General features: G+C 47.3%; 1 protein-coding gene, 1 long non-coding RNA gene and 1 pseudogene across 8 annotated transcripts; 2 read left to right on the top strand and 1 right to left on the bottom strand.

The window, feature by feature from the left end:
* Positions 1-1,538: 1,538 nt before the first annotated feature.
* Positions 1,539-19,784, bottom strand: LOC149349501 (uncharacterized; annotated as a pseudogene). The gene is made up of 6 exons (XR_016290102.1): positions 17,564-19,784; positions 15,533-15,825; positions 14,689-14,874; positions 12,452-12,473; positions 10,996-11,742; positions 1,539-9,020 (listed from the first exon to the last, which is right to left on the bottom strand). The product of XR_016290102.1 is annotated as an uncharacterized LOC149349501 (transcript).
* LOC149349502 (uncharacterized) lies at positions 4,892-14,709 on the top strand. The gene is made up of 2 exons (XR_016290103.1): positions 4,892-7,077; positions 12,416-14,709. It is a non-coding gene; the product is annotated as an uncharacterized LOC149349502 (long non-coding RNA).
* Positions 19,785-33,156: 13,372 nt separating the features above from the next.
* On the top strand, positions 33,157-51,324 carry Ublcp1 (Ubiquitin-like domain-containing C-terminal domain phosphatase 1). Of its 6 annotated transcripts, XR_016290101.1 has the most exons (8): positions 33,161-33,468; positions 34,023-34,322; positions 36,359-36,457; positions 40,144-40,280; positions 41,841-41,954; positions 42,055-42,185; positions 47,526-47,815; positions 50,744-50,874. XR_016290101.1 is itself a non-coding variant. In XM_089578468.1 (7 exons), exons 1-7 carry the CDS (start codon positions 33,312-33,314, stop codon positions 46,790-46,792), a joined length of 1,029 nt encoding a protein of 342 aa, XP_089434594.1. In that variant the 5' UTR covers positions 33,157-33,311; the 3' UTR covers positions 46,793-47,519. The 6 variants fall into 6 exon arrangements, 5 of the variants coding, with proteins under 5 accessions (XP_089434594.1, XP_089434595.1, XP_089434596.1 ...); XM_089578468.1 differs by lacking the exons at positions 47,526-47,815; positions 50,744-50,874 and adding an exon at positions 46,702-47,519 and having other exon boundaries at positions 33,157-33,468; XM_089578470.1 differs by lacking the exon at positions 47,526-47,815 and having other exon boundaries at positions 33,165-33,468; positions 34,023-34,205; positions 50,744-51,324.
* The last annotated feature ends 7,309 nt before the right edge of the window (positions 51,325-58,633 follow it).

Below are 58,633 nucleotides of genomic sequence, written 5' to 3'. Positions count from 1 at the left end.
AAATCGCCTGCGTGCGTAGCGCCATCTCTACGCCAGCCGCCGGCGCTCCTTGGCTGGGCGCGCTTGTCGAAACCCGGCGCGCACGTCCGGAGTACCCGAAGGCTCGAGATTTCTTCGGCCGAGTATCGCGGCCACAAAACCGGCGTCAACGGTGAGCACAGCTACAGTTTTCTTATAGAGGTGGTACAAAATGTAAGTGAGATCTTAAATTTTTGTTTTGCTTCTCTCTGGCAGGTTGCTGTGCCGTGAAAGCGATGTCACCTTGCTGACTCGAACAAGGTGGCGAGCTGACGCAACACTAAAGTTTGTTTGTTTGTTTGTTGATGTGGTTTAACGTCCCAAAGCGACTAAGGCTATGAGAGACGCCGTAAGTGCAAGTTGAGGCCAAGAAGATGAACAAAAGCACCAAAAAAGAATGACACTTTCGTTTGCTTAGCCTCATTCTCTTTATGCTGTCAAGAGCTGCGGCACCGAGCACGAGCACAATTGCCCAGTTTAAAGTGCTGATGCCCTAGCTGCACACAGCAGTGAAGTGAAGGCACTGTTCTGGGAGTACTACACTCAGTTTTCCACCTCATGAAGCCTGCATACACAGATGATAGCAGACTCTCTATTGAAAAGCATACTACACGCTCGTGGTGACTCCCTAACAGTCTTGTAAACCCACCAAATAATACCGCATACATCTGCAATGTATGGCAACGAAACTCTGCAGCACCATTGTCGGTGTACTGAAAAAACTGCAAGAAGAACTTCCCTAATATTCAACGCGCAGTTCAAAAGCGAACTGCTTTCACCCCGGTGCCCTCTCATTGACAGGCAGCTCTGACAAGAGCTGTTTATTCACGTACACACACACACACACACACAGAGTATGTGTTTTTTAATTAAAAATGTCTTAACAGACACATACACTCTAAATGTATGCAGAGCCTGACTGGCATATATTGAAATTATGGGGTGAAACATGCCAGTGCGGAGCAGGCAATGAGGCATGGTGCAGCGCAGCACCTTGGATTCGTGTTAAGCATGTGTGTTTTTGGATTTATGGAGCATTAGAAACTAAGGCTATCCATGTGCCAAGCACAGGGTTGAAAAGTGGTTGCTGCAGTCCGAGACCATTAGCTTTTAATGTGCTGCAGTTTGTTTATGATATTTCCTTCTTTTAGGAACTTTACTCACTGTAAATCTGCTGTGGCAATCTTTGCTAACAGTAAATTAAGATTCAAACAGATATTTTTATGTAGAAATTGTAAAATGCTTTTTTTTTTACTTCTTTGGGCTTTCTGCATAAAAAATGTCTTACCGTAACCAATTTTGCATTTAATTCACAAACAGGTTTTCCTTGTTTTATTAGCATGAAGTTATGTGGGTTGTGGTTCGTGGGGTTTAACATCCCAAAGCGACTCACGCTATGAGGGACGCCATAGTGGAGGTCTCGGGAATAATTTGGACCACCTGGGGTTCTTTAACGTGCACTGACATAGCACAGTACACGGGCCTCTAGAATTTAGCCTCCATCGAAATGTGACCGCTGCGACCAGTATGGAAACTGCGTCTTTCGGGTCAGCAGCCGAGCACCATAGCCACTGAGCCACCACGGTGGCCTGAAGTTATGTGTAAGACGCATACGTCTGATGTGAGGTGGCATAAGTTCAATAAAGCATTCTTTGGTTTCGACATGACTTTGATTTGCCCGAGATTCTGCTTTACCAGGTGTACCTTATTGTTGATTGCATTATCTGAAGTGGTCCGCTATTTCTTTTGTAGCTTACTATCCATCAGCTTCAAGCAATCTATGCGGAATATTTACTTTTTCTAGTTTCTCGTCATATGCTCATGCAGCACTCCCTTCAGCTCTTTTGCTATTGCATATGCTGACTTGGCTCGGGACCCAGCATAATTTTATTGTTTTCCATGTGTTGTGGCTGTTGCTGTATGGTGCTTGGTATCTTCTAATAACAATTTTACTGAATTTTTTGGAGTGGAGTGCTTTCAGCAAGCTTAGAGAGTCAGTGCAGTTTATGCTGCTCTCAATGTTCTCACCTGGAGTTGTTCGGTGTGCTTTAAAATTATGTGCAGACTGGGATTTTCATACTTAGTGTGCAAGAGAAATCCGTACCACTATCATAGCCATACCATATTGCCGCCATATTCTGCCCATCACACTTTTGTGCCTGCCGCAATGTCCTATATCTTGTCAATCCCAGTCCCTAATGTAGCACCCTAAAATGGAGTCAAGTCTGTTGTTGTTAAAGTGTAGGAAAATATGTATGCCTGCAGCAGCAATTGCTATATGTGCTATCTTAAGCTATGGCTGGGCTGTGACCAGCGGAAATAAAAGGGATAGGGAATATTTGCTGAAACACAGAGAACAGAGATATCAAAAAAGGATGGGGGCAAAAATGTATGCAAATATGTACGTGAGACCAGGAATCAAACCTATATCCTGGTTCGTGCAACAGAATGGTTTTGCCGCTGCATTACCACACAGGGCCATTCACGTTTAAGGTTTCATTCAATTAGTTAAACGAAGCGGACATGGCAAGGAGACCAATGACAGAGAAGGTGAACACAGAAGAGCAAAAGTAGCGAGGAGAGCATTTGATGTCCATATAGCAATGACTGTATAAAGAAGCTACTTGCACCACTATGAAGTAGTGTGTCATTGCATACTAACGCTGAGCACAAAGCGTGAAACAGTGAAGCACTCTTCATGATGCTGCGTTGATGCATAAAAATCATCGTAATTAATATTGGTGAGGAATTTCTTCCAAATACCTATACTGCAATTATTCTTATACTTTTAACTGCTTTATGAAAATAATTAAGCGACCTCAATAATTTACTTTTGGAGGTGACTTGAAAGTTGCATTGACAAACACTTGAAATCAGAATTATTTTATTTAACATCATGACGATGTTGGGTGTGCCGACAAAAAGCCAATGGAAAAGCTTGATGAAACCGACACACCCTACAGAGGCATTGCAGTCGTACATAACATGGCACTTTTGGAAAACAAAAGAAACAGAAATAACAAATCTGGTATTAGGTGTTAATCATTTTGGACTCCTTACTTAAATGCCATGGGAGAGTGCAGCTCAACATTTGACAACCATAATTTGTTGGTATCCTTGGTACATACCATTTTAATGTCGCTCACGTAGGGTATTTTTGTTCTCCGCATTGCAAGGCTGACAGCTTTAGCGTTGGACAATTAGTTTTATCAACACGGGCTTTATACTGCCCTAGAAGTAAAGTTTCAAACAGCTGTGGCAAACGTATAAGTCTAAGTTCATTGAAAATCGGTTCGGAGTGTTCTAGCCGAGGAGCATTCATTACATTTCGAAAAGCTTTCTTTTGAAGGAGATACAAGCGGTTAATATTCGTAAAAGACGTGGCACCCCATACCAAAAAGCAATAATTTACAACAGAAGAAAACAACGCACTGTACAACATTTTCTTAATCTTCGGCATGAAAGATTTCAGTCGACACAAAATACCGACAACATTTGAAAGCTTGTTCACCACCACATCAATGTGATCATTCCAGTTCAAGCTTTCATTAAAAATAGCACCAAAGCTTTTTACCGCCGGGACTGTTTCTATAAAGTGACTAACCGATCCTTAAATAGAGTGGTGGCATATTTGTCAACTTATTACAAGGCCTGAAAAGCACAGCCTTCGTTTTGGCAGTGTTTATATTTAATAAATTATTTTCAGACCATTCTAGGAGCAACTGCAAACATTTTGTGCCTTGTTTTTCGAGATATGGCAACTGTGCAGCTCTAAAGAATAAAGTGGTGTCGTCAGCATAAATGACGAAAATTGGAAGTCTACTAATACAGACAATGTCGCTAACATAGAGAATAAACAGCAATGGCCCCAAGATACTACCTTGCAGTACATCTGAAACGATGTGCCTAGTATCAGATAAGTCATTGTTTATTTTTACTTGTTGCAATCGAGAACTCAAGTAAGACTGAATTATGCCAAGAAACTGCCCGCAGAAACCCCAGTGCTTGAGTTTAGCTAGCATTATTTTGTGGTTGATGCGGCCGTGGCCTCATGGCAGAGCACCCGCCTCGGCTTTGGGAGGTGGTAGGTTCAACCCCTGCTGCCGGCTGGGTACCCACCAATTTTCTCAAAATGGGTGCAAGTCATGCCCCGGCCTGGTGCTTGGCTTCCTAGGGTTGCATTGCTTGGGAAAGGAGCCTGCGCCTTCAGATCCCGTCACTGTGGGCTTGAAGACAGGTACAAAGCAAACTTTGTCAAAGGCAGAGAACTTCGTCACATTCATGAGAAAAGGGCCACAAGTCGGGCTTCTACCACATGAGGCGGATTTAGGGTTGCTTGACGGGGGAACATATCTCTGATCCGTCAAGGCAGCTGTGGCCTAGACCCTTTTTCCACGCATCTCAGCCCACATGCGCTGAGCACCAGGCCAGGGGAAATCTTGTACCCATCAAAGAAACCGGTGGGTACCCGGCGGCACTGGGGATCGAACCCCGCAACTCCCGAATGTGATGCGGATGCTTTACCACAAGGCCACCGCTTCGGTGAAATGGGTGCATTCAGGATTTAACACTCGTCATCGTTGTGTTCATGGGCAACCTGCAGTGCCCAGGCAGCACTGCAATCCAGCTGTTTCACATGGCCGCTCTGCGCACGTGCATCTCGCCTCCTTGAGCTGCTTCACAGGTTGGAAACAAACCTTCAGCGGTGCTAGTGCAGTTCATGTTAAAGATAGGCGCAGGCAACAGATAGTGGTTCTTGCCACTTTGCAGGCATAGTTGGCACCTTGTGGAATCAGACCGCACCTGTGTCACCAACGTGCATTTGTTTTCAACAAATTTTTATGGGTGGCAGACGAGTTTTGACGCCCTCCCTGTAAGGTGACACATCTCATGAAAAAGGAAGATTGTTTAAATGTGCATCTAAAGCCTGCTGCTGTCAGCTGCTTTGGCAGCAACCACATTATGAATGATTAGATATGTATGTTTGGCTGAAAACATCCCTTGCCTAGATGCTCTCATCTTAGCGCAGTCAGCTGGCATACATTACATGTGGCTTCAACAGAGCACACATGCTCATGCCTATAAAAGCGAGCAGGTGGCATGGAAAAGCACCACAGGTGCAGCTACAAAATGCTTGCCCCCCTCGCTAGGCTGTGTTGCGGCACTGCAATCAACGCAGTAGGCTTCATCACAGGTTGCCTGTTATGAATTGAAATATAATGCAACTACTTAGCTTCAAAGTGAACTCTGAACACACCCCTCAGCAGACCTTACACTACCTGCAACTCACATCTGGACATGTCAGTCCTCCTGTTATTGCATTTGTCATGAGCTGTTCGTGCTGTTATGAGCCAAAATTTTATTTTGAGCTCGCAATGATGAAATATTGCAGTTTTGTGTGTTTCCTATAACTTGTGCTGAAAGATGGGATAGCCACAGCTTTTTGGATGACAGCTTGCATGAGTACCCCATATGCCCTTTAACAAGGAAAGTTTTTGCTATCTGTAGTGTTCATAGTTTAGTCACGAAATAATAATACTGTTCATGAAGAATGTGCACTTCACGAGAATCAAGAATGTGTTTAGTTAGCACACACTTGATTCTCGTTAAGTGCGCATTCTTGAGGTTGGTACACTAACATTTATTTGGTCGAATGCATAGTGTGCCAGTGTTAGGAAAAACTACAGTGGGAAGGCACATATGCAACACAGACAGGTAACTCATTTCAACTTGTTTACTGAGTGGCAAAGATGTCAAAGCATACACGCTTATAAATTGGCGATAAACAACCAGAAGAGGTTTGTATTGCATACTGCGTGCCCACAGCACAGCAAAAATCCGACCCAGCCAAATAGCACGTTCTTCAGCACAAGGTGACCAAAGCATTTTGCGGTTCTCCAATTTGAAGTCGGTACCAATATCTCACCACAATGCACGTGCTAGGCACTTGAGCATGTCCTGACAATGTAACAACACCAAAATTTAATCCACCTCGACAATGGTCCACTAAACCTTATTTGGCGTCACAGCTTCCACTACGTGCCACCACATCACGACGGTAGTGTTTTGCGGTGGATATCTAATGAGGGATACAGAGAAGAGTAGGTCGTGATGAGAAGTCACCAAATACCACAAGTAGAGCACACAACAGGTTTGCTACTGGAGGGTAAAAAATACAGACCAGCAGCGGCGGACTGTATCGCTGAAATCGCAATGCCTCCAGAAATACACAAAATCTATGCGATGAAGCGCCTGAAAGCATTTGGGGGGGCTTACTTCACACATTAAAAAGAAATGCCTCGTCATATTACAAAGGGAACTGCTAGAAATCGCTGCTGAAAGACTGCGAAGATGCAGCCAAGCAATGTGCCATTGAGCAATGCGCATAAAAATTTTTAAGAAATGCATCTTGCACCCTGGAGGCAGCCATCTTCCACCAACAGGCCAACCAACAAAGCAAGCACAAGCAGTTTTGGAACAATTTTTTCAAAAAATGCACGCAAAGTAGTGCATCTTGTAAAATAAGTATAAAATAAAATAGTTCGCAAAATTGTAGAACAAATAGGTTACGATTAGTGCCAGTTTTCCATCGATCACGAAATTGGCGCGGCAGCAACATCGTGATTGCCATCAAGTCAGACGTTGTATTCAATCCAATCCAATCCGATCCGATCGTATAATCGTATTGGCGCTCTGCAGCCTCTGCAGTGCCGGTTTAAGTTCGCTGCAAAATTAATTTATTTCCGTCTTTATTGTTTCAAAGTTACTCTATGTAAGTTAATGAAACACTTACGCTTATCACGGTTTGACCCTCGGTGACTGCGATCAGCGAGTCGAGCTACGTAGGCTCGATGTGCCCCACACAGCGGACTCCATCCTCCATGCAGCGAAGAGCCCCGCCACAAGAGATGCCCGGAACGAAGCGTAGTTTTTCGCTTCGAACGACATGTGAGCGTCATCGCCGGGACGCCACGACAGCTTCCTCAAACCACAGTTCATGTCCAACTCAAGTGTACGCGTCTGGCGACAAGGCTGCGGCGATAACCAACCAGCGAAAAGGTAACCTGTCAGAAAACCCAACACAGCCGTGTGAAAATCTAAAGCATTATATTTCCTGCAAACTGGGCAGCGTCCCTTATGATGTTAAACACTTAAAATATACGGTGCCTCTTCAACAATGGGTGCCAACTAAGTGCGACAGTCAGAACTTGCACGCCACAAATACGATGTTGAAGCACTAGCTGTGGCAGTCGTTTAGTCGCGGATAGGATGGAGACGAAGGAGTGCAAGCACTGGCCTTAAATAAGCTAATCTAAAAGTTGGATGTTGGGAGCTTCGTTCACAGTGGGGCGTACCAGTACCTTCGTCTCTGGGCACAAGCGTACGGAAGGGCACTGTTGCTTGCTACTGTGGATGTGCTTGATGAGTTGATTAATCCGTGATCCAGATATAGCTCGCGCTGCAGGTTGTTTTTGTTGTTTCCCGCTCGTATATATATTGTGTCGTATAGTTTCAGTATACACGATTCTGCCATGGGCACACTATCACGGATCTCCCCGAGAACGCTCAGGCCGAAAGAATGGACTAGGCGACAGGTGTACCTACACAGACGCACATTTAATACACACTACGCGACACAAACCCTAACACACAAAACTAACTAACAAAGCTAACACAAAACATAAAGACTACCACTATACATGACCCTGGAACAGCCAGTCTACTAGTGTTTGGCGTATGTGCTCACGGTTCGGTGCTGCTGATGCGTTGCATGGGTCCAGTAAGTGGCATCTAGTTAGCTGGCGTCGAGGCGGCGTTCGAAGTGCTCAGGCTGGCGTCGCTGGTGGCGGCGTTAGCGGCGTCGTACGAACTCCTGGTCCAAGTGCTCGTGGAGGCGTTGCTGGAGATGTTGGCATGGAGGGCACCACCCGGATAGGTGGCAACAGTGCTGGAGGCACCCCTGGCCGTAGCAAGTGGTTCCATCAGCCGTTGACCCCCGGAACGAGCTTAGGAATGGCAGGTAGTCTACGGTGCGATGCCATAGAAGTCGAGATCACCGGAGCAGTAGACGGTGTTGCTCTCTTCCAGCTAAGGTGTTCCTGACCCACCGGAGCCTCCACTTCTCTGTTCTTCCCTCCTGTGCCACGTTATCCCTCGCGCTTTTATAGCCTCGTCGTTGGTACACGTCATCCTTGCCTTTGTCGTCATCGTGCTCTCTTCTCCACCAATACCCGCCGCGGTGTCTCAGTGGTTATGGCGCTCGGCTGCTGACCTGAAAGACGCGGTTTCGATCACGGCTGCGGCGGTCGAATCTCAATAGAGGCAAAATTATAGAGGCCCGTGTGCTGTGCGATGTCAGTGCACGTTCAAGAACCCCAGGTGGTCGAAATTTCCGCAGCCCTTCACTACGGCGTAGCTTGAGTCGCTTAAACCCCAATAAATCAAATCAAATCTTCTCCACCAATCAACTCTTCCCACCTCACCGAGTACCTCTTCTTCATCTTCTTTATTCTTGGATTAATACATGTCATGCTTATCGTCATCCCATTCTTCTTCTCCAGATTTTAGTTCATATTTCTATTTCCAATTTCCTAATATATGTGACACACGCACAGGCACACTCAGACTGACGTAGACGTAGCAGTCGACAGTCACTTTGCAGCTGGGACATTGTCTGCCACACTGCGACACAGCGAATAACTGCGCTTGGCCTTCTTTGATGGCCTGCCTGGTGGGACACGTTTCGAGCCTTTGTGCAGGCCAGGTCGTCTCCTTGCGATGCTTGTTGGCTGCACACTTATCTTGCCTCGGCACCTTGAAACCCTGCAGACTGCAGCTGACATGTTTATTAGTGCTGTGACAAAGCTCTGCTTGTTTGGAAGGCTTTTCAGTTTTTTCGCAAGTCTGGCTGTGTGCTTCATGCATGTCTGGTTGTTGTTAACTTCAGCCTTTAGGTGCCGAAAGGCGTCTATGAGGGCTTCAAAAGGGTCTTCCTCCAGTTCCTGAAACACACACAAACTAAACTAACAGTTTTTTGCTTAAAGGCTGCTGTTTGCCTACCCATGGGCTGATTGTTATAATCTGTTGCATGCAAAGAGGAAGCTGAGCTGTGTGATTCTGATACTTGTCAAAGATACTGGCATGACACGGTTCGTTAAGCTTTCTTCCATCGAAAAATGAGCGAAGTTTTGTGATGCATATGTGGTAGAAGTAACATATTATTCATAAACCTTCTTTATGGTGCCAGTAGCAACAGAATCATGGTTGCTAAGAGGCAGCGTGCCATTCGGCGTGTGTAGGCTGTTGCTGCTGTGGGCAACAGAGAGGCATGTGAGAGGAGGATGATGAGCCATGCAGGTGGTGCAAGCACATCGTCTGATCATGGGGTGGCTTCACAAACAGTGGCATCTGGGCCTCTCCACTAAATTTAAATTTACTTCCTCCATGGGCTAAAATATGCATGAACTGTTGTTAGGTCCGCTTGCTTTGGGGGGAAAATTTCGTAATTAAGAATTTCCGCAGAATTCTTGTTAGTAACCACAATTTAGTTTTTTGTTATTGCAGACACCAATCGGAGCGAGAGAATGATAAAAATGTGATTGTTTTTTTTTTAATTCCCATGAAAGCCAGCCTATTGTTACACAGTTTTGGTGATGCTGTGACATGCTAGACCTCTGCATATACATAAGCAAGTGAACGTGTCGAGCTTGGCGGCTGTAGTGGCAACGTGTTCACAGTCCTGTATAGGAAAAGTCATGATACTATCATCTTTCGAAAGAAGCATTAATGGTAGTGACAAAAAGTTTCTAGTTTCGAACAATGCTCAACATCCATTCTTGGGTTTTTATCTTCTATGGTACCAGGCTTTACATTAATGAGTGAGGGAAGTCCGAGGCCAGACTAATGCATGGCTGTGCCTGGCTTGCATGCATGGCCACAACAGCATGTGTAAGATTGTGCACCATGGCAGACTTAGAGAGATAAATCAGTCGTCACTGGGAGACATTTTGTCAAACAAGCACCATGCTTCAAGTGGAGGGAATACCAAGTATTACCTGATGGTGAACTACAACCAGCACATGCTATTTTACTGAAGGTACATTTGAAGTACAAGGGTTTTTTTAGAAATAAATATGTATTTATTTTGTGTGTTATGTTTCCTGCAAAATGTTGCACATTTTTCTTTATGATTTCACAGAATTTTAAATTCTCCACCACAAAAAATGTACCGTATTTTCCGGTATATAAGATGCGGCTTTTTTTTCAAAAATCTTGCTGGTGCGTCCTATACAAGGGTGCGTCTTATATGCGAATTTCTCGTTTTTTTCTTCCGAGTTCAGAGATTACTCGGGTTCATGCTCAAGCTTTTTTCACCGAAAAAATATCACTACCAGTAACGCGGTTGTAACACGGTTAATGCTTTAATACCGGAACTGCCTTGCGCAACTTTTTTTAGGTGAACTTTATCATGAAACAGCAGGGATGACGTCTTCGGGAGCACAAACGTGCGGCTGTTTCGGAGGCCCCAAGCAAAAGTAATGAGAAATGCCAAAAGATGGCGACAATCGCACTTCTCGCCATTGTCAAGACAAGCCAAGACAAGATGTACTCATGGGGAGCTCATTCGTTTTTTCTTTCTTTTTTGCTAAAACGTGGGCGGGTATGGCGTGAGTGTTGCCTTTTTCAATCACTTAGCGTTGCTTAAGAATTTCTCACAGGTACGGTGCATATTGCGATGGTCACGCAAGCGGGTTTATTAAGCCTCACTAGCCTAACTGGGTAAACTGGGGTGCGCCTTATACACTGGTGCATCTTATATATGAACTTTTTCAATGACAGCTTGCGTATATGGCGGGTGCGTCTTATACACCAGAAAATATGGTAGTCACTTGTCATCAATGACTATGGTTTATAATGACTCCGGGTAACATAGAGTTGCCGTAATTTGTCTTGCAAATGTATAGCGCCATAGCAAACCTGGTTCAGTGGTTGAGCACTGGAGGTTTCCCTACTTTCTGGAGGGCTGTACTGGGTAGTTGCAGCTATTGAGGTAGAGGGAGTGTTCCAAGAACATCGGTGGGAGCCTCGCCACACTCAGAATTTTGGAGTGCTTGTGTCTTCTCATGGAGGCCTTCGAAGAAATCAATGCCGGGGCAGTTGTCTCCGAGCGCAAGCTTTCCAAGGTTGTAGCGACCTTCTCTAGTCAGCAGAGGTACATTTGGGAAGATCCCACCAAACACTTTGTGCACGAGTGTTTACAAAATGCACCCTGCTGTCCAGAGCTGCAGGTGCACAGGCCGATGTCAGAGTACACCGTGTAAAACTTGCTCTCTGGACTGCCACTTGGGACGACATAATGCCCATCTCCGTCACACCTGATGTTGTTTTTGGTACCTTCTGGCAGTTTCTTCAGAAGCCTCTCATATTGCAGCATGTGCCCAGTGAGTGGGCATGGTCAAGTATTCTGTGCAAGAAATACTTCTCCCACACAACAGAGAGGAACTCGGCTAGGGCCACAACATTAGATGCTTTATGCAGGATGATGTCTTTTAGGACCCGAATCGAGGCCTCTGAATAGTTGTTGGTGTTGTGGCCTCGTGTCTTTGCTGACAGTCGGAAGAGCAGCACCCATTCCTTCTTCCTTCTCCAGTAGCGCTTCAGTGAGGGTGATGAAGCCCTCGTGCTTTTGAGAGCGAAGGCCTTGCTTGGTGGCCTCCAATGCCTCTACTATCAGCGTGCATGATCTGCAGGGTTGCAAGAAGAAAAAAAAGGAATAGCGCCGATCAAAAGCACTTAAACACTAGCGTAGTACATAAAAAACTTCATATTTCAGTTATGAGCCAAGTTATAAGAAGTGCATTCCAAACATTTACATGCAGTCTAAGAGCTTAGCTTTATTATTAGTCACTGTCCAAAATTTTCATCACTGGTGCTGCCATCTCAAGAGCGGTTGCTGTATTGCAGTCCAGCAGCAGGAGGAAACACTAGTATAGCTTCAAAGGGATAGTAAAAACTTCACTCAATTATGAACAAGAACAAAATTGCTACAATTATTCAAACGTACGTTGAGTTTGTCAATTTGGGCTACAGATCCCAGGAAGAATGAGCAGGTGCGTTAATTTTGGGCACACATTAGGAAAAGTTTCATGAAGGCCTTGGCAATGATTGAGCAAGCATTCATGCAGGATTGCAAGACCTCTATGAAACGCTGTTACCAAAATTCAACTTCTTGAATTGGTTACAAGCACGGCAGCAGATTTTAACTCTTGTTATGGGTCATTTTATTGCCATATTTGTGATCCAGATTCTGACCACTCTTCAGAACTGGGAGGGAGTGCATTGACATCTGCATGGAGCTACACAGGATTGTCATAAATGTACAAACTTTTTGTTCCAGGTCACTGCTGGGGCTACCTGGTGTTACACTTATGACCCTGAGAGAAAGCAGCCATCTTCTCTGGGCAGAGTCCATACTTGCCGTGAATGGTGAGACAGGTGTAAAGTCAAGTGCATGTTCAGGACTTTCCTTGGCATCGGTGGGATTGTGTAAATAAAAAAGCTGACACCAGAAGGACGAAGAATCAGTTCCACCTGCTACTGTGCCATTTTGCAGCACCCGGAGACATAACCCTAACAGGCCTGCTGAATCACTTCAAGGCTCCCTTTTCCAGATTTGCTGGTTTTTATGGATAATTTGATGCCAGCCATCTGTTCAAGTTTTCCATTAATTCCCAAATCATGAATACAATCTAGCCCACTTATAACGACTGCAGTTATAACTAACAGTTATTACAAATGAGGTAGAGCTACCGTCAAAAAATCTATTAGGGCTATGACATTGCATCTTCGATAAAACGAACGACCTTGGCTATATAACTCTGTTATAACTAACAAGGAGGAGCTGTAAGCTCACTCCCACAGCCTCCCCGCTACTGTGATCTGCCAAAGAAAATGTAGCTGTCTCTCCCTCCCCCTTCCTCCCCCGAAATAAATAAATAAAAAAAAAGTGGATTTGAAACTTAAACTACCGGCCAGGTGTGCTCCAACAGGCTACAGGGTGTTGGGTCAGTGCTTGCGTGCACACCTGTTGGGTAAAGCATTTAAAGTGGAAACAGAAGCATGGTAAGCTCTAGACAGGGGCAGTGTTGGAAGCAAACTGCTGCACATGGCCGGTGCCTAGTCAATGACAGCGATTTGAGAAGCTTGAATACCAGTCACGAGGTATGCCTTGCCGGCCCACCCAGTCACGTGATTCATCACTTGTCCAATCGGGTCTCTGCTCTCTGCGTGGCTGCCGCGTCCAGGCAATACGTAGACAGCAGATAGCTTGTGTCACCCTTGTTTAGAGCTCTCGAACAGTGTGCACCGTATGATTGAAAGTAGCAGCCATTGTTTTTTGGTAAGGTGCTATTTTCCATCTAGTTTATAGGCCTATTCGACTGTATTCTGGTGGAAAGATTGCTTCAAGACCCTAGTAGTCATGGCAAGCTATAGCTTTATTTGGAGCTCTATGCGTTACTTGAGAGCTTTACAGAAGGGTCATGTATACTGTACATTATGAGTGCTCATGCGCTGCAGTAGCTTTGTCGCTGCACCCTGACAACGTTTTTGAGGATTGAAGACGAGGGCTTTCACCAGTTGCCGTGAGTGCCTCATTTACTAACGGTATTACCACGTCATTGAAACAGCTCGTCTGCTGCTTAGGGCTTGGCCACGAGCACATGACCGTTCTGGAGAGGTTAGAAAGCGGTTTGATAGGGTCTGCTTCGAAGAAACAGGCATGCACAGCAGACCTTTTAAAGAAATAACTTTCACTTTTCTCTGGCTGTATTTTTGAGCTGTAATGGGGCAAGTCCACTGACTACAAACTTTGGATTTAACGAACCCAATCCACATGACCGTCAAGTTCATTATAAGTGGGCTCGACTGTATACCGCTATCTACGATCATGAGGTTATGTAGTACAGCTCCTTACCTGAACAGTATTATTGTCTCTCGCCACAGTTGCAAATGGTCTTTATTATGCTTGCTTGTCGCTGATACTTATGCTGCCGCTACTGTGCTGCATAAGTAGCCCCACAATTTTTTTATTGCATCTTTCATATGCTGAATTGAGAGGCAAAAGCTCTGCTGTGTTTGGCTGTACTTTTTGCAATTACTTAGTGTGTGTATGATGCCTACAAACTGAAACACAAGTGGTCAATGCATTGGCTGTGTCGTCATGCACTGGACATGCTATAGCACCCATTCTTCAACCAAATACCATAGGCCTGCACAGCATGCATGCACTATGCGACTTGTGAGACATCGTCCTGTGACGTAGTATCAGTGGCACAGTACCTGGCCTTGCCACCGCAGTGGCTCACCGGTTACGGTGCTTGGCTGCTGACCCAACCATCAGATGTGGGTTCGATCCCGGCCGCGGTGGCCGAATTTAGATGGAGGCGAAATTCCAGAGGCCTGTGTACTGTGCAATGTCAGTGCATGTTAAAGAACCCCAGGTGGCCGAAATTTTCAGAGCCTTTCACTGTGGCGTCCCTTATAGTCTGAGTCACTTTGGGACATTAAACCCCCATAAAACCATAAAACTTTTTCTTCTGAATCATTCACTCACTGCTGTTTCTGTATGCATTCAAATTTTAGATCACTGATTATGAATAAATTCCATACCATTTGAAAAATGGCCATCAATGACTTCGTTTCACTTGGGCTGACACCATGCTTGGCAAGCGTCAGCCACCGCCACTCAGCCTGTGCCACATGAAAGTGGCATAGGAGCTGCCTGGCTTCTGGCCAGTTGTCAAGAATTGCTGCTTTCTCAGCAGCACTGTTGTCAGTCATGAAAGTCTCTGGTGCCTGCAGACAAGAAATAGCCACATACTGACAGCTGTGCAACAGCTAAGTCATTCCCATGACAGATATATGCGGGTGCCGGATAAGTTGATAACCAGATAACCTTGCTACATTACCCTGTGTTGCTATGATGATATTTTTCACTTCGGTTTTGATGGCATTACTGAAAGGGTCCTAACTCTGTGCATGCATAATCTATATCCAGCTTGATATTTAAATGTAGAGGTGACATGTACACTGTGTAGTTCACATGTCAGACACTTCAGCTCTACAGCTTGTTCATTTGTGGCTCAAATTTTAAATGAAATGGACTGCTACTGACCTGACAGGTTGGGCAAGCAGGAGTTTAGGCAGCATTGGTATGGGCTTGCATTAACTCAGATTTTTTTTTTTATCAAACAAGATGAAAAGTCCAAGATTTTGAGGTTTGCAGAGTGTCACACCTCCTCTTGCAGCAAACAGTTGAAGCTTAAAAGTTGTAGGCGTGGCTTGTAGCCAATGCTGATATTGTTAAGAAGTGCCTCTTGGAGCTTGCAGAAAGTACAGGCTGGAGCAGACCCATATTCTGAACCAATGTTGCCTAACTCATGTAATCTGCAATTACCTGGCATTCTTTCAAACAACATGCAGTAAGTATGATTTGCAATTTTCCTGTGCCCACCTCGCAGCCTCCAAAGCAAAAGGGGAAGTTGTGCTTCGGGAGCTCGAAGCCAGCTGAGTAGCCCTCAGTAGTCTGGCTGCTGTGCACAATGACTGCTATGGGTACAGCACCAGCTGATGTCTCTGTCAGCATAACTGTCACGCTGCTTCTTGTTGAGTCACATGACGCCGTGGAATCAACGAAGATGACTTCAGAGGATTATTCAAGCAGCTGGGCACGCCTCGTGATTGGAGTTACCAGGAGAACTGCCCAACTTCCTGCCCCTCCCTCTGAGTGCACCTTCACATCAACTCCTGCATAAAAAGCGGGTTTTGATGGTTTAGTATGGCATAACATGAAAGCATAGTTTGTGTTGCAAAACAAATTATCACCTTTTTGAGACAGAGAGAAAATTGAAGTTTTCCTGCATCAATGGATTACTGTCATGTGGACAAAGAGCATATTTTCAATGAAAACAAAATATTTTTGTGTGGTAGGAAGGACAATAAAATGAGAGATGGGTATTGTCAAGTGAGATTTTTTGTTCTATGGAACAGAGGGTTAGGTGCCTGAATAATCTAACTTTTTGTACCGCTACTAGCTGTCCACTTTCATCTCACCAGGAAAATAAGACAGCTAAATGTGCAAAATAAAACTAAAAGAACTCTCAACACATTGTCATCAGCACCATTGCAAGTTTTTATCAAAGTGCTCCAAAAATACTGCACTGTTAACTCCTAATTTTTTATTTTTTTTTACCAAAAACATGCTTGTATTGTATGTTTTCTAAGTTTGGTGGCCATGCAATATTCCTTTCCAGCGCAAATATTTTTTAAAGTTACCATTTCCGTGGCCTCTGTTCAGGTGATGGCTGTATCACCTATAATCAAGACTGCATTTTTGGCATCAAAAACATTCCTCATGCATTAAAACTTTCTGGCCACTTCACTGACAAAATTTTCATGCTGTATTAGGTCATCCTAGCATTTTACGAAAGGACTTGTTTTCAGTTGGGCCTTCAGCCATGCAAGCCAGATATGCTTGTTCACATATTTATGCTCACTGCCTGCTAGGTGGATGTGCTACATTGTAGTTTTCTAATAATTGGCTGAAAAAGTTTAGGGCATATTGCTTTTGTAGGGCACAGAACAAATATTTGTCACGAACTTGTTGTGTTAAAGAAAGCTATCTCCTGACATTATAGGCCTGAATAAATTTTTGGCATTAAATAGATTGCTAAAGGTGCACTATGGTAGGCAACATTTTTGGCATCTTTGTGTAAACAAGGTGAGAGCTGGAAAATTTTTCTCCTATTTATTAATAGGTGCTTTTAATTCCCAGCTGGGGTATTGCTATGCAGTATCTATGTGTCGCAATCGAGAAAGCGATCATGCTTACTACATTGTTGCTGTTTATTGTCCACCCTCATCAGTACATTCAGTAGGCTAATGAGACACATATTTGAACTTGTTTCACTTCTTCCAGGGCAGTAATAATGCATTTAGCTTTAAGTATGTGTCTGCTTGCAATAACACAACCTGGCAAAAGTGACGACATTCTCTCCTGGTCTCATATGGTCTAATGTTGTGTCCATAATTATTGATTCTCAATTCAGCTCTGCACTTGTGCTGAGTGCGCCAGTTTGTGTTGAAGTGGCACAGAATAAGAGACTGCTGGAGGACATCACAACTCAGCCTGCTTTTAGTGATGAGAGACAAGAGGTCCTGCTGTATTCCTAGTTTAGCAGCAATATGCATGGATGCTCCCGTGCTGTGGTGTGGTCATTGAGCAAAGCAACTGGACTGGAAACTCTTACAAAATTGGTTTAGCCTTCATACTGACATGGCTGCTTGTTAGCCACAGGGTGATATACAGAAAGGAACCCTTGTGGAGGGTCACAAGTAAACTTCCCGAAGCAGCAGCATTTTATTCCCACTGGCAAGTGGCATCCAAGGAAAAAAAAAAGGGGGTTTCCTTTAACATGTTGTACAAAAGTTTGTATCACTCACACTGAGATATCTATTATCAGGACCTCCTCCTGTTTTCGCTTACCTTGTTCAGCATACTCAGGAATCTTCTCCTGCAGCCTCCCCAGTGGTTCGGAAACTGTGCCGTAATGCTCCTGTCGCCAGCTCTTGTACATATGGTAAGCAGCCCTTTTGTTTGGGTTAAGTGCACCACTGGTAAGTTTCAGCAGGCTTCCAGTGTCACCTTCAACACACAGAGATGCTTCGTGAAGGCGTATCGCATCAGCCGGGGTAAGTCCATCGGCAAAGTACTGATGGAAAAGTTGTTTTGTGCCTTCACTGCATCGCAGAAGGCGAAGAGCAGCTGCACTTGCTGTTGCATGATTGTGCAGAGTGTGCAACTTGATCACTGCACACAGCGGGGGGGTCTCTTCGCAGATATGCGTCATTCTCCTGCGTGTTATAGTTGACTTTTTTTATCTTTATGTCGATCATTGCCTTGCAGTTTGTTGTTCACTTGGAGGATTTTTTGTTCTTGTTGAGGTGATGGAGGTGGCACCTCCAAACTTTGTGACACACCATTCTGCAAAGGACACATGCTCATTCTATAACACACCACTTTCTTCAATTTTCTAGGTAGCACATTTAGATTCTAGCTAACTGTTCAGGTTTGGATTGGACAGTTAACGTTGACTAAAATAATTTGCAGAGAGCAATAATTAAATTGCCTGGCAGTTTGTTATCTTAGAGGATTTTCATGAACTACTAAAGAGATTTTTTTTTAATGTGTTGCCAAACTGCAGAAAGCGCGGAGTAAACAATGCAGACCTACTTTTGACATTTTCCCTCCTTTTAGGCGCTGCAGATGATGCATGATGTGTTCGCAGCAGCACTGTAACATTTCACCCACTCCGAGGCCCTTTCTTCGCTGGGAATGTCGCTTCGCAAAACAACAGTGCCCGTTGTCGAAGCAGAAACATCCCGGAGGCATTGCCAACCGAAGCTAAGGTCTTCATCGGGAGGAGCATGCATTCATTCATTCATTCATTCATTCATTCATTCATTCATTCATTCATTCATTCATTCATTTTGAGTAGCAGGCCAGATATTCATTTTTCCGGCCAACCTCTCTGCCTTTCCCGTCAATAAATCCTCCTCCTCTGCCTAAAAAAAAATTTCGTTTTGTGCATATGTATAGGAACACAGTGGTTGACTTATTGCAACGCAAAACACAGCGGTTACTTGTGCTAAATTTCTAGTATGGTTGGAAATTATTTGTCAGGTGGGCTATACCTGAGCGATTATGTGATTATATTGACACAGAAAAATAATGTTATGGGTGATGCATGAGCCCTGCCTGCACGAGTGCATCGAAGACATGCTACAAGGTACGTACTGCTTTCAGAAATGTTTACAGCGCTCCCGAGAGCACATGAACGTGAAAATATGAAACTTCATTTTCATTGGCATGTATTTTTAAAACAGCGGTACCCGGCAGTCAGCTTAGGCAGGAGGTACCGGGCGGGAGTGCGACGCATTTAAACAAAACTTGCAGGTATATTTTTATCATTTCACACCCTACCTATCACGGCGCTCGTTCGTTAGCAGTTGGCGAGTGCTTTGGAGAAAAGTTTTACAGAGTATGTAACGTCATTTAGAAGCTATCTTTTTTTTTAAAACGTCACGATGAATGTGGCGAATGCGGGCATGCTCCCAACAGGCGCCTCCGCCTGCAGGGTGTTGCACAAACTTCTCAAAGTCCGACGTGCTGCCAGTGCTGCCGCGTATGCCAGATTTACTCGCTAATGCGATCATTCAAATTAGACAACCTACACAGCTTTACACGAAAAGTTCACAAATGGCGCGGTCGAAAGCGAAACGCGTACCGCAGCAGACAACAGAGTAGACCACGCTGTTCCGTAGGCCAACTCTAGAACGCCCCCTATGATGTTTGCAAACACTGCCTGCTGTTTCCACCTTCATTCTGAAAATGCCCAAGTACCTTTTTTGTCAACAGAAAGTCCAACTTTGTGAATCACACCACAACGCACGCGAGTTCCTTGCTGCTTTTTTTTTTTTTTTCAACGCAGTAAAGGCGGCGCGACAAACGCAGCCGATGTAGAAAGTCGATTGCTGGGAGCAAGTTTTATTGCATCAAAAACATTTTCTGAACAAAGTTTTTTTGGTTTACATATAATTACAATACGTTTTAACAAACATATAGGATGTAACTTTTGTTTTCTTACTATTTATGTTTGAAGTGACGTTACCGGAACTTCCGCTGCTGCACTTTCGGGCGAACGGCAAGACGCTACGGTGAGGAAGCGAAATCGCATGATGCAGCCGCGTTGACGCTGCCAGCTAAATCATGGCGCGAGGCTCAAACACGTTCACTTGAACGTACTTACAGCCGCACTGCAGTAGTGCGTAGTGCGCTACGCCGTGCTTGTCTTTGCCGGCAGAATACTTAAATGTTAACCCCACCAGTAGCTAACAACTCAAGTCAACTCATCTTGTCTTTGCTGCTCTTTGTGAGCTGCTTCAGGCATGTGTGTGTGCAACTTCTTTCCTCCTTCCTACATGTGTGTGTGTGTGTGGGGGGGGGGGGGGGGGGGGTGCGACTCAGGCTATGGGGGACGCCGTAGAGAAGGTCCCCAGAAATTTCGATCACCTGGGGATCTTTAACATGCACTGACATGGCACAGTACACGGGCCTCTAGAATTTCGCCTCCATCGAAATTCGACCGCCGCGGCCGGGATCGAACTCGCGTTTTTTGGGTCAGCAGCCGAGCGCCATGTTGATTAAGATGTGTTTGTGTTCAGTATCGATGGCGACATAGGCGCCGAGTTTTCTATCTGCTGGAGGGGGCTAGGGCCCAGTTAGCACCCTCTCTCTTTTTCATTCACCCACGTGCACCCCCTCCTCCGGGCATGCTCCTTGGCAAGAGATATTTATTTCACTCTCAGGATACAGAGTACATTATAGGCAACGGCAATTCACAGTAATACAGAAGATAAAAAACGTGAGGGGTCCAAGTATCCTGACCTTGAGGAACCCCGAACCAAGTTTAATGCTGACAAATTCAACACGAGATACTCTTTAAGTTTCGCATACATTTGCCATTTATGCCATCAATTCTGCCAGAAAGTGTTATAACTTCAAACCGATAATCGATATGATGCCGTGCAAGTCGAACATGATAGGATCCGTCGTGAAATGGTCGCACAGTTGGTGATCGGGACGTTGGATAACATTAAATGAAGAAGAAATGGACTTAACGAAAGTATCATTTAGTCGGGGGCATCTCAAAGGAGATGCCCTCGACTTGCGTGGCAAGCTTAGCATGAACCCAACTACCTGTAGTGACAGAAGCGCGTGGCCGTTTTAAACGGTGCCCTGCTTTCGCCGGTTCAAGCCATAGAAAGGGTCGGAGTCAGAGTTAACAAGCAAAACAAACTTTGTACAGCAAGAGACAATACGGAGGAATCCACACTAACACGCAAGGTTCTCGAATGCAATGCAAAATATGCAACTAAAGAGGCTTTATTACAAACATGGGTTTAACAACAATAACGATGCACGAGAGGGTCAGAACAAATAAACACCAAATTATTCACCGGGCACTGTCGCAGATCGACGTCTGGAGAGTCACGTTGTGGCCGTCCCGTAGACGTGCGCCGCTCCCTCGCAGATCTGTGGGCTTGCCGAACAGCGGGTTGACCCCGGGAGCCAAGCGGTAGCACTTGCTGACTCACTGCAACATACCTTCCCGAAGCGAAGTGACCTGAATTTATAGGGCGCGCCGCGTTTGTCTCCACTCTTTCACGTCACAGCCGTCGTTCGGATGTTGAAACCGAAACATAATGACAAAAATTTGATTATAAATTATTTGGTGGTCGCAGGCTAATATCACAAGGCAATTAATGCATAGTAGTGTCTTCCGCATCATAGAGAACAAAATATGCCACCAAAATAAGGTGTCTATACGAAAGGATGCTTTCATTTGAGTGACTCTAGCTGAACGATGGCAGTTAGCCAAAATGCAAGAAGCTGCACGATTCTGCACAGCTTCCAACATCTGTGCCAGTGTGACCTGACCTTAGAGTCCCATACACGTGAACGTATTCCATAACCTGGAGTAGCATGCTAGGTTCATAACCAGGCATACCTCTCCTTTATTCATTAAAATCTACAGGAGCCCTAAGGCTACAGGAGCCCTACTGCACGGTTTAGAAGCAAACCCCACGGGCTTTAAACTTCTAACAAAGGCTGTAGTACATGTCACAGCAGTGCTTCGCAATGGATGAATGGTTGGACGGATGGATGTAAGATAGGAGCGTCCCCTATGAAACGGATGGTGACAATTGCCACCATGCTCGGCATTTTTGTCTTTATTTTTGTTTAACTGTGTTATAAATTGTCATTAAAATTCGCCATTTTCTTTCACTACGGTTTCCTACACTCCTAACCTTATGTCACCTCTCTGCTTTTCAGCCACAAATCTTCCAATCGCTTTTTGCTAACTTCCATCGCAGATTTGTTTACATGACCATTGTTATCTCTAAACCCAAGGGCCTCAGGAAGAGTGACTGTGCCTGCATCGACATCCGGATGGATACCATCACATTTGAGTATGAGGTATTCTATTGTTTCAGCAGATCTACCACACAAAGCATGTGTCATCATCTTCGTTAATTTTTTTTTTTTTTTCGAGCGCAACTCCTTGGCGCCCGTTCCTGCGTTTCGCGGCGTCGCCGCTGTCTCTCGTAACCAGCTCCACAGCCGGGGCAGCGCGCTGCTCTATTTCGATGATATGTTCTCTGAACCCCAAATATATAGCGGTTTTATAAGACTGTCACTTACGTCGTGTCCAAAACGAGTAATAAAAAAATTAGCTGCGGTTCAACTACTGCTGAACCTGGTTATAGAGCGAAAGCTATGGCGAATCGGGCAACTATACGCGGCTTGGCGTCTGTAACGTTGAGTGCGTTCCGGACACTGGATAGGCAGCGCACCCACCCATTGAACGCTGCGGCCTATTGCAGCAGTGCTGCATGTCTGCCACAACGTTGTCAGCGCTAACGCATACAACCCACATCTCTCTCTCATCACCCCACGTACATACATATAAGCGCGATTCAGGCGTCCACTGACACAGGGAGCCAGTTGTGCGCAGTCCCTTTCCTTAAAATCGTCGGAGTGTAAAACGAAGGTGCTGTAGTGAAGTTTTCGCTTCAAAATTACTTTGGCTGTCTTCTGGCAAGTGCCACCACCGTCCGCGATAAGACGCGTTTATCTTCCATCCACCCATCCCTCCAGTGCCTTTCAGCCAGCCAGACGCGTAGAATTTTTTTTTTTTCGGAAAAGAAAAACGCGCAGTAATTCTCTCGCATCTCCGTGGACATCCGAACCGCGCCGTAAGGGAAGGGAGGAAGGTGGGAGTGAAAGAAAAAAGAGAGAAAGAAGGGGGGGGCTTCGGCGGATCGCACAGCACACGGGCGTCTTTGCGTTTGGTTCGAACTCGGTGACTCCGGCTCATTGGTCTCGAGCGTCCTAATTACTGAGCCACCGCGGCGGGTTCGCATAGTGTTTCTGATATTAAGGAACGCTATGGTGTTGCGGCTGGCCGTTCTGCCATCGGCGGAGCTATACGTAGTAATACGCGGAGGGATCTCCTAAAATTTTGCGCAGCAAAGCGCGACGGCGTCCCTCTGATCACACGAAAAAATTGGCTGTGGTTTAGCTCTGGTTAAACCTGGAGGATTGCGAAAGCAACATCTGCGCGTAGCCATATACTGTTGCGTGAGCTACGTTGCCCACAGTCTAGCCGTTTCGCGTGCTCTTGCACGACCATACTGCGCATGCGCGAGGAGCAAGTGACGTCACTACGCACAGCTGGCATGCCTCACCGCGCCCGCTCGCCTTCCTTTTCTTAAAATGATCGGAGAGTAAAACGTTGACAACGCCAACGCGAATGAACACAACGAACGTCGACGCCCTATGGCTTCAGCGCCGCGTTTCTGGCACAACGTTGTCAATGCCAGCGCATGCAGCGCACACCTACCGCCACTTAGCTTAACGCATGGTTGAGGTGTCCACTGTTCCAAGAGGGCATGCCCTCTGCAGTTATGCGCCTTCCCTCTGGTTCGGGTGTCCACCGAAATGTGGACACCTCGCCCTCAGCTCACGCTGCGGATATCCTGGCATAGCAGCGCTAAGCCACTGCCAATTTTATACACACCACAAACCGCGCAGATGGCGATGCGCAATCGCTACTGCGCATCAGAGAGGGAGAGAGAGGGAGACATTTGGCGAGGCGATGGAGAGCGTGCGGCGGCGGCCCTGGCGCGCCACTGTGCGCCGTGGGACGTCAGCCGCTCCTTACGCATGCGCAGCTTGGCCTTTCCAGGGCTTCGCGAAATGGCTTGGCGACTAGCGTAGGGTTGCTTTCGCAACCAAAGTGTAGGTCCATGGATGTCGCGGGATTGCTAAACTGGGGAGTGGGGCAGACACGGGACCTTCGGCAAAGGGGAATCGTGATCGCGGACGCACCACAAGGAAAGAAGCAAGAGAGAAAGAGAACAAACATTTAATGTCCAACAGAGAAGGTGCGCGCCCCAATACCCTCGGCCGCAGGCCGAGGATGTCAGGGGGAGACACCGCCTTGGATGCTGGCCGGGGTGTGTTGTTCCTCGGCGGCCTCCTCAGACAGTCGGACGAACTTCCGCTGGGTCTCGGGCTCCGCGCTCCGTAGCAGGGCTTATTCAGTGCCCTTCCCGAGGAAAAAGAGCATTTCCAGACAATGTGGTCGAGGAACCCCCTCTCGCCGCAGTGTTGACACTGAGCCGATCTTAATTCGGGGAACATTGCGTTCACGAGAACTGGATTAGGGTATGTATAGGTTTGGAGTCACCTCCAGGCTATTGCCTGTTTATTATCTAAGGACGCGTCTGGCGGTGGCGCCAGCTTGCGCTCTAGACTGTAGTGTTGCGCAATCTCTCCGAATTTTACTATGCGCTCTCCGCTCCCTTGGTCGAGGGGTCCCGAAGTCCAGCGGTAAATACCACGGGCTAGCTCGTGTGCCGCCTCGTTTCCAGTGATGGAGGCATGTGCCGGCGTCCAGATTAATTTGATTCCTCTCGCAATGCTCCGTTGTGATAAAATTCTCACCGCAGAGGGCGAAATCATGCCCTTACTGAAATCTAGGATGGCATTTTTGCTGTCGCTGATTATGAATGTTGCTTCCGTGCTCACGCAAGCCAGCGCTATTGCAACTTCTTCCGCCTCTTTGGCCGCTCTGGTTGTTATCGTTGCGGCCCCTTGCCCGTACACTACCACGGCGACCGCCTTGCGGTCTCGCCCGCAGGCCGCGTCCTGTGTACGCCACCAGTTTGCGCTGCATGTTGCTGTAGCGTCGGCCAATGGCCACCGCTCTTTTTTCTCTCCTAACTGCAGTGTGTTCAGGGTTCATGTTCCTCGGTAACGGTGGTATTACCAACTTCTTCCTGACGTTTCTGTCTAACCTTTGGGGTAGATCCCTCACTGGGCGCTCTACCAACCCTGTCGAGTAGCGCCCGGCCAGTTTTTGTGCCGCTGAGCCTCTGTATCTGAGCTACACTGCCTGGGTGTACGTCCACCGAGAGGCTCTTGTCGCTCGGTGTGCACAACACTTGGTCAGAAAAGAAGCGAGGCGTGCGCATCGGATCAGGCTGTGGGGCGCATCACCCCGCGGCAGCAGACGAGTAGAAAACATAGTCTGATTGCTTCGGGCTTGTTTTTTAAAGGTGAATTGATTTTTGAGGACAGGAAATGGCGCAGTATCTGGCTCACATATCTCGGTGGACACCTGAACCGCACCGTAAGGGAAGGGAGGAAGGTGGTGATCTTTAACGTGCACTGACATCGCGCAGCACACGGGCGCTTTTTCGTTCCGCCTTCATCGAAACACGGCCGACGCGGTTGGGTTGGAACCCGGGTAGTCCGGCACGGTAAACGAGCGCTTTAACCACTGATTCACCGCGGCGGTTCAATTGTTTCAGACCGCAGCACTTTGGTGCCCGTCCCTGCGTTTCGCGGCGTCGCCGTTGTCTCTCGTAACCAGCACCGCAGCCGGCGCAGCGCGCTGCTCCAGCTACTCCAGCTGCGCGCGCTCCTGGCGCCATTTCTCCCGCACGCCCTAGCCGAAACGCATAGCCGCCGCCGTTCGCCACTGCGTATACCCCCCCCCCCCCCCCCCCCCCCTCTTTCACTCTACTCCTCCGTGGTGGCGACCGCGCGATAGCGCGCGGGGTTCTCCGGTTGCCGAAGCGGCGGCTCGGCATCAGCCGATCACGGTGCGTGCATCCCAAGCCGAAACGCAGAGCCACGTTCACTTGACTCGCTAGCAGCGTCAGCGACATCAGTCAGTGCTATCTCCGCCGCGCAATCCTATGCGCTCTCCGGCGCTGCCTCCTCCGTAGCGCGTCCCTGCCCCGCAGACCACCCCGCTTGTCGGAAACGCGGTGCCGGGATGCGCCCTACCAGTTCACCTATGCGCTTGAGTTTCGCTATAGTATAGTCCGGCATAAGCTTGTTATTGATGAACAGACCCAGAATCCGGAGTTCTGCCACTTCTCTGATGGGACCGCTGTCACCCAACTTCGCGCACTTTAAGCGTGAAGTCCCCGACACCCTTAGAGCGCGTGGGGTGTTGAAGGCGAAGGTTCGGGGTCGCGGCTCGACGGAACCACGGTCAGCACGACGCCCGTTGCCACCTCCAGGCCAGGGACAGGAGTGCCGCTGAGCGACGGAGTTAGAAGGTGGCCAAAGAAGACTGAATTTATTTACATATTTACATGAGTGAAGATCAGAAAGTGTGACTCGATGGCATTCGTCGCCGAGTTTTATACCGTCCTTCTTGCCTAGCTTCCCTAGGATGATGACGCCGTCGCCAGGGTAGGAGTGGCCGGAAACTTTCCCTTGGGGGCACAAACTCACACCCCCGCACTTGTGGACGCACCCCCGTCACGTGTTGAGCCTGGGAGAGGAGGACGCTCTTCGAGGAAAGTCGACAGCGGAATGCGACGTTGTCGGATTTGCCGACGGCTCCCTCGGGCCGCCGACACATGTCCGTCAAATACAATCCGTCAAGGGTCAGAATGCGGGACCCGTCGGAAAGGGCGGAAGTGGTCCTTTGATCTTGGGGACATCGGCGAAGACTGCGGAAGTCCCCCGCCAACAGGGGGTAGCGATCTCGGACTCAAGGAGATGCCCTCGACTCAGCGTGGCAAGCTCAGCGGAGACCAGCTACCAAGTGACAAGAGGTTTTGGTCGTTTGGTGCCCAGCTTTCGCCGGTCGCAAGCCAGAGAATGGGTCGGAGCCAAAGGTTCACAAACAAAACAGTGTTTATATAGCAATGAGACGATACAGAGGATTTCACAATCGCTAGTACTAACACATACAAAGTGATTAACAAAACAATGCAACTCGTGCAAAGTTAAACTCGAGAGAGAATACAATACAAAGGCAATATTGCACCTAAAGTGCACTAACACAAGAGAGAGGCAAACAAACAAAACACAATTTATTCACCGGGCACTGCGACAGTCCGATGTCCCGAGGTCCACGACGATGCCGTCCCGCAGACTGCTGGTCGAGTGCAGGTCGAGTGGTGCTGGTCGAGTGGTGTGGTCCCAGCAGTCAAGCGGGCGCGCTTCTCCGAAGCATAACGGCGGCTTGGACTAATCTGACAGCAGTCAACGTCCTTCTTTTATAGTCTCGCTCTCACGTCTGTTTGTTCTACGCACCATTGTAGACGCGCACATACACGCAGTATCGGCCGTGCTGTCTCCTCCTCCTCTTCCCACCGGCCGCGCGTCCCCATTGGTCAGAGGTCGGGGGTCTCTTCTCGAAGGTTCGGGCTAGTTCTAGCGTGGCGCCGTCGCCGACGTCCGAGTGCAGAGGAGGGGGACATGTCTTAGCGCACGCAAGGCTACGCCCTTTTCTCCCGGTTAGCAGTAGAAGCGACTCGGACTTTCGAGAGAAATCTTCGGCATGGATGACTCATTCCCTCCGCGCACGCCGTATCCTTGAGCGGTGGTGGAGGGGAGAGGGAGCCACGCACACAGGCAAGTCGCACAGGGGTGTTTCCTTCTGCCCCGTTCGGCTCGCGCTGGCGAGACGCGTCCGCGCGCTGTTTTTGTTTCTTTGTTTCTAAAATTGCGCCGAATTTTGTGACAACCGCCCGATAGAGATATGTGTTGTCCTTGTGATTTGTCCTGACGTGTAGAAGTTCTGATTTGGCAGGAGCACATTGGAGACCACAGTCGGCAGCATATGCGTCGACTATGGAGGCGGCCTGCTGAAGGCGGTCCTCCATTTCCCCAAGGCTCCCCTCGGTGGTCCGGATTGTAATATCGTCTGCGTAGAGCGCGTGTTTTATGCCCTCCACCTGAGCCAGTTGGCCGGGCAGGTGCATCATGGCGATGTTGAAAAGGAGCGGTGATAACACCGCCTGCTGTGGTGTACCTCGTGTACTCATAGAGTGCGGGCCGTATTCCTCGTCCTCGATCCTAAGGATTGCCTGACGCGCAGAGAGGAAGTCTCTGACATAGGCGAAGACCTTCGCCCCGCAGTTAGTGGTGTTCATCAAGTTAGACAGTATGGTATAATGTTTAACATTGTCAAACGCCCCCTTTAGATTGAGGGCGAGAATGGCCTTGGCGCATGATCCACCGCGTTTCCAGCAAGCGGGGTGGTCTGCGGGGCATGGACGTGCTACGGCTCGCCCATGCCTTTGTGACCAGCCGGATCCTCTACGCCCTGCCTTACCTACGCACCACCAAACAAGAAGACGAGCGCATTGATGCCATCATCAGGAAGGCAACAAAGCGAGCACTGCACCACCCGGTGGCTACCTCCAACGCCAAACTGAAGGTGCTGGGGGTGGTAAACTCCTATCAGGAGTTGCGGGAGGCCCACCTCGTGAAACAATATACGCGGCTATCGCAGACGCTTCCTGGGCGCCGCCTGCTAAACCGCTTCCACATCCAACACACATGCATACCAGAGGGGACGGAGAACATCCCGGTGCTGTGGCGTCACATGCTCTGGGTCGCTCCGCTCCCGCGTAACATGGACATGGCTTCACATGAAGGCAGACGACAAGCGCGGGTTCGCACGCTTGAGAGGCAATATGAATCTAAAGAGGGCGTCTACTACGTGTTCATCACAGGGCCGTCGCCCACGGGATTCTACACTGCTGCCATAGTCCACCGGAAAATGAATGTCGATGGGCTATCTTTTCGGGCCCCAAATTCAACACGAGCGGAAGAAGAAGTTGCAATAGCTCTCGCTGCCGCCGATCCAAAATCTAGAACGGTTATCACAGACTCTCGCCGGGCCTGTGAACATTATCTTGCAGGGGAAATATCACCTCTTGCCTCCCAAATTCTAAGACGGGCACCCGCCGATCCAACTCGCACAAACGTAATCTGTGCACCTGGCCACCAGGTCTACGAGGCAATGAGGCCGCTGATGCGGCCGCCCGAGCGCTCACACACCGGGCTCCTCATCCTAGCTATCCTGGCTTAGAAGCTCATAAACCGCTTCTGCGCTTACGCGAAATTTTAATTCATTACTGCGACAGCCACCGCCTCTACCCGGCACCTGCCAAGGGGCTGAGTAAGGCGGAGGAACGAACTCTGCGGCGCCTGCAGGCAGGAACTCTTCTCTGTCCTGCCATAGCAAAACAATTTGATCCGAACATAGATGGGCGCTGCCCGCACTGTGGAGAGATCTGCGACATATCTTTCACATGGTGTGGGCATGTACTCAGAATCCTCACCTTCCCCCTTCCCCCATCCCCACCCGAAAGGCGTGGGAGACTGCCCTCCTCAACTGTTCTACACTGGAGTCCCAGAGGGCTCTAGTAAAGCGGGCGCGAGACGGGGCCTCGTCGTGCGGTGTCCCGGACTAAGGACACCGAACATGCAGTGGGGTCTTCTGACCCCCAAACTCTCGTATTAAGGTTTTTCACCACCACCACCCCGACCTCCCACTAACTTAACTGCTCTCTTCGCTCCTCCTCCAATGCCACCCCTATGCGGCAGAGCGCCGGATCGGTATAAGAAGTTGTCTGTAATTGTACACATGTCTTGCTCGAATTCACTGCCTCAGTTTATCGAAAAGCTCAAACAGCTGATGACTCAAATTTCGCATTAGGAAGTAACGTAATCGTCGGCATTTTTTTTTTTCAGCAGGATGCGTTGTTGGGCAAGTTGGCTCATATTGCATTGAAAGATGGGATGCGCACATGGAACAATCACAAGAACAATATTAAGGCGAAAGCCTTTAATGTCTCATCGTTGTAAGCAGCAGTTGTCGACAGAAATGTCACGCTTTTCAATTGGTCGAAACGGTTGTGACGTCACAGTGCGCGAATTTCAAACGGGGCCAATTGTACTTTGGCTATAACCATGCAACCAATTGAAGGGAGCGTATATAGTGATGCTCCAAGTAAGTGGGACTGAGCTTAGTTAATTGCTTAATTACCCAGTTAGCCTAATTAACTTTTCTAGTCAGGCCATATAAATAAATAAAACCGAGTAGGAAATTGGCGGAGCTCGAGAATAGAACCATGCCAGCTCGATGGTTTGGAATGAACAAAGGCGCGTCTAGTGAATACGGTGTCTTCGCTCACTCCCATCCTCCTCCCTTCCCTTCCCTTCCGGCGAGGTTAAGGTGTCCACCGAGATATGAGAGACAGATACATTTCCTTTCCTGAAAAAACAATTTACCGACGAGGGAGGGGTAGAACCGAATGGGCGATGACGTTCTATGGACTCCCTGGCAGCGTTGCAAGACGCTGTCGCGTTCCACTCTTACAGGCAAAGCTGATCATCTTAACCACACATCAGTGACCGCACTTTAGGTAGGGTCCCTAGAAATACTTGCTAGTCTGCCGTCCGCGCGGAGCTCCCCACGAAACCAGTTGGCTGCGCCTCGGATGAACGCGCAGGGGGCGCTGCACGCATTCGGAACGCTGTGCCTGCACCGGCCACCGCGCTGTGCCTGCCGTGGCTACGGAAGTGTTGCGCGCTGCTTCTTGGTGGCGAGCCCGGAATGCCGTTTTCCTTTTTCTGCAGTAATGGTGTTTGGTGGCAAACCGGAGCCAAGACAGGCTTGAAAGCCTATTTAGCATGGTTCGGTAGTCGTCAGGAGCTATAATGACGAATGCCGCACTGTGTTCGGTTGCTGTTAATGCACTCGGATTTTGCAATCTCGCGAACCGAACACCATCGGGAAACTGCACCAGAGTGGTCGCTTCATTAGTTTTGGTGCCTAAGGAACAGCCATACAGCTAGAATATGTTGGATATTCTCGACAGCCTAATTGATAAAGTAGCGATCAAGGATGCAGAAACTGCATTGGTCTCTTGTGCTCCACGTATACATCTGACCCCAGCTCCTGTGTGACAGGAAAAAGCCACGAGATGTTAATTTATTATATCTCGGGCTACATAGCAAGAAAAGCAGTGAAAAAAGCCAGTGTGTAGACTGTGTCAGCCTTGACGACTGAAAAAGCAGCGTCTACAGCAAATGATCAAGCTTCAGCTCTCACTGCAAACTTTCATAATGGTGCCTTGCTGTATCCCTCTGGCCCGTTGAAGAAAATTTATCACCGTCCTTGAAGACAGCTTCATCGCGCTTATTTTATAAGTTGCACGATAAGAGCATTAATTGACTTCGCTGATTTTTTAACATATGTACAGAGGGCAAAACGCTTGTCTAGAACACGTTCTTGGTATGTTTCCGGTTGAACACGCGATATCTAGTGAGCGATATCTAGGGAGCTGCGGAACACACAGCTGGGTCGTTCTAGACATATGTTTTGCCTTCTGTACGTTTTCCGTCTTTAGCCAGCGTGAAACATGGACGTGAAATGGCTAATGACATAATCAAATTCTACATTCTGGTTCACCTGCACTTCACGAAGTCTATCAGTCTATCAATGTTCAAAGGGCTACCAAGAAGGAGCAGCTGAAGCTTTTAAAGATGAGATGATGCCAGTAGGTAGTGCAAACAAAAATGGGATCAGCCAGACACTGAGTGCAAAATTGACGGAAATAAATGTGTTTAACAAAAGTTTTTATTTGGTGTCATACGTGAGTGATTCTTAGGTATATTTTCCCTGACAGTACGTCTTATCTACATTGCATGCGCTAATAATGCTATTTTACCGAGCACGGAATTCAAAGACACTACTTAGAATGCATGCTTGTGTTCATTTCTTAGGTAACTCGGTTGCCTAAGCACTAAGGAATGCATGCCCGCAGTTCGCCGGAAGCACGTTGTGATTTACAGGGCTCGGGTTTTCATCTTGCATGCTTTAATTGTGCCTGCATCTAGAAGTTTCCAGTGTCCAGTCTGTGTTCAAACTTCAAAGTCCGTACAAGTTGAGATCAGATTACCACTGTCAACAGCGCTCTGTTGCAAACACACAGCCGTGGGGTTTAGAATCCTAGGGTAATGGCTTGATGCAAGGTATTTTTATTTATTAAATTCCTCAGAAGACGGTATGACGACACGGCACGGTAGCAGTATTCAGAGAGGAGAATAGGGTATAAAAATGAGCGGGTTTGTTTCGCCTTCGACTCATGAGTACGCGCACAAAATTCGTTCGCAAAAAAAAAAAAAAAATCATTGGCGTCGCTGCGTCGTTAGCTGAAGTGTGCATTGAAATACCACTACTAATCTAAAATTATAGAAAGAAAGTGCGCAATCGCATGCTCAAAGTATCTCATAACGCGCTCGTTTCGCGGGGCGAAACGCGCGCGTATACTGCAGACGCCGTGGCCCGCACGGCACACCGGATCGAGGGGCTTACGGTGTTGGCTTTACACACCGGTCACACCGGCTGCTCGCAGCGCCACCGTAGCGATCATCCAGCAGCAGCCCCCGCCGCAGCCGGCGGACGCCAGAGTACTAGCAAGTATTTCTAGGGACCCTACTTTAGGTCAAAAAAGTGCCCCCCCCTAAGTTTTGACGGGTGTCCACCGAGATATTTGAGGCAGTTACTGAGTAATTTCCTTCCTCAAATACAATTTCCATTTTCTTCATTACGGGCCTTCTTTGTCTTCTTTCACTCCCACTTCCTCCCTTTCTCTACGGTGTGGTTCAGGTGTCCACCGAGATGACAGAGAATTACTGCGCCATTTCCTTTCCTCAAAAAGCGTTGCGTTCAAAGGGCAAGGCATCGCACCGAACGGGTGGTGGCGTTCCGTGGACTCCCTGGCAGCGCTACAACACGCTGTCGCGTTCCACTCCTAAAGGCGAAGCTTAAGCGTCATTAATTAGCAGTTAATTAGTATTCAGACATTAATCAGTAATTAACCATTAATTAGTGATTTGTCATATCACTTAGTAATTAGTGCTAAATTATATGTGACGCCACCAGTGCCACAGAAGCAGCGAAAGTGGTTCGGAAAACGCTTTCGCCTCTACGCACTTTAGACAGTCTTTGTCAAAGTGCCCCCTGAATTTTTTTTTTTTTTGTAGCTGCGCGTTCTAAGACCTAGCTTCAAAGAGTAGGGCACTGCCTTTTGAGTTATCATAGAACAATTCCTTCCTGATCTGCCTTTTCCAGTATTGATATAGTTCTACACTATGGTTTTTTTTTTTTTTTTCATTGAATTATTCCAATATCAGCTAATAGGGGTGGCGCCTGGCGGCGAAAGGCTGAACTCGCGCCGACGGCTGGCGCTCTTTGTTCTCCTCACTGGGAGGCACTGGAAGCATAGATGGGGCGCTGGTACAGCGTTTAGCGCCAAACGTGTGCGCTGAGTGGAGAAGGATGTCGACGGTGAACGTGACAGTTAAATGGGCTGGTAAAGAATATGCAATCCTTGACCTGCCGTTGCATGCCTGCGTGATGGACTTAAAACACGCGATTTTTGAGAAAACTGGTGTGCGTCCTGAACGACAGAAGCTTGTTGGCATCAAATGCAAAGGTACGCAATTTTTTAGCGTCCCTTGCGTGTTTACTCACTCGATGTTGGAAAAGCCTTGGAAAACTTCAGCGCGGAATATTTGCCCAACGTGCATGCATGAAATGTCTGCATTAGTTGCTAAGAGCTTTCATCGTGTGATTTGTTATTTTTTGGTGACGTCAAATTTTGAGTTGTCCGGAACGCGTTGCGGCTGTTCATCGTGCGACGCGTTCGCTTGGCGTTCATTGTTGAACTAAATGTCATGCAGCCGGCTGTTTTGTAATTGCGTGGTCAATATGATTGCTACGCAAGCTTTTAGAGCGTATACCAGGTGATCGCTACGAGGCCCTGCGTCAGCGTGCGATTTGTTATTTCTGTGTGGCACCAGATTCTGAGCTGTCAGAAGGCTTTGCGTCTCATCATCGTGCGAGGCGTTCACTTAGCTTATTGTTCGACAGAATGTCATGCAGTCGGACTTATTTCAAATACATTGCGTAGGTAAATGCTCAATGGGTCGTGTAGACGATCATTTAGCCCAGTTGCGACCGGGGTAAAGATCCGTGACTGTTTTTCAGGCAAGCCAGTGTCTGAAGGTGTGCGTCTTTCGGACCTCAAGCTCGAGCCCAACGCCAAGATCATGATGGTTGGGAGCCTGGAAAAGAGTATTCAGGATGCGTCCACTCCACCGGAGGACATCCCAGATGTTATAAACGACTTGGATGATGACGAAGACGACAAGGACGTGCCGATCGAAAATCGTGAGGAGTTTTTGAACAAAATTGGCAAGCGAATCAAAACCTACAGGATCAAGTGGCTGAATGAACCAAGACAAGGAAAACGGCTGCTTGTGCTTGACATTGACTATACTATCTTTGGCAAGTACAGATAGTGTCTTGTGGTAGTTCTACTTCAACTTTTTTCTCACATAGTGTATTTGTTCACCTCATGCACACTGTAATGGCTTGTCAGGCAATACACCTGTGCTATTTGATCACACAGCGTTCATTAAAGGTAACTGGAATTTGTCTTGTGAGCCGAACAACTTTATTGTGGCTTAGTGGATGGTCACTGTGTCACAATAACCTCCGGAGACCCGTTAGTGCAAAATTTGTCCTGTATTTGAGAAATTTGGGCAGTGGCACAGGTGCAGTTGCCTTGGAAGGTGGTTTATTGCCATAAAAAGCACTTTCTCATAACCGGTACTGTTATGTAGTGAGTATTGTCAAAGTCGTATTGTTTCCCTCCTCGGCAGTTTTCAAAAGGTGGGAGTGTGTGCAAACACGTTTTTCTATTGTGCTCCATAAGAGCCAGTGGATTCACATAGATTTAAACTGGCTGTGAAACACTTTTAAGTACTTATTAGCACTTTTAACTGTGCAGCCAATACATGTAAGCACATATTATAGTGACAAACTCAAATTTTTCTGTGAGCTCTGAAAATTTCATAATTTTCTGTATATTGGACCTTCGCCAGCACACAGCCAAAAGTTTGAAATGTAGCAAAAAGTATTTCAACTGTTTTGGTCCCCAAGTCATATATCTCAAACGGTTGAAAAAAAATTGCAGCATTACTTCACGCTATTACTTCAGTCTGCTTTTGTGACTTGTAACTGCTCAATTATTTCAGATATGCAGTGGGAGCCTATGTCATGACACATGTTGCAATGCTTTCGTGCTCCTTTACACCGTGTTGCATGTAGTTTTAGGGATCCCAGTATATTTGATGTTTCATGGGAGTGTTTGATGGCAACCCAACTTGCTGCCTCCAGTCAGGGACGTATTTCTGGCCAGCAGTAGCTGCTTGTATGGTAGACTGTCTTTGAGTTGAGCATGATTGTCGTAAATTGCTCAGGTCAACAGAAGTGGCTGAATTGTTAAGTTCTTTAGTTTTAGTTCAGTTTTATGTGGTTCAACATCTCAAAGCAACTCAGGCTATGAGGGACACCGTAGTGGAGGGCTCCGGATAATTTCGACCTCCAGGGGTCCTTTAATACACACACAGTACACGGGACTCTACCATTTTGCCTCCATCGAAATGCGACCGCCGTGGCCAAGATCGTACCCACATCTTTTGGGCCAATAGCCGAGCGCCATAACCACTGAGCCACTGTGGCGACTTGAAGTGTTGGGTTGTACAAGAGCTTAAAGGTCCCAAGAGTGAACTAGTAATGAAACATGCTCAAATGAAGGGAACTTTGCAACAAATAGTTTATTAAGCACTGCGGAGGTTATTATTAGCAGTACTATATATGGCTTCTTCAATCAACCATTCTCTAGTTGGTTTCAGTCTTTTCTACTAAAATTGCTCTTTTTCGCATGGGAGGACATCTGTTCAATGTTTGCGAAAGATGCTTACAGCCCTTGTACTTGTGAAAACTTGTAGGTTTAACTGAATGAATTTATTCAGAAAGGAAGGCCCGAGGCCATTGGTTAGGTTCAATTAAACAGCAGAATGTGCCCATCTGCATGTCATATGGACAAACAGCCACGGTTCACCATTGCTGTCTGCTGCAGTTTCTTTCCTTGCAAAGCACAACAACAAAAAAATCTATTGGCCACTTGTTGCCTTGCTATGCCAGTCAGTATAGCCCTGCTCTAGTTTGTATAGCAGTGCTAGCATTATGCACTAGGTGGGTGCTTTATCTTGCTCAGGATATTTTTACATTCATGGGAAACTAAACAAAGGCCCCTTAACTGTTCACGTTATCATTGCATACTACAGCTTAACAGAGTTTGTCTTCAAGGGAATCCACTGTAATGAGCAAGGTAGCATTGCTTTTCTTCTCTTTGTTAAGTATGCAAGAATCCTTCTTGAAAGTGTCCTTCTGTTATTGCTTGTGCTGAACGATCTTCGCATTCACTTTGATTTAACTTTTCTGTGGGTCCTTAAAACTTATTTTTTTATTTGCAGACCATCGGAGTACTGCTCAGTCGATGGCAGAGTTGATGAGGCCTTTCCTTCACGAGTTCCTAGAGTCAGCGTATGAGGACTACGACATTGCCTTTTGGTGTGAGTTTTCTTTGCTGTGATCACGCATAAAGAGGTGGTACCTGGATATTTTGTATATTCTGTATCTGTTCAAACATTCTGTTACTGCTAGTACAGCACCTTGTAATTAAAAATTTAATATTGGGCTATAACTTTATTGCTTGTTCTGAAAGCAGTGTCCTGCTGAAAGTGGTTCCCTTTGCTGGCCGTGCACCTTACACATCATTGCTTCCAGTTCTGAAATACTTTGTATGTTTTTTTCCTGCAGTGATGTGCAAAGTTACGTTTTTAATATGACAAGTTTTTAAATCCTTTTGAGGACGTGAGCTGACAGTAATGGGATTATTAAAATTCATTGCCAGGCAATAAGGTTTTAAGGAAATTAGTTTACATTCTACAACTGCACACTAAACCGTGGGTGGGATAGTATGCTTCCTCTACCCATGTGAGACCTGGGGATCAGGTAAAATAAGGGTATGTCGATTGATATTGAAGGCATACAGGAGTCAGCCTATGATCTCTGTAGGTGGGTTGCAGAAATCTGAAAGTCAGCTTCCCTGCATGAATCAACTCCTTCACCATGGCCGCCGGACCAGTTTTTGGGTGAGAAATTAGGTGCAGCGCTGGAGAGATCCGCAGTCTGGGAAATGCTGCGAGTCTGCTTGATGCTCCTGCATTGTGCGGCCGTCGCGATGAAGGTATTGAAGGGGCTCTGAAATGCCTTCTGAGGAGAGCACATCAACTCGCCCATTTACTGCATCGTGTTCTCATGAACACCTGATCCAAATAATAATACACTTCTGCACGCAATAGAGAACCCATAATCATGTGCGAAAGTTGGCGAGCCCATCCCGGCGACTTTTGCATGCTCGCACCCTCCTCTGTCGCTCGCACATGCGTATACAAGTTGAGAGATGGCTATTGGTTTGATTCTTTCAGACTTCAGGCAGCTACCATGGCCGGGGCTAATAAGCGGCATAGCTCCGGCAGGTCAGGAAGCTTCGCCCCTGGAGGGGTGGCTGGAGGAGGAGCGCCGACCTTCCAGTGTGCAAAAAGTGGCAAAAGGCGAGGGAAAGGCGCGAAGACTCTGGAATTCAAATTCCGACTACAGATAACTCAGCTTCTACAAAGCGCTCTAAAAATTTCTTGGTGGACAATATTCGTGAAGCAGCATGCTTTAACATCCCGGGCATACCGAAACTTTATTAGAGCCCCTTTCATAGCCCCTTTAAGCACAGTTCTCCGAAGATGTTGGTTCGCAACGGGGGATGAAGCACTGCCATTCCAATCCTTCTGTGGCTTTGCAGCCAAGGCTAGGCATGAAAGGGAAGGAGACAGAACTTCATCCCCCTGCTGCGGGGAGTGGGTAATTGTTGTCCGGGAACATGGGCGCATGCAGGGCGCAGGGGGTTTCCAATAGAAATCTCCAACGCTGCAACCACCTTCTGCCCGCAGGAGGAGCCCCTTTGCCTTAGTAAAGTGTTTTTGCTTTGCAGTGAAGCTGACTTCTGTATTTCTGCAACACACCTATATCTCGTCATTGAACTTTGTAGAAAGAGACCTAGCAATGAATGCTGCTGCACTACATTAAACTGCCTACCCTGTGCTGATCTACTATGAGCGGCATTCATTTTGATAATCCTTCATTGAATGGCATAGCAGCTTGTCTTTGTGGCAGTCATGTCTCTGTTTTTTTAATTGAAATGAAAAGCAGAGACATCACAGGACCACTTTTTGCGAGTATATACAAAGCTGTTTTGGGGAAGGCCTTCAGGAATGCTTGTCTGCTGGTTTTTTTAGTGTTTCAACCTGGTGCAGGGAAGTCATAGTTGTCCTTGGTGTGGGCTGGTCTTGCACTGGGTCTTTCATGCACCTTCTTTGTTTTCGTATTTCAGTGATTATTTGCTTTGGTGCTATGGCTTGTGAATCTCTAAATTTAGCTATCACATTTCACTAGCGTTGATATTGAAGGTGCTTGAATATCATTGTCAGAGTGATGGGGATGTCTTACTGGCTCAATTGTATAGTTGGGTGAAGGATAGATGTTCCTCCTTGGTATTGGATTTCTGTGTTTGTTGAAGAAGCACAGTTTTTACTTTCTGCATGAGAACCAAACCAGAGAACGAAAATCTGACCAAGCACACAAGCTCCACTGCTAACCCTAACAAATTTGCTAATGCTGGCACAGAATCAGTAATAAGCCAACATTACCAATGTGACATGGTACAGAAATTTGCTTGCATGCTCTTGGCTACTGTGAAGCAATGCCCAACGCGAACTGCAACCTATTGGCATTGGGAAGTCTCTGCTGCTGATTTTGAAAAGTTGTGCTTGCCTTCTGCTGTTTGCAAAAGCAAACACCTACCTGAAATGATATTTAGATGCCCAGTCGCACATTTTGGAAGGATGGAAACAGCTACATACAAATCTATCCTGTGAAAGGCTGTGAAAAATTTATTCTTGTTCTGTGCTGCAGGTCAGGTGTATATGTTGCACTATCCCATAAGGGATAAAAAACAATGCTATTCCTAAGGTCTGGGAGATGGGAAGGCAGCTACTGAGGGGAATGGGGCTTAATGAACGTGTAGTTTTTTTTTTTTCCTTGCTGGTAACTGCGATTATGGATTGGCATGCTAGTTTGTGTGTTTGTGTGCTGTTTTTCCACCAGAGCAATCCTCTTTCTGTGAGTGGCCTTCCTCGTAGGTACTTGATAGTTTCAGCACGTCAGAGGTGATGAAGTGTTTAAATTCAGTGATAAGCTTAAAAAAGTGTCTTAGCAAAGTATTACTGAGTTTTGAATTGAGCATTGCAGAGTTGTTATTCCAAACCTCTTTCGTTGTCGCTTGCTAATGTGCAAATATGACAAGTAGTTATGCTAATGTGAAAAGTAGCTCGTGCATGCTGTTTATTCTATGTTTGTAGCTTGTTGGCTTGCTAATGCTCGCAGCAGTAGGGGGCAAGTGGGAGTTAATGCTGACAGAGCCTGCTTTCATTTATGTACCACTGTGTGTCTCAGTGCATTGTTCATACTATTTTACTATCTTGTTTTTAATAGCCTGATCTTATTATTTGGGCTCTTCATGCGATTCTAGCCTCCTTATTTGAAATAGTTAACTGGTGAGCTAGTTGGCATTTTGACATCACATTCATCTTAATTAGCGCAAAGGACAGAACAACAGAAAAGAAGGAGATGTAACACGGGCGCTAGTCACAGTTGATCTTTTTTGTTGTCCTCTCCTTTGCACTAAATAAGATGAATGTGATGCCAGTATTTGAATGTAGCATTATGTGCTCAGCCTGTTTGAAGCAAATTTGTTCATGCCAGCTTTAAGAAGGTGTCGCATGGCACCACGGCAGCAGGAGGAAGGAAATTTTGAAGCCAAATGAATTCATTAGATTGGGAACAAGTCTACGCATTGTATTCGATAAACTTCAAAAACTTGGTAGGTTGTATGCCATTGCCATAGTGAGCTCAGGCATACTGCAGGTGCTTTTGGCAGTGCAACCATACTTTAGCAGGTAGCTAAAATGAGTTGCACAAACAGTTTTGATTTCTTTATTTTTCAGTCTTGCCGATAGTGTCATAATATCTATATGCTTTCCTGCTTGTGGCAGTGATTATCATAGGGCTGTCGATTGCCTTTTAATTCTGATGAGCTTATGCTCCTGAGGCATCAGTATCAAAGACAGTGTTGTTGCTCTTTCAGCGGCAACTAACATGAAGTGGATTGATGCCAAGCTTTGGGAACTTGGTGTGACTCGCCATGAAAAGTACCAAATTGCATTCCTGCTGGACTCTGGAGCCATGATCAGTTTGCACACATCGAAATATGGTTTAGTTGATGTGGGTGCATCACTGTGATATTGTCATTTTCTCACATTTATTTCTCTAATTTCTGCTTCAGCCTTTTTTCAGAGTGCTTGGTGCTCATTCTGCAGTGAATTATGCCTTTCCAATAAGGGCTGCCTGAATGCAGCCTTACTGCTCTATTAACTGTTGTGAGCACTTGTTACTGGCACGGTAGAAGTGGAAAACTGGTTTGCAGCAGTCCAAAAAGGAAGCGTTTCGATGTCTCTCTCGCTAGATGGAAAGGTCTAAGACTGCTGCTTTTTTGTGGCTTTGTGATTTCTCTGAAGGATGTTCATGTTTGTGTCATGTCTCACCATTCATAGTACTGGTAATTGGGAAAATTTATTAGAGGGGTATCGAGTTGGTTCTTGAAGTTGAAGAAAGCTGCCCACTTGATAAATCATATGCTGATGAACAACTTAGTCAAATGCTCCTGCTTTACACAAACCAAAGGAGTACAATCTTACTCTGAAAATAGTTCAGGGATTTCAGTGCCCATTTCAAGTCCCTTTAATTCTTCATGCTTTTTATGACTACGTATCATTTGTTTCTTGCATGTTGTGGCAGGCAAGTGGTAGCTTTTACTAGACTTCTTTAACACAGTGGCTGCCGCTGCAGTGGCTCAGGGGTAATGGCACTTGGCAGTGGACCCAAAAGACATAGGTTGGATCCTGGCCAGGCCTGGCCAGGGCAGTCGCATTATGATAGAGGCAGAGTGCTAAAGACCCGTGTACTGTGCGATGTCAGTGCATATTAAAAAACCCCAGGTGGTCTAAATTATCCGTAGCCCTCCACTGTGGTGTCCCTCTTAGGCTGAGTTGCTTTTGGATGTTAAACCACATAAGCCAAACCAAACCCTTAGCACTGTGAAGAGTAGATGCCAGTGGGAGCAGGAAGGCAGAGTATGTGGGCTGTGGCAAGTTGTGCACATAGCTGATTACGCATGAGAAAAAGGGAGAAGTGTGACATGGTATGTATCACTGGGTGGAACATCACTAACATCTTGCAATGCTGGTTTAGGTTTGTAGCTTCAAGCTTAATAGGAAGGCAGTGTAGAATGGGTGAGTTGGTGGCAGATCATTCTTATAACAGCATGAAAAAAGACGCAGACGAAGAGAAGAGACATGCACATGAGCGCTGACTTACAAATTATGATTTATTGCAAAGAAGCTCACTTTTATAGACAGGTTGTGCAACAAGCAAGAAAACATTGAGAAAAGGCACAAAATAGGGAAAAAAGGAGTAATCAAGTAATAATGATCGTCACAAAGGTTTCACCTCTTAAAGGAAAGAAACGTTATCTCTTTGCTGAATAAAAGCATTGATCACTTTTGCTGGATGATGCAGTGCAAAAAAAAAGAAAGAATGCAGGGAACATGAGGCAAATGTGAGCGCTGGGTCTTGTCTAGTTATGTTACACCAACAAGCCCACCTTTCTCGAACCCCTGCACATAAAAGTTCTTCATTCTGTGTCCTTCACTGTGCAGTCCCCATGTGCAGAGGACAAACACTGGGCCAGATGTGACCCCCGCTCATTTATTGGTTTGCTTTCAGGTTAAGCCACTCGCATTGATATGGGGCCTAGTTAAAGCATACCATCCTGGTAACACAGTAATGATCGACGACATTCGGAGGAACTTTCTCATGAATCCACAGTCTGGTCTGAGGGTGAGTTAGTGCATGTTTCATTGAAGGGAAGACTGCCCTGCTGGTGCGCTGCCTTTACTGTTCTTGTGCAGACTTGTCACACGATGCCTGTACTTGCCAGGTGAGGCCATTCCGCAATGCACATCGTCACCGAAACACCGACCGTGAGCTGGTGCGGCTGGCCCGCTACCTGAAAGACATTGCCTGCTCTGTTAGCGACTTTACTGAGCTGAATCATCGCCACTGGGAAACGTGAGCCTGATTCCTTGCCTCTTTTCACCTTTGGACAACCTTTGGACAGTGCTGTTTGCAGTTAGCAGTGCTAGTAGAATTTGTAGTGCTTGTCACGTTGGTAATTTTTTTTTGTATGCTCATGTTGCTTTGTACTTTCTGCATGAGTGATGGCATTCTCTAAACATTTTCACTTCATGCAGGTGGGTGCATCCATCTCAGGTTTTGTTAAGCTGTAAGTTTCGTCGTTACCCCCATGGGTTGCAAGTTATTATCCAGAAGGAGAAAATTTTCAAATTTTGAGATTCCTGCAAAGAACGCACAGATTGCACAGAAAAGAACTACCTTCCCAGATGATTGGGATATACAGCTAAACCTAGATGTAACACACTGCAATGTAACGAAATTCTCAATTTGACGAATTATTTCAGTTTTCATGACTCCGCGTCCATAGAACACAATATATTTTTAGCTCTACTGTAACGAAGTAGATTTTGCCGCACTCTCAATATAATGAAATTTTATTGCTGGCTGAAAACAAGCTCAAGGCAAAATTATACCGTGAGTGTAAGTGGTTGAGCAGAGCACAAATGTGGTAGTAGGCGAGGCTAGTATGAGCACTGGCACAGCTTTGTCAGCCTGCCAGGCCAGCCCATAGCTCTCGCTATCCTGCTCGAAATCAGTGCTGTATGTGGTGTGGTGCCTGTGCTCAAAGGCAGTGCGCCACATTTATTGTGTTCACAGATTCCCAAAGCTCGGTAAAAGGACTGGAAAAATCAGTGCCATCGGCATACCCGTTAGCTGGGAAGCCCGTCTCGCACTTTACACCCGACAACCTCGATTCCGACTCAGACGATGCTCATACATGCACAAAGACACACATACTCACGCTTACGGTGAAGAACACGAGGCATGATGTGTGCCTAATTTCATTTCATTCGTTGTTGACTGGAGGACACTCTTCTCGCTCTGTTGCCGATGTGGGTGAAAGAGAAAGAGATGGAGAAAGAGAGGAGGAGGGTAGGGGATGGGAGGAGGGGGAGAAGACTGCCTGGCCCGCTGTGCCGCCACCGGCCTTCCTTCGTTTTCTTATCTCCTTCTCACAAGTTTGCAGCGGTGGCGGAACGTGCCTTCATGTCGGCGATGTGCTTGGGGTACTTACAAGAGGATGTTAATGACAGCAAAACCAAAACTCAAGACAGGTGCATCGTTCCCATCACCCCTGGGGAGCTCGGCGCAATGGATGTGTTGAGGTGGCTCGTGAGCTCACATTATCAGCAAGAAATAATGCAATACCAGTTGGCATATGCCGCCACAATGGCTCAGTGGTTATGGTGCTCGGCTGCTGGCCCGAAAGACTCGGGTTCGATCTCGGCCGCGTCGGTTGAATTTCTTTGGAGAAGAAATTCTAGAGGCACGTGCACTGTGCGATGTCAGTGCACGTTAAAGAACCCCAGGTGGTCGAAATTTCCGGAGCCCTCCACTACGGCGTCTCTCATAGCCTTAGTCGCTTTGGGACGTTAAACCCCATAAACCAAACCAAACCAGTTGGCATACAAACGGTGCATAATGCCATTGTTGATGGCGAAGAAAAAGTAGAGGTAGAGGACCACATTCATCTCAAAGCTTTTTGTCATGAATGATCTGCAGCGCGTTTTTGGTGGATTCTTAAGGAGCATTTGTGAAAAATTGAATGTTACAAAGTAAACTGTGGATTTTACCGAATTCCTTAAATTGAGGCTTAACTGTGTATGCCAGATACTCGTATGTTCGTATCATGACTAAATACTGCTTTCAGGATTTCATTTATACTTCCTTTGGTCGTTCCTATCAAAAGAAGTGGTTATACAAACAAATAACCACATTTTAGGCCTTTTAATGCAATATTATTTGCAAAACAAGCAAACAAAAATCCACAATCACCAGAGCCAGACCAGAGGCGCTGTGAAACGCAAAGGCGTTCGTCTCAACGATTTTCTAGGTTTTATTTGAATGTTTGGCTTCAAATGGTTCTGCACGGCTTGTTGTAGAAGGGTCTGAACTAGAAGTGCCAGCCGTTCACAGTGAATTGCATGCTGGTAGTTACCCAAACATGCACCAAACATGTTATATGCACTTTGTAGAAACACTGTAATTAAGAGGGCATCACTGAGTGCTTGGTGTTATGACCATTACTATCAGGAACACTATCTTGCAGGCTTGCTTGATTCATTCTAATCCATTGAGGCTGAACTCTACGGGTGAAAAATTTTGCACAAAGGCCCAAGCGAGGGCAGCAAGTGACGAGCAGCATCATTGCGCGAAGCGTGTGTGAAAAATTTCGCTCGTCTCCCAGAAGTGCATGCTTGATTTAGTCAATCAGACCCTGCTGTTCATGCTTCTGGCCTTCCGGTTTACCTAGTCTTCGCCTCGGCACATGGACTGGCCTGATCAGCGCTGTTGCTACTGCACCACCACTGTAGAGAGAATATTCCATTTGCTCTGGCTGAATGGCAGAGCCCCGCAAAATTAAACAAGAACAATCTACTTGTCAACAGTGGAGGACTAATAACCCATGGAACGAGGTGTTGGCAGGCGCACTGCAGAGCGAGATATATATTGAGCCAGCAATTCCACTGGCCTGGCACGGAGCAGACAGATTGGTGCTTGTCAGCAAATAGTTTTTGTTGTGGGATTCACACGAATCACTTGGAAAAGACCGTGGGAGTGCCTTCGGGAACAGACAGAGTGCTTTCTGAAAAGTGCATTTATGCTCTCCGGCACCCCAACTTGATTCACACACTAAGAGCATGTGTTTGCTCGGAAATTTTTATGCGGTAGTGCTACAAAGACAGCATATTTCTGAAGGAGGTGCTTGGTTCCGTGGAACTTGTGGAAAAATGGGGGACAGACTTCCACTCCGCACTCCCACTTCGCGGATGCAGCATTTCCGTTCGTTAAGCGCGGAGAGGTTCGTGCTTGAGGGAACAAAGGGAGGGATGGCAAAGCGTGAACACTCGTGCTATTTATTACACTTGCAGTTAATACACAGAGCAGTCCAGCTAGCTACAGAACATCAATGAGACATTCCTTGGACATAGAAGGCTACGTAAGAAGGGCTTCTGGCCGACTTACCAGCTGGGGCAGAGGTGCGACTTCGGAGGTATCGGCGGCAAACGTTTGTGCGCGGCAACAGTGGCGGCCGGGTCTTCCCGTGTGCGCTACATTCTTGAGGCATAGCCATCCTAGGGCATTTGCCGGGGAGGTGACGAGAGCGTGCGTTATCTGCGCTCGCTTTGCTGCCTGGAACCAGAAGGCCAGCGGCAAAGCACTATGGATCTTCCGGGCACCTGCTTTGGAAGGTGATGAGAGCGTGCGGCTGCAACCACTTGTGACACTGGCCGGATCTTGAAGAGACTGTTACCGGTTCCACATAGTTCCGCATAGCATTTGAGGTGGCGCACCCATCACTGTTTCCGCTTCCCCCATGAGGGAGATTTCTTCCTCGTCGAGCCGATGCTGTCTTGATGTACGATGATGATGGTCGGCTACGTCGAAATGGAGGGGAAAACAGGTTTTTCACACACTATTACGATAGGAGGTTGTTGAGGTTGGACACTGTGCAGACGTTGTTATGACACAGGATGCCTGTTAAGCTGCCTGTTTCTCGAAAGGCCAACTGTGAAAACAAATCATTCAGTGGTAAGTTAAATAGCTAGCTAGAAGGTGTCCTGTTCTTGTTAAGTACTGCAAGCAGCAAGCGGGAACAAGCAGACCAATACAACCACCAGTAGACCGGAACAGTGGCGTAGCCAGAAATAATTTTCAGGGGGGGGGGGGGGGGGGGGGGTTTAATTCACCGCTGTTAAAAAAAAATAAAAAGGAAGAGAACCTGCACCAAAGCAATATCTTAGTAATTCGTCTGCTTTAGTGAGGTCGAAGGGTCAGTTTTGTGCACACAGGACTCCGAGGCCTTGATTCTTAAAGAACATTCATTTTTTCACAAAAAAAAAACACTCGTATGAAAAATAGCGGCTATTTACAGTTATTTACAATACTACAATACACCACCTAATTTGTTGATTTCTCGGATCACACACACCGGTGTGAAGTCAGATATCATTGGAAACATTGCTCTCAAACAAACAAGCAGGTGAGGCTGCCTGATCTGAAGGTTCCACTAACATTGTTGGAGACGCTTATGCCACCTCTGTTGAGGCCGCCGGTGCAGCACTTGTAGTGGGTGTCGAATTTATCCTTTAAAGCGATACATTTACTACGCCATGTTCCGCGAGTTTCACCGACTCCGTCGCTTTGACCTTCAGCGACCTTCAGTCACTCTGGAGCTGTGCTGGCTTGACCATGTGACTAGCCACGTCACTCACTGCAGTGGTTCCGCTGCCGGCGCGCGCGTGCTCTCCACCGCCGCAGCTGGAACCGCCGCGCATGCGCTCTCCCGCTGTCAGACCGCATTACTCGTCATGTGCTTGGCCGCTGTTTAAAGGTGGTGGTGGTGTGACACTTTTTATTAACAGCTTTTATGTTTGGCGTTCAATAGGTCCTGGGCCAAGGTGACGAGGGCGCGTTGCAGGTTCAGACCTTGGGAGGCAAGCCAGTCGGGCCACGGTGGGGGTGGCGGGAAAGGATAGGCGGGCGACTGGAAGGCTACGTGGCACTGTGTAAGGCAGTGTTCTATGTCTGCATGTGTGTGTGGACAGTTTGGGCACTGAGGTGTGGAAGTGTGCCGGTACAGGTAAAGTTTGGCTGGTGTACGTAGGAGATTAAACTGTATTCGGTGAAGAATGCGAGCTTCATGGATCGATGAGGATGGGTGTGGTGGTGGTAAATCAGCTAAGTCTAATTTTTGCTGCGTGTAGTATTCGTCGACAGTGTGTCTGTAAGCCCTGACTGCCTGCTCCGTCGGTGGGCTCGTCCATGGGATCCCCGGCGCCCGGTGTATAGTTTCGCAGGCAAGCTGGTGAGCCAGCTCATTGCCGGGGATGCCCATGTGACCAGGGATCCACCGAAGGGTCACCAGAGGGCGGCGTCTAAGGCCGGTCGGGTATGGAAAGGGAAGGCACGCAGAGCTGCCTGCGAGTCTGTTTAAAGGGGAGCGCACCGCTTGCCTAGGCAGTGGGCACTTCGCCATGGATCCGAGCAAAGCTTGGCCATCTCGGAATGTTACGCAGAGGACCTTGCAACATTGTCAGGAAGCGATATCTGACCACCCTGTGGATATCGCTCGCCTTCGCTTTGTATGAATAGGTTTAGAAGAGTTAAACCTTCTGCAGTTTTTTTCTTGCAGAAATTGTCCAGTGTCAACTGAGCTCATTTCTAAAGCAGCAACATATAATAATAATTTTTTTTATTTCCTCTTTCCAGTACAGATGCGGGCCTGCCAAAGCCTCGGAAGGCTTGAGTGGCAGTGCCCGGCAGCAGACAGCATATAAGTCATGCACCGAGCAGACAAGTTGCAAAAAAAAAAAGATGTGAGAGAAAAAAAAGGAAAGGGAGCAAAAAAAAAAAGGCGTGAGAAGGAAAAAAAATGGATTCCAAAAGAGCAAGCGCAAAAAAGAGCAAGCGCAAAAATACACACAAAAGGAGAGAAAACAAAAACATGTGAAAACATAGCATCAAACAGAATACTGGAACTAACAACGTGATTTGACAAGGCAAGCTTTCACTATCTTTTTGGAATTAGCAGAAAATGTTTCTTTGGGCAACCGGTTCAGAACAGACAACTGTTAAGTTGATGTACACTTTGATAGTATGCCCCCCCCCCCCCCCCCCCCCCCCACACACACACACGCGCGGTAAGCACGAAATTGAAAGTAAATTTAAAAAGTGCAGCGAAATGCACCGTAGAAGTCAAAATCAACGAAGTGAAACGTTTAGTGAGGCGGCTGTGAGTCTTATGGGGATCTCAGTCCTGAGAGAAGGGACAAAAGCATTTTCAGATAGCTTAGGTGCTGATCCGGAGGTGTTGTTGCTAGCTGTCTAGGTCCCAACGCTTACCTACACTAAATGCAAGCGTTTTACGGGAATTTACACTGTTACATCTGTACTTTTAATTCAGCGCATGCAAACGAAGACGCAACGATAACTTCGGCTTAGTGGCTTCATCTGATTTTTCGAGTAGGAACCACTTTTGTTAAGAAACCGACACTGCTATTTTTGTTTTTCCATTTTAATATACTGATGTGGTGCGTAAGTAGCATGGGCGAAAAAAACACCGAAAGGAGGAAGTGGGGGAGGAGGGGCTACACCCCTGGACCGGAACAAGGATACTTGTGGCTAAACTACATAAAGTTGACTTGCATTGAGGTAGGTATCGGCAGACCCTACTTATGCCCAGGACACGTCATCTGACTCAATGCAAATCAAATAATACATTTGCTATCATTACTACTTAATCGGGTATGAGCTCTTGATGATGTTCAGCCACCATCACGCTCACAATACCATTGTTTGACGAAATGCGCCGCTTGCACCAGTATGTCATGCATGTGTAAGCGGTGCCAAAAATTTTTATCAAAGGCTTTCAAGAGTCCATAGCGCAAATATTTTACCTATACTTAATACCCGTGCTACATGGGTACGTTTGAATGGTATCTGAATCAAATGACATTCGAAACTTTGAATGCAATAATGCAATTCAGACTTCATGGACCCCCGCGGTACTACGTGAAAACTTCAGCATTCACTCACCATATTAATTGCTGCCGTCGAGTTTGACTTTCGCCTGTTCGTGCGTTTACAGTGTGCACAACGACACGGGGACAATGTCCGTGGTCACACTAGTCCGACAACAACACCAGAATGACAAAAGGCCGCATATCGTAGTAGTGTGACATGTTTTTCAGGCCAATGACACCCATAAATCAAGTCGGTGGGGTGAACAATCGCCCTTCATCTCTTTGGCAGGGCGGTGGCTGAGCGTAAACTTCACGTTGATGAGGTGACGGTGTGAATATATCAGCGCTTGTCTGTACCTTATCCACGTTAAAAATAAGTGAAACGAGTGGCCACATTTCACATGCGCACGCTTCAACACTCACCAGAGATAAACGGTTGCCAGATTCTTGAAATTGAGGATGATGACCCGCTTCCGCGACTACTAGGTCTAGCAAGTCTACAGGGTTTGTGTGTGCAATTTCGCCGATTGTGGAGAGTTAATTCACAAGTTTTAGCGATTGTAAATGATTAATGAGTGTAGTTTTGACAGCAGTGACCTGAAATCTACTACTGCTTACATCGCAGGACATGCATTCAATGAACGGGAAGCGCCGGTGTGCCCAAGATTAACGAGCAATGCTTTGGCAGGCAAGCAGCAGTCATCGCCGTTGCTAGCTTGTGGATAAAAAATTAGGTTGTTTCAAATAATGTGAATGGTCACCGAACATACTTCTGGATAAAGTGATTTAAAATCAAGTGCTGGGCACTTCGGAGAAAGCAGAAACAGTTGGAGAGAAGCGCCGGTTATACTCGATGTCAGCTAACGGGGTATCAAGTGTTTACCAGGTTGGCGATCATGTTGGTGCTTCCTACGTAGTTGTCACACTGCGTAAACGAGCATGGTTGGTTTGGTTTATTGGGGTTTAACGTCCCAAAGCGGCTGAGGCTATGAGAGATACTGTAGTGAAGGGCTCCGGAAATTTCGACCACCTGGGGTTCTTTAATGTGCACTGACATCGCACAGCACACGGGCCTCTAGAATTTCGCCTTCATCGAAATTCAGCCGACGTGGCCGGGATCGAACCCGCGTCTTTCGAGTCAGCAGCCGAGCGCCGTAACCACTGAGCCACCGTGGCAGCTAAACAAGCACGGGTACAACCAATACAGGAGAGAAGAGGTTATTGAGTATAAGTAAAGGAAGTGTGGCACCGATTGAAGTTCAGTCTGTCAGGTCTGACTCCCAGTTTTTCTGCATATTTTTTCCTGTGTATTCACGTTGAAGGATAGTTCAAACTGATTTCACTGTAGTCCGGGTTTGACTGTGTAGCCCCCAAAATAATTAGAAGGTGCATTACACTGCCTTGTTGCAGTTTCAGTATAAACTGTTTTCAGACAGGCCAGACACTTATTTCTTCAAGGGAAAAAAAAAAGCCAACAAGAAATGTATTGCTTATGGTCATTCCGAGTAGCACACTCTACATCTGTAAAGGTATTCTTGCGGTACAGTAATTATTAACAGTTTGATAGTTTTGACAGATCAGTTAGTTGATGAAAGCGGTGAAAATATGTAACTGTTGAATTGCTGTGCATAGTGCTGTGTGGTTAAAAATTTCATGCATTAAAGACTAAGAGTGCAAGAAGTAGTTAAGCACCACAGTTTAATTCATGTGGTGCTTCAGCCAGCCAAATCTTGACATCAGCTGGTTGAGAGGCATGCACAAGTTTTTCTTTTACTCTGATGGTTTATTGCAGGTTTTAAATATCGTGTATTTGTGTTCAGAGGCCAGCGGTCTCCACAAGCTCTCCTGCTTCTCATTTGTTTTGCTCTGGCTGTGTGTAAAAGCACGGAGCCAACTGCAGAACTGTAGTAGCAAACTTCATTATAATGAGTGTACTCACTCTAGAAAATCCTTGTCTAATTCCAGCTTCATGCCAAAGGAGCTGCACTCACCTGAAAAGAAATCTGAAGAAGAGCCAGCTGAACCGACACTGCCTCATGTGGCAGCACCTGAAGTGCTGCCATCTGAAGCTCCCCCACCTGATGAGGGAAATGATGAGCCAAAAACCTAAAAAATGTGTGAATGAGTGGGCACTGACCGAGACCCTTATTTTATTTTTTGCCAAGAAGCATCTACTCATGGGTACATGGAAGAGCCATGTTCTTGGGTTCGGTGGCCTGGAGTGAAAATTTAAGTCTTTAACTTCATTTGCTGCCTTAAACCAACCTGTGAGTCTGCTGCAAGCCTCAACAATGAAGTTCCATTATATATCACTCCGTGTAATGCAGTTATGTGGAGTAATGCTGTGATTACTTGTTGAGGTTGCAGAATATGTGTGTGTTCATGTGTGTGTGTGAGAGAGAGAGACCAACAAGCAGTGAGTTTGCAAGAAGGCATCTGGCACTGCAAGTCAGTTGAAAGTGATCTGAACTTCTTTATTTGCCTAAAAAGTGTTGGCACAAGAACATTACCGAATATGGAAATAAAGTTTCATTTGTGATCGCAAAGGTGGTTTTGTTTGAATGAATGATGAAAACGTAAAGGTGTGTATGCAAAACTATGTCTGGCACCATGGAGAGGTCACAACTTCCCACCCAGCATAAATTGGGAGGTCTCCATTACGACATCTCTTCATGACCCATTTTAGTCCTTCAGAACATTAGACCCCACTTACATTATGCATGTCATGGATGTACTGAGTCTGGGTGAATGCACAGAGAGTGTTGCTGCACGACACCGGAGCCTGTTTCAGTGGACGATGTTGATTCAAATATTGGACCGCGGCAGTATGGTCCCTGGACATCTCGCTCCTTCACAGATTCCGAGAGCTGCTTCGAATCATCGATTGCAATACTCTGCAAAACCGGTTATCACCAGCTGCTGCCACCAGCAATTAGAAGGGGCATCTTGAAAAGAAATGCCAGCAAACAAGCCACCTTCTCGTGCCCGCTGACGATACCCCTCCCCCGCGCTTGGGGCACGCACACTGAGGCACCCTAGACATTTGTGGTGTCACTCTTTTTGCAAGTCCTTTAGAATAAATGCGTTTCGTCACTTCAGTTATGCAGGCATACTTGCTAGGGTGCGGCAGATGTACCACTGGCAAAACTTGCTACCACCGTTAAACGCTACGTAAACGGCTGTCACGACTGCTAGTGCTGGAAGTCGCCTCAAGACTGTGTTTTTATTGCAGCTCATTGCAGTGCCTAGGTCACCGTTTGACCTAGTCAGTATGGACCTTCTGGCCCTGTTCTCTGCTAACGTGTCTCTGCTGTTGTCTGTTAACGGGTGGATTATAGTCCCTAGCCGTTGTTTGGAGACCAAAGCAGTGCCGCGTGGAACATCGCGCGAAGTCGAGCAGTATTGAACGTGATGCAGTCATTCATAGCCCGCCTCTTTTCGCATTGTTCAGTTCACGGGTATGACACCCATACCATGTCTAATGCCACTTTTTGGAGCGCAACCGTTGACCAGGTGCTTCTGAACGCCAAGCAGACTGAGGGAGCAAGCCAACTCGCCCGTGTGCACTCAAAATTTACTTAACTTATGTGGCGCTGCATTTCATTCGTCTTAGACTAGTGCTTCAGCAGTGGTTTGGTGCTCGGCTGCTGACCTGAGAGACGCGGGTTCGATCCCGGCCGCGGCGGCCAAATTTCGATGGAGGCGAAATTCTAGAGGCCCGTGTACTGTGCGATATCAGTGCACGAAGAACTCCAGATGGTTGAAATTTCCGGAGCCCTTCACAACGGCGTCCCTCATGGCCTGAGTCGCTTCGGGACGTTAAACACCGAAAACCAACCCTAAACCAAGTTTCTTTTTTCGGAGAAGTTTGTGAGGCACACAAGAACCCGCATCCAAGCCTGTTCGGCGGGCTTGTAATCAGTGTGTCGGCACGCAGAACACCCGGCATGTTTATTGCAAGCCCAGCGGTCAAGATTGGGTGCGGGCCTTTGTTTGCTTCACAGGCTTCTCCGAAAAACTGCTGAAGGACCTGTGAAATGCATCATCATCATCAGCCTGACTACGCCCACTGCAGGGGAAAGGCCTATCCCATAGCTATCCAATTAACCCTGTCCTTTGCCAGTTGCGGTCACCTTATCCCCACAAACTTCTTAATCTCATCCACCCACCTAACTTTCTGACACCTGCTGCCACTCTTGCCTTCTCTTGGAATCCACTCCGTTACCCCAGCGGTTATCTTGCCTTCGCAACATAACCGATAAGATTCGCGGAGCAAGAAAACTTCCTCAGCGAATGCGTTTTAGTTAGCAATTTTGATTCAGATCCTGAGTTCTGATTGGATCGCAGCGGTAAGTTCCAGTCTTCCTAGACATCTTGCTCAGTGTTTCGAAGAGCTGCTTCGGATCGCCGATTGGAACCCGCCACAAGTACTTCTGGACCGTTCCGCACATCCTACACGTCGCCAGCCCCGCCCTGTACTTGCGCACATTGTCCTGAATTTCACGCGGTGAAGGGCAGTGCTTTCGCATAGTTTTTGAGTTTGACATTTTCTCCTTACGCTGTCTACCGCCTCTTCTCGTGATCGTTTTCTTTTTGCTGCTTGTGCTGCTTGGGTCGTGCGTCGCCCACCGATTACGCTTTGCTTTTCTTTTTCGGGAGCGGGATTAGTGCCTCCGAGCGATCTTGGAGCCCCAGCTGTTTGAAAGGTACCATCGTATTCCTACTATACCTTCAATATTAATACCTTTACGGCGATAGCGGTAGAGGGGTTTTCTTCGAGGTAAGGAGCGTCGGCGTTTTGATGTGAAGTAACCAAGGTTACCGTGTTCACCTGCTGGACATTAGAGATCTGACCTGAGGGGATTCTCTGGCCTGCTGCTATGATCTGAGAAGGGGGAAGAAAGGCAGATACGATCAAGGGCGTCCGCAGAATTTTTTTCAGGGGGGGGGCCCATTGGTTGTTGGCGCCGGAGGGGGGGGGGTATATTCGTAGCGAAAAGGCACTATTTGCGGAGTAAATTTATTTATTTATATATAAATAAAAAATAAGTAAAATACACACATGAAAGAAAATTACAAGTAGCAAATTAAAGCGCGGATTGTAGAGATACATTGGAGTTTATCAACAAAGAAACAATTAAAATTAATAAAAATGCAAAAAGATACTATCAATACTCGAAGTGCTCAGTCTTACTGCATACGGGTTCTCGACTCACCCGAATTGATGACCAGCACACAGCGCAATATGTTCACAAACACGCAACTACAGTCACTCAGTCAGTCTTCCTTGAACAGCAACTGTAGGCGCCTCGGATTTTTCTGGGCGAATTGCGTAGTTACACGGGTGATAAATTCATTTCTGTGCTTCATTACACGCTCTCAGTGCACAGTCATCATATATATTGATTGGAAAAATGGTTGAACGAGTACGTTGAAAACAAAAGATGACTATATACAACGAAAACTTATTTACAAGATAAATGCACGCTCGCAGCTTCATACACCTCGCTCCATCTTGCTCGCGCATCCGCACAGTCGAGCAACCGCACACACACTGCTCGCCGCTCGTCGTTTTCTCGTCCGCTGTCTTGGTTGTTCTCACCTTCGTTGACAACCCGCCACTAAAAACACCGAAGCACAAACACAGAGGCGCGCACATGTGCAAGGGCTTACTTGCCACAATATCCACGAATGCGCACTTTTGGGGTGTAAGGAACGCCGCGCGACTTCCGAGGGGAAGGGACACCCGCAACTAATTCGGTCGGAAAATTTGTTTTTGTGCTTTTATGGGGTTCAGAGCCCCAAAACGACTCAGGCTATAAGGGACGGAGTAGTACAGAGTTTCGGATAATGTCGACCACCTGGGTCTCTTTACCATGCACTGACACGCACAGTACATGGGCGCTGTTGTGATTTGAGGCCCAGCCAGAGGTGACAGGCGAGCCAGGCAGGCGCCATTGGGCTGCGTTGACCAAAGGCGCTGGTTTTCGGAGAAGACGCAAGGAACGCTGGTGTGGGGGCGCCTCCGGAGACTGCGTCGCCGTGAACAAAAGCAGCTAATCCCCTTTGCCGAAGGTTCTGAAAGCGGCGCTTCTACCGCACTGAGCTCTCCCGTGGATCGGAGGAGACAGCGAGCGGCGGCGGCGCCAACTCGTCGCCCGCTTGCCCCTGAGCAGCCCGACAAAGCGGGGGTGGACACGGCTGATTTGTCCTTCCCCCCTCAAGAATTCATCGGTGGCCGGCGTACGAACGTATCCTGATTCTAGCGAGCGACCTGTGCCCTCTTAGCGCGCGAGCGGCGCGAACTTGATTACTTTTGTATTTTGTAAATAGTGTACAAAGCTCTCCCCTGTCCTTTCTCGCTGTCGCTCCCCTCTATACTTCTCCTCACTATCCTCTCCCTTTCCCTTTCGTTTCCGCCGGCTGCAGCTCGGGTGCTTAAGATATTAGATAGCAATTGCCGCGGCCGGCAACACTCTTTTGCTTCACTTTTTATTTTTTTTTAAATAAACCACTACCACCACCACCACCACCTGTGCCCTGTGCACTGTCTGCCTCCGTGTCGCTATCTCTCTAGAGATCAAAGAAACAGACACCCATCTCGAAGCACATGCTCGCCGGTGCCGCTGCATGTCTGCAACAGGTCGTCCTTCAGCAGAGCTGGCGGTGGCGTGGTTTGAAAACGGCGGAACGACGCGCGCCCGGACGCGGCATTTCGCAGATGTGACCAAGCGTCGAAGCGGGGCTGCTTTTACCCTTTTGGCTGAGCGCACCACCGCCCCTGGCGTGCGGCCATCACTCACGGTTCGAGTGAGTGATTTTCCAGGGGGGTGCAGCCGCCCCCCCTTGCCCCCCCCTCCGGACGCCCATGGATACGATGGGTGAGCAGCCAGTAAGCATTATCAAGTGACCGCTCCCGGGAAAGTGCCTGAAAAGGGTGTGTCACCAAGAGTGTAACTTTTAAAAATAAGCTGAGTTAGAAGAGCGTTTTTTTTTTCGGCATAGCATTGCCGGCGACGTGCATCAGAATAACAGCTAATACATACTATAGTCGGATGCAGAACGAAGCGGCAAATGCCCCTCAAAGGAGCCCTTCCAGCCAGTGGCGTCGGCTGATCCTACCCCTTGACCGATCCCCTTGGGCCGACTAGCGTGAAATCCTAGGGAATTGCTGATGAATGGGAGGAGGAGGAGGTAGAAGAGGAAAGGCAGGGAGATTAACCTGAATAATAATCGGTTTGCTACCCTACACGGGAGGGAAGGGGGTGAGGCGATAAAAAAAAAGTCAGCGTTCGGTGAAGTCACAACCTATCGTGCAGGCCAGAAGTCCACAAGAAGGTTAGCAGTGCCTTGGAGGCTTTCACCGCCGACGATCGCTGCGGCCAGTGGCCGAGAATCTTCATATCAGTCAGTGGGCGTGGATCGAGGCGGTCCAGCGCAAAGTAACCACGGCTTCATCGGATTAACCGCGACATGGCGGGTCTCGGCCGATGCCATTGGCTGGAGGACCTCCTTTGCGGGACGTCTGCCGCTTCGTTCTTGAGATGTATCTGACTGTAAGAGCAGGCTGGTTAAATAATATTGAATAGTTAACTTTTTAGCTATTACTGTTAGGATCCTTACAGAGATGCTTGTAGCCCACCGTAAATAGTACCCATATCAGTTTTTAGAATTTCGAAAATGCTATTCTCGTCGTTGCTGCATTGCGAGCAATTCTGGGGCCGCCCACGGCCGACACCGAAACCACGTCCACGCCTGCAAGCTCGCGTCACGCAGCGGTGCGGGTGTCACAGGCTCGTTTCTGAGCGGTTAGAGAGCGCATGGCAGGCGCGCCTATGCGTGGCTGCGCGGATTCGGTTTCAGCTGTGCGCGGCCCCAAAATTGCTTGCTCTGCAGCGGCGACGAGAATGCATCTTTGAAATTCTAAAAATATGTGGATATTACTTATGGTGGGCCAAAACAATTTCAATAAATAAGGAGCCTAATAGTGAGTTAAAGGGACTGAAATGATTTGGGTGGCCAGATTCTAGCGCAACAAAGCTGTAGTCCTTGTCAGTCTTTTACACGTTGCAGAAAATAAGTAACCGATCACAATTGCTCTATCTGAAATGTAACTGATTTGTGGCCGATTACAGCCCCCCAAAATAACATTTACAGAAAAGTAATCAATTGCTATTGCGTTATTTTCCTTCCATATTTTATCGCCAAAGCACACATTTCCACAGACTACAGTGAACTACTATGGCTTGCTTGAAATTTTGTGGCAGGCTGTCAGTATTCAAGAGGAGTTGTTCGTAAGGTTTATCGTAACGTATAAACACCTTGCGTACCACCTCGTAGTTGCGCAATGCTTTGATGCTATAGTGTCCCAGCCTCAGTGAAGCATCACGCTTCGTTCTTGCTCCATGCTTTATGCGGAAGTCTCCGAATTAGGTGTAGTGGGAGGTGGGGTGCCTGGATGCCTGCTTGCATCGAGGCATCCTAGTAGGAAGTTGCTAGTATTCCTGTCAGGACGGGGGAACCCTACAAAGCGTGGTCACGTGATATTTTTCGTTGCAAGAACTGCCATAGAAGACAGCGGCGACCCTGTTGTGGTTCGGACATGATCATGCGCGATGCTCCTGCAGCCCGGATCCGGCCGTTGTCGTTCTGTCACGACGGAAACATCCCGGCCGCTAACGAGTGTTTGCCGTCAGGGTGAGGTTCTCAAAGCTGCAGTTTTTTACAACTTGTTTTTGAAAAAAAAGTAACTTTATTGCCAGTAATCAATTACGCAAAAAGGAAGTGAATTACCTGGACCGTTACCGTTTGAAAAAAAATTACTGATTACTAGAAATCAATTGTAAGGCGTTACGTACAACTGTGGCCTTTGTGAGTATTCGAGTTAAAAGCTCTGCGTGGGCCCTACAATTTACATAAAAAATTGCTGCTCGCAAGCGATTGGGACGACACTTCACCGCGCGTTCTCATCGCCCCTGTCTCGATTACGTGAATGGGCAGTCTTGGCGAGCCATCTGATGTGAGCGGAAGGGGGCGCGGTAGGATGCTGTTGTGACTGAAGGAAGAATGGAAAGGAAATTGCACGGGTTTGCTGCCACGTGCAGACAGAGGAAAGTTGGAGAGACGTAAGAGGAAAGGTGGAAAGAGACGCACGTTGCAAAACCGCGCCCGCCGTAGCGACGACTCCGGTTTTAAGAACAGATACCCTAGTCGTCTTGTCCCCCCGCGGTAGGATGCCTCGATGGTGGTGGTGGTGAAAAGCATTTATTTGGTATTTTACAGAGAGGTGCTCGGGGAGAGGCCCCTAGTGGGTCTCGCCACTTACAATACTAGGCGAAGTCCCTCATTCCGGGATCCCGTTGGTCATGACCGCTGCGCAGGTCCGCCGAACCGGGGCCTGTTGATCCGATAGTTCCTGGCAGCCGAACAGGGCCGCCTCTCAGTCCTCTCGGGTAGCGGAAGGGGTGATGGGAGGGAGAGAGGGATCTTTTTTGCATGCCCAAACCTTGTGGAAGGTATCGGCCACCTCCCCACAGAATGAGCAGCGGCCGCCGAAAGAAGGATTAAAGTGTTTGAGAACCGCCGGGCACAGCAGAGTGTTTGTAAAGAGCCTGAGGAGAGTTCGTGAGGAGAGAGCTTTACCCAGCCCCTTCTTAGGAACCGGGTAGCGCCGGCGTGCGGCACGATAGTGCTCAGTAATGTCTTCAAAAGAAAGAAGAGGGCTGTGACCTGGGTTAAGGTCCTGTAAGGGACGCCTGGTGCCCGGTGAGTGAGTGCGCGGGCTGCCTCATGGGCGGCTTCGTTACCTGAGTGATGAGTTGGATCGCCGTCGCGTACTCTGGTGAAGAATTTGGG

Source organism: Amblyomma mixtum, chromosome 3, assembly GCF_055824585.1.
Source record: "Amblyomma mixtum isolate Tamu chromosome 3, ASM5582458v1, whole genome shotgun sequence".
NCBI classification, from domain to species: Eukaryota; Metazoa; Arthropoda; class Arachnida; order Ixodida; family Ixodidae; genus Amblyomma; species Amblyomma mixtum.
This window is presented reverse-complemented; position numbering and strand designations above follow the sequence as displayed.

Bases quoted from the DNA above. Each gene is read 5' to 3' on its own strand.
- Ublcp1 (XM_089578467.1), top strand. From the start codon at position 33,312: ATGTCGACGGTGAACGTGACAGTTAAATGGGCTGGTAAAGAATATGCA. The intron at 36,458-40,143 runs GTGAGTTTTCTT...TTGCTCTTTCAG, and splicing joins CTACGACATTGCCTTTTGGT to CGGCAACTAACATGAAGTGG. The intron at 42,186-50,743 runs GTGAGCCTGATT...GTCTAATTCCAG, and splicing joins AATCATCGCCACTGGGAAAC to CTTCATGCCAAAGGAGCTGC.